Genomic DNA, 57,349 nt, shown 5'->3' on the forward strand with positions numbered 1-57,349 from the left:
ACACAAAACATCAGATGGCATAAATGCTGACGCAAGTAGAAAAGTGTTCCAAAACCTTGGTATAGAAATAGATGACGATTTGGAAAAGCTATTTAAATCCAAACGTAAGAATAATTTTTTTATTGTACTAGGTATGATAAGTAATTGGAGAACTACTAATTATTAAAACTTGTACAGGACCCGCTGAAATGTTGTTGATGGATTTAATCATCGTTGCGGCAGAACGCAATATGACCGTTCCGATAAATGTAATTTCATTCATCATTTTTTTTTCTTACTTTTTAAGTTCACCGATGTTATGCTTGTTCTACTATCTCCGTTACCAATTAACAATTATTGTACATTTTTGCATTAACAATTGTTTAGGAAAAAAGAGTATTAAGAGTAATCGACGTCATAGATGACACTCGAAATTTCAATTATATGGATAAGGACAAAGACGGTCTACTATCTTCGGATGAGTATTTAGATAATGTCCATTCAATAAGTGATTTGGCATCATTGGAAGGGCCATCAGAAGTTTTCGATAGAGCGCAACATTATACAAATAATATTTTCAATGGTAAAGTTAATTAAAACAATGTTTAATTGTCATTAAAGACGATTTTTGGTCATCGCCTAACAAACAATATGAATTTTTCCTTTTTAGATAATAAAGCCATAAACATCGCGGAGTATATGGAAGTTCGTTTGTTGGCGATTGATTTTGGTGACTACTTTGACGCCAACGATGATAAATGATAACTCACAATTGTGTATAATAATAATTAGACATAATTAATAGTCAGAATGTTAATAATACGAGTAAAATTTGACCCAGATTTATGTAATTATCAGTTGAAATATTATGCTTCTCGGTGTCTAATAATAAAAAAAACTATTATATTATTTCTATAATTAGTAATAATAAGAATAAGTTAATAATCGATGTTTTTAAGCGTAAATATATTAAATTTCACAATTAATTTTATTATTGTTTCTTCTATACATTTATTATCAAAATATATTGTTATTTATTTTCAGTTTATTAATAAAAAAAAACGTTGTCAAATTAATTATTCGTAATTCTGATGTTTCTTCAAGTTTCTTTATATTTTTGAAGAACAATGATTGTAACATATAAAACAATACGTATAAATATAAAATTCAATGGAAATCCCATATTGTATTATAATTTGAATAATGCTACCATAAAATATTGGTGATCACTGATCAGACGAAAATGTATGATACCACATATTCTACTTATCATAAGGAGATAATTTACATTTATTAGTTTACATCAGAACATATTTATTAAATATTTTTATAAATTGGCAAAAGCTAAAATATAAAATATGTTAAATAATTGAAGTAATTTTATATATTATTAGGATAATGTTATCATGATAAAAAGTTCCATTCAACCAAAAGAAAATATTAATGTATTATAATGCTATATTAAGTTACTCTGAGATTTCAGAATAAAAGCTACTTAAAAAAATAAAGTGGAAGGTAATTAGTAAAAAAAATTATAAAAATAAATAATAGAAAATACTGATTATGAAATAAAAATAAATGAATTCAGCTGTTCTTGTTTAAGTATAAAAAGCAATTATTAATATAAAAATGGTACCCATGTTACCATTTTTGCCACTAAATGAATTTCTTCGTATAACCACTCTATAAATAAAAAATCATAACTTAGTAAACGTAATAGTTTTTTTTAATATAGCTTCGTTTTGAGATGGTTACTCGTAATAGTCCCACAATTATAATTGTACATTCTTAGCCTACTTAGTGGGGGAAGGACTATGGGTTTTAAAGCTCCTCCCTTATGTGTTTAAATTTAATTTGCTATATTTTATCGAAAAACGGTCAGATCGAGTCATACATTTTATTGAATATTAATATAATAGACATTATCCGCAAATTGCTTCAAATCATAATTTCAATAACACTACAGCCCCCTCCCCTTCCCAAAGGCCTGACTATTTTTTTTATATTTTAGACACAATTTTAATTAAAATTTAATAAACAGTTTTATTATGAACTATTAAACTATAAATAATAAATATTTACAAACAGATATTTCACAAATATTACTAATTAGTAAAAACTATAATGTTCAATTAATTATTATTTTTAGACAGTAATTGTGATAAAATCTTAGATAAAAAATAGTTTAAAAATATTCAAATTTGTACACGTAGCCCACTTATTTAAGCTTTAGTCAAATTTAATTAATTTTAGTCCTGAAAATACGAATAAAATAATTAACAATTCCCCCCCCCCCTCAAAACTTGTTCATTATTGTCCTCAAAAAGCAACCAATGCGGTAAGATTTATAATCGGTAGTTCTATGACATGATGAATTTCTTCCGGTGATTAATTGATATCTTGTCAATTGATATTAATTGATATCTAGGTCTGTAGACCTAAATTATATCCTAAATACTACACCTAACATAATAGTTATAAAATAATAATACAAAATGTATCAATTTAAGATTATTCATGTTGAACTATTACTGTTTTAGTACATGGCTACCATTAGTACAAAATATAAATGTTTTAAAGGTTTTAAATCTGTACAACTAAAAAATATATTTCGTTATTTAAATAAAAAACAATTTAAAATTATTTTCAAAATAACTATGTATTATGTAAATTAAAAAATATAACTGTTACTTAACATTCTATTGACATTTATTAGGGATGGATGGTCATTAAGGCCACCGCTGGAACATAGCTGACAAAATAGATTTTCTAGATAATCCTGATTTATTTTGCTTTTAAGCAAATAATTCAGGCCATTTTTTTTTGTAATGTATAGAAGTTATTTTGTTCTATTAATATACTTGAAAATACCTTTTATATCTATATATGACCTATGATTAACCCTAGAAGATCCTGGACAGTCCACTGGGTCACCTAAAAATGAGTTTAAAATTATAAGATGGCTTAAAATTAAAAATTTGCTCAAAATTGGCATAACATACTATAGCATTCATAACCATATATAACTTTTTCAAAAAAAAAAAAAAATAAGTCATAGTAGTGGCAACAATATGCTAAGCAGTCGAGTAAATACTATAGATCGTATACATTACTAATTGAATTTTGATTATAAAATTATAATATTATCACTTATCAGTTATCACATGACAAAGAGAACGTAGCCAATGAGAACGCAGAGATGGGTAGCATTAATAATCCAGAATTACTGGATCATTCTTTAATTAATCCAAGTAATTCAGGATTACTTGAATTAAAAAAAATCCGTTATTTTAATACGTCGGAATAATGGATTATAAATAGTCTATCAATACAGAAAAACTTTTGTCTGTTGTCTCCCCTACCTATAGTTGCTTACTTACTAGTTAAGATAAAATGCTAATAATGTATTCAGGGTGATTTTTTTATCATGAGCCCGTCAATGTCTCACTGAGTTTACATAACTATTGAATTATTTGTTTTCATACTGTTGTTATATAATGTGATCTCAATTTTACCCAAATTATTATGTTCCTAACCCCCTCCGGAACTATTATTTTTTGATAGCCACTTTCAAAACTTAAAAGGTAACGTACATATTTTTTAAACTTTTTAAATTAAGGATGTTTCACTAAAAATGTTGACTGGTTGATAACCAGTTTTGGATAATTATTTTTAGAGTTATAAGAATTTAAAAGTTAGGACGGGAGGAGAAGTGCGGTTAGGAAATGCGCGCAGATAAAAATAATACTACACTGCACCTTTCAACCTGCCCTAAATTTGAAACTTCAATAACTTCAAAAATAATTATCCAAAACTGGTTATGGACCAGACAACATTTTTAGTAGAATATTCTTAATTTAAAAAGTTTAAAAAATATATACGTTACCATTTAAGTTTCAAAAGTTGCTATCAAAAAATCTAGTTTGGGAGGGAAGTAGAAACGAAATAATTTGTGGAAAATTGAGATCACACTATATGAAAACACTACGAAAATAAATAATTTTATAAACTCAGTGAAATATTGACTGGCTCATAATAAAAAAATCCCCCTGAATATGTTTAGCGGGATTCCCTATACCCGCTCAAGATATCTCTAAGGACAAAGTTGATGTTTGCCATAAGCTCGGCAGTATCGTCGAAATGGTAAATGATCTTAAAAAATCACAAAACAATATTGCCAGTTCTGTTAAATTGTGCTGTGATAAAATTAAAGTCCTGGATAAAAATTATGCTTCTATTGAATCTAAGCTTGATAATCTCATTAGTCAGTTAGCAGTAGTTATTGCAGATAATAAATCTTTAAGAACTAAATTAGAACAGCTTGAAGTGAATATTACACCTATTGAAAGTGCCTAATCTACTTCCCCTGATCTTAACTTAGAGTGGGTGTGTTCTGTAAATGTCGATCCATAACATTTACGTGCTCGTAATATTATTCTATTTAACGTTTTGGATCATTCGACGGAATTACCTGGCCAACCGAATGATACTTCCTGTGCGACTGATATATTTAATACAATTTGTATCCAGGCAAATCCAATATTGCCCAATACGTGTAATTTTACTCACTCCTGCAGATGATTTTGAGGTTTTGAAGGTAAAAAGGAGGTTACCTGAGACTGTTAAATACAAATCCGTCGGTATCACGTCGGATCAAACCGTTGAACAAAGGAGTCACTTCGCTAAGGTTATGTCGGATCTCAAAAGGAAGAAAGATGCTGGGGAAAATGATATATTTATTAAATTCGTCAACAATATTCCTACTATATCAAAAGTTTTCAAACGAGTGTGCGGTAATAAACATCTTGTCTGTTTATTACCAGAATGCCCGAGGTCTAAATACTAAATTAGACACTCTTATGAGCAACTTGGCTCTCTCAAATTATGATACAATAATGTTATCGGAAACCTGGCTATCTAATTCTATAATCGACTCTACACTTGATCTTTCAACATGATATGCCATTTCCCGATGCGATCGATGCGATGTACATGGCTCAGGTATTCGAGGCGGAGGTGTTCTCATTGCTGTCAAAGTCCAATTACCTTTTCATCGTATTATCATTCAACGGGATTCAACTGAACATTTGTTTATAAAAATATATTTAAAGTCTTAAATCGGTGATGTGGTCTATTTTCCACCGTGTTCTGATATTAATGAGTATAATGTACATGTAAATGTTATCGTTAATTTGATGTGTAATAACTTAAATGATATGTTTTTGATATTAGGCGATTATAGTTTCTAGAATGTTAAATGGAGTTGTATTAATGTTAAAATCGTTCCTAGATTAGTAAATAATAGTTATCGTGGCGCCAATATTTTAGCTTGTCTGGCTTATCATAATTTTATGCAGCAACATCTTATAGACAATCGCTCAGGTTCACTACTTGATCTTGTATTTTCTAACATATTGAATTTTAATGTTACTTCTGGAATTGATCCGCTTATTCCCTTAGATGTTATGTAATACCCAGCCTTAGAAATTATATGTCCTAATTTTACTTTAAATAGTTAAAATTATAAGGATGTGCTATATGACTTTTTCAACTGAAATTATAATAATATAAGATCTGGCTTAGCTATTGATGATGCGATTGTTATTTTTTATGCTTAGTTATTTAACATCATTAATCTACATTGTCGTAAAATATATGTAAAAACACCAAAATACCCTCCTTGGTTCAGTAGTTCACTGAAACAATTAATTTTCTCTAAGAACAGTTTTTCCAATCTACTAGCTCAATGTAGGTTCATAAAATCGCCTAATGACCTTATCATTCTTAGTAATTGGTGTAGTACAAATAACCTATTGTTAAATGTAGGAAAGTGTAAAATTATGGCTTTTTCTAAGTCACGTAAACCTATTATACTTAATTACTTTTAAATGATATAGAGTTGGAACGAGTATATTAATATAAGAATCTAGAGATTCATCTAGACTCCTCGCTTTCGTTTAATGATCATTACATATGGTTTTGTACGTAATCCTCATTCTTTTTACCAGCCGATCCTGTCATTCCTTAATCTTGAAACTTTAGCTAAGAGACGCGAAAGACTTGATCTGTGTTTTATTTTTTAATTAACAAATGGACACATTAACTGCCCCGTATTACTTCCTAGGTTAAATTTTCATGTTCCTTGTCGTATGGCTCGTCAGTTGGATACTTTTTATGTGCCGCTCCAGCGCTCAAACTATTAACGCGATGCCACTTTAAATCACATAATACGACTAGTAAATACAAATAAAGTTGATTTATTTCTTAAAAATTCGATAGTTGCTTTTGTTAATTATTTAAATAATCTAATTGTGTAAATGTTGCTCATCTTTATCTATTATTTTGTGTTAGTGAAATCCATTTTATTTGTCAGCTGTTATGTTAACTGTATACTTTTATTTTTGTGTAAATTCTATGTTAATGTACATTTTATCTATTCATCTCATATTTCTAATTGGATATTACCTGTTTAAAAATACAATAAATAAATAAATCTAGTGGTAATTCTTTCTTCGGCAAAGGGTCATTCTAAATTGGCTAATATGAGAATAAGTACCCAAAATTGTAATTATTAAATATAAGTACAATAATTTCGGGTAGGTATCGGTGTAAATAATTTTACATTCAAATCGTCTAATGTGGTTTGGCTTTTATAAAATGTGTACGACTAGTTTTGACTTTTTCTGCTCCTATCATTGTAACCCTTTGTTTTATTCAGTAGGTATTTTATATTATCACTTGCCAATTTGCCGGCCGTAAAAAAAAATTGTTTTTCCTATTTCCGTTGACTGTTGTCTACACGGGTAAAAAAGGAAAACATGTTATTGTAAAAAAAATAACGTACTCCCCCGCAGTGGAAAATAAGAACACACCTTTGCAAACAAAAGTGGTGAAAATATTGTGCAAAAACACGGCTTTATATTTATCTAGCGAATAACCGTAGACAACAACACCGACAAGACACCGAAAATACTTACCATGGGGATTATTCTTCGTTCGAATTCGGTGGCAATAGTCTTAGAGCTATATTACTACAAGTACTCGATTGAAATTTTATTGTCGTTTTACAAAACACTTATAATTATGCATTTTAAGTGTGCCCTTTTTGTCTGCGCGGTGTATTTTCTAACGTCAGCATGGGTAAGATTATAATATTATATTTATATTTTTTATTTATCACGGTTAATATGAACCCAAAAAAGTTACAGACTACTTAAAGCCTAACGGCTAAAATTATACAACATAAATATTTAATTGAGGTGCTGTACTTACAAATTGCCATCAAAGCGTTTTTTGAAAGTAATTTTATTCAATTTAATCACTTTTTTTTTTAATAATTCCTATAGACCTGTGACTTCTCTGTCCTCTCGGTTAAAATCAATTTCAAATAAACGCTTTGATGCTTATTTGTAAATCCAGAACCCCAATTAAATATTTTCTAACTTTGCTGGCTTACACTGTGCTTGGTTTGGACTGTACTGGCTTGAAAATATTAACTACTGATTTGCATCGATGCGTTTTTCGAAAGTGATTTTATCACTTTCAGATTTAAAAATTCCTGTATACCTCTCCGTCCCCACTATGCCCCGACTCCACTATTTTCCGTCCCCACTATGCCTTGACCTCATTGTACTGGTTTTTTTTTTGCAAAAACATAGTGGACCAAATAATGTAACGCTTAACCCTCTTTTGGGGTTTAAGAGTTTACCTTCCTTCGCTTTGAAGGGGAAAGGTTTATTATACTAATTTTAAATAAATGATAAATGCAAAGTTTGATAAGGTAATAATTGATTTTATTGAAGGGTAACGTAGATTTCTTCCTCAATAGAGAATAATAATAATATTGAAGTACGTAGGATTTATGTATGGATCGGGAATGAAATCACGACCGGACCGGCGATTAAATCGTGATTAAAAATACAGTATAGCTTAAGGCTAAGGGATTAGGATAATACTACCTATACTTTGATACGGCTGGGACGACACAGTGTGCGGTAGAGTGGCTGCGTACGATAGACGGTGCGGCTAGTGGGGAGATGGGCGGCAGGCGGTACAATTTCCAACGACGGTGACGGTGACTGCTACGACGGCGGTGAGTTCGACTGGTTTAGCAGCGGTGGGGTTTTGCAGCTTGGCTCAACTCCACCTCGTTCTCCTCCTCCTCCTGGTGGCGTATGGCTAGGAAGTCTGGGGGGACGTTATCAGCTAGCTATGACCACTAAATGGTTGGCTGAACCGATTGATGATTTGCACTGTGTCGTCCGCTTATATATATATTTTGTAATGCCCATAGCCCGCCCATATAGCTATTATTAGCCACTTTACATAAGATCTAATAATTCGGTAGTCGCGATATTGCGTGGCGTAAGTGTTACAATAACCCATAATCAATGTCTTGTTAAATTTAGTTGGAATAGTCGACGATTCATGTTTCAATCGTTTGTACTCCATAGTTTAAATATAATCGCTTATTCTCAATAAAATTAATATTTATGTATTATATACTTCCATTAGAGCAATCTCACACCAACTATTCATATTTCATAGATTATATTCTTTCAAAGCTCTATTATACTTCTATTTACTAGATTGACAATGTACTAAACTAAAAAAACTAGGTTTTATTGTTAAAATATACGAAATCTGCAAAAATCACAGTTTTCCGGCATTTAAAGAAAAACTGTGGTGGCGAATTTTTTCTTCGTTTTATATATTTTAGACACCTTAGACACATTATATGGTCAACCCCCCTCCCCCTAATTACCAACTAGATGAAACTTGTAATTCATAGAAATACTATATAGCTACTCGAAGGAATTGGTGCAGTATTAAAAAAGTTACAGTGTATACAGACACAAAAAACACACATCATAGTAAGACCAATACTTTCGCTGCTCTACATCAAAGCTAAAAGTTACAGTCTACTTAAAGCCTAACGACTACAATTCTAAAAAATGTAACATGCTTTAGCCGGCTGGCTTTTGAATAATGATTACTTCCTATCTATAATCCCCTTGTGATACATATTATAATGATAGTATAGTCTTAATTTCAAGTTGTCGCCAAATGTTTTTTAGTAGTTTTTAGCTTCGGTGCGGAGCTGAGAAGGTATTGTTTTTACAATGATGTAGTTTTTTTTTATATTTGTGTCTGGACCCACGGTATCTCGTAAACCGCTGAACCGATTTCTTCGTGAAGCATCTCTATAGATCAGAAATCATACCTGAAAGGTACTTTATAAGGCCAAAAATTTAAAAAAGTCACCCCTTCCCAATCAAAATCGAGAAAAACACCCAAAAATTTTACAACATTTTAAATTTAAAATTACGATGCTCTATAACTTTTTTAAAAAAAGTTTCAAATTTATATGAATTGTTTTTCAAACACAGTATTATTGATAAACATTAACAAAACAAAAAAAATTCATAAACCCTTTCCCCTAGAAGGGATAGAATTATTTTCATTATTTCCCTTTTTCAAGCAAAGTTTTAGAGATTTAGATCTAAAAATTAGACCGAAGGTAGATCTAAAATGGAACTATAACATATACAATTTTCTCAAAAATCTGTGTTCAATTTTTTTTTATTAAGGAAAAACCCCAAAAATAGGGTAAATTTACACTTTGGCTGTGTCAGTTTCTAGGTTGCTATGTATGTGTGAATCAACAGTCAACAGGTAATAAAAATACTTTCATTATATTGTTAAGTACGATATATGGGTAACTATGACAGTACATTTTTATAGACAGTCGATCAACTCTTATCGTATCCACCCTGCACAAGACTAAATATTAAATTTTCAGTACATTATTGCTGGTTCCATGATATCTTCTAAACCACTGGTTTGAGCATACTATCCACAGATTCGCATCAAAGCGTTTATTTAAACGTGATTTTATCACTTTCAGTTATAATAAAATCTGTAGACCTGTGACCTCTCCATCCCCACTACGCCCCAACCCCACTGTACTGGCTATTTTTTTATATTTAATCGGTTTATTGGCAACATTCAACTGGGTAGTTATTTTGGATAAATTTAATCTATTATTTATTTGTGAAATTAAGGTCATTTATAAGGATGAATATCTGGTCTTACATTTTAAAAAAATATCAATTTATTATGAATTTGTACCTTTCATAGTTAACTTAAAATAATTTGAATTTATATGAGTTTATTTATTTCAGAGCTTAGGACTGGACAGGAAACAATTAGAAACGTTGCAAAAACTGTATAAACCTTACAAACTAACTACTAATAGTAATGTTAGTGAGCAGACAATCAGAAAAGTTGTGGAAAATACTTTTGGAATGGAATGGGACGATCCTAGAAATACTTTTAAATTCCTTCCAGGTAACATATTGATAATCAATCATATTACCAATTTTGCGGACATTTTAGGTCGACCGTTATGACCATTATGGTCTTAACACCCGATCAATTAATATTTGTTTAACGTAATAGCTAATACCAGATAACTCTTTTAATGCTCTACACTAGGTTACTCTTAAAACAATATCATTTTTATAGTGTTACTTTTAAGGACATTTTTATTTATGTTTTAGCACAATGTTAGAAAACATTCAAATTTTTACCTTTTATAGTTATAAGTTTAAAATGATTGAAGGGTGACATTTCGAAAGATACTATTCCACTTTATCTTCTTTGAGAAACTTATTAGAAAGTTATAGCAAAAATCTGAAATATTCCAAAAAAATTAAAATATTCACATTACAAGCCGATACATAACATCATGAATATGTGTTTTCTACACATTGTCTTGTCAATATACTACATTAAAAATACACGTAAATGAATAATTTTACAACAGAGTACCTTATTTGGAGTATTCTATGAACAAAATTAGATTGTGAACAGAAACAGTATAATATTATTTTATAATTTTGATATGAAGTAATTAAACTAATAGTAACTAATGTTTGTGTAAACAATAATTTTGCATTTTTGGTGCAACTTAAGTTATGCATGGTGTAGGTTGGACCCTTTTTGGTAACGGTAATATCATAATTGAAAAAGAATAATAGATAAACAATTATCTTTTATTTTTTTAACTTACAGGTGCAATTCTTTTAAATTTGGTATTGTATGGTTTTTACACTTTATTAAAGATAGTTTTTCTAATAGAATATTTATTTTTAAAAACTATAAAATAGAGTATGTATTTTCACATATAATTCATTTTAAATTATAACATTTTTGTTAATGTTTTAGCACAATGTTAGAAATCATTCAATTTTTTAACTTTTATAGTATTTGCTGTGGTCTATCAGATTTTGAAACTTAAATAGTAACATATATAATAAAATACTTTTTTGAGTTAAAAAATATTTATGGATAATTTTGACTGGTTCATAACCACTTTTGAATAATTATTTTTATAGTTATTTAAGTTTAAATTAGTGAAGGGTGACATTTCGAAAGGTACTATTCCAGTTTATCATCTTTGCGAAACTTATTAGAAAGTTATAGCAAAAATCTGAAGTATTCCAAAAAAAACTTGATGTTTTAATATACCAGCCAACTCTGATAATAGCTTGTTACTGCTCCTTCATATACTATATCATTATCTATAATTCCACCACTACTCCAAATTTATTCGTTACTTCAACAAGACATGAAAATACTCTTTCGTGGTTGCAGACTCGGATGAAAAACTTTTTTTAAACTAATTTCTAAATGATAATTTAAGCCTCTAAAATTTGACCGTTTACGAACTTTTTGAACAGTGCATAGGGAGGTAATTGAAAAAAAAAGTAGTGTATGGTTATCGTATATTGGAAACTATGTCTTTAACTTCTGTTATCACAAGACCGTCGAGTTTTGAAATAGCGTGATAATATTTGCTGAAGTCTTGAGTAATGTTAGCTAAATCGAATTGAGCTTATAATTATTGAAATTGTGATTTAATTTGCGTTGGTTCCCTGTGACTTTTTTTAATAATTCTTTTTCGCACTATTTTTATACTTATGAAATAACTAAATTTTGATATAATTTTCAACCATACAACCCCAATCATATGAATTCAAAATTTGTATACGGTTTTACTATACAGGATGATTTTTTAAGGACGAGATATTTTTTTTCTCTTAAAATAATTGCTATTTTATAGTGAAAATTAACGCCTCATCTTTAATGAAACACTTTGTGAACTAAAGGTAACTGAAGTATAAAATTGAGGTCATGAGATGGAGTGTGGTTAAGTGATATTAAACTTTAATATTTTTAAAAGTAATTATTGCTCAAACCTGGTTTGATATGCTGTTAAATTCATTAATTACGTATATACTTTACAGTTTTAACCTTAAGTTCATATGACTTGCACGTAAACGATGTTTTTTTTTATGAAAAATGTAATAAAAATATGGTGAATTAAAGTTAGTTTAAAAAAGTCCAAATTAATTTTTCAATATAATGGTTTAGTCATTGCTGTTATAAGCAATCACTCTATATAATTAAATTGTTTTCAGGTTAAAAAACTCACGTTTGCGGAAGTATGTCGTTACCTAGAGGAGTTTGAAAGATGCTTCAAATTACATGGTCAAAAAGGATATCTTTATTTTCAACAGCTATCAGAACATTTCAATTATTGGCCAACTGTAAATGATGCATTAAAGAAAAAATTAAAATCCTTGAAACCGAAAACGATGGTAATACAGACAAGCCAAGGTGGTTCACATGATGTATAATATTTTTAATTTTTAATTCAATTTTAGATGCTAATGTAATGAACGCGGTGGATTTTTTGTTGACTATGATGGAAATCAAACCAAAAGTAAGCGCAATATGCCAAATAAATCTATAAATCGTTAAAAAAAAAAAAATTATTAAATTTTTTCAAATTGTATTGTCGTTCTGACTGTATATTTTTCTTTTACAATGTTCTTTTTTTCCATGTTTTTAACTCATATCTCTTCTGTTATTTTGATTTTTCGTGAAGAGGACATCATATCCTTTAAAATATTCGTATTAACGTGTTTATGAAAAAGTGCGTAGGCCAGAGCGAAATGTTTATAAAAACAAATTTTTTGACCGATTAATAAAAAAGAAGCTCAGTTTTAGCGTAGGTTTTATTAAAAACCTAAATTTTACTATGAATACAAACATTTATAAAAAAGGAAGAAATTTCTAAATATTAGCTTTGAAAGTTGGGTTGATAATATATAAACAAAACGAAGAGAGAAATAAGATGAAGTTCTCATTCTTTTATGTTGACAATTGATATGTTGATTATTCTTAGTTGAATTTGACATTTTTTTTTAAATCACTGTCAAAGATGCTGTAGTAGAAAAATAAATTAACTACCAAAAAAATACCATAATTCTTGCCTATACTTTACTCCTTAAAAATGGGCGTCAAACCACCAACTTATTAAGGAGTAATGTATAGGCTTTTTTCCGAAATATCTTTTTTACAATACTATAGTATATAATACTTTTTTTTATATGGATAATACAAATTTTTCCATAAAAATATTTATTACGTTTAACCATTGATGTTTTAAGTGATCAAAAGGCCAAAATTATTTCATAATTTATAAGATGAATAGTTCATAATGTTTTGTGGGAATCTAATTTTAAAAGTAGGACCAAAAACCGAGCTAGTACAAAATTCCCCTTCATAAAAGTATATAAACTACTCATATGTAACGATTTCTATCATCAAATTCATGGTAGACATTTTAAATTTTCCATATTTTATATTTAATTCAGTTTTTTTTAAATTTAATTATAAAAAATGTGAATAGACTATTATAGATTTTTTGGGATAATGCTTAAACTATAACTTTTTTCATACATTGTAGGGCCTTGGTCTGACCCTAGCACAATTACAAATGTTTATTGCTTTGTACGATGCACACAAAACATCAGATGGCATAAATGCTGACGCAAGTAGAAAAGTGTTCCAAAACCTTGGTATAGAAATAGATGACGATTTGGAAAAGCTATTTAAATCCAAAAGTAAGAATTTTTTTTATATTGTATTTGGTATGATAAGTAATTGAAAAACAACTAATTATTAAAACTCGTACAGGACCCGCTGAAACAATGTTGATGGATTTAATCATCGTTGCAACAGAACGCAATATGACCGTTCCGATAAATGTAATTTCATTCATAATTTTTTTTTCTTACTTTTTAAGTTCAACGCTTTTATTTTTGTTATACTATCTCCGTTACCAATTATCAATAATTGTGCATTTTTACACTAACAATTGTTTAGGAAAGAAGAGTATTAAGAGTAATCGACGTCATATATGAAACTGGACATTTCACTTTTTTGGATAAGAATAAAGACGGTCTACTATCTTCGGATGAGTATTTATATAGGGGCGTTTCAATACGTAATTTGAAATCATTGGAAGGGCCATCAGAAGTTGTCGATAGAGCGCAACATTATATAAATAATATATTCAAAGGTAAAGTTAATTTAAACAATGTTTAAATGTTCTTAAAGACGATTGTCGGTCATCGCCTATTAAAAAAAAAGAATTTTACTTTTTTTTTAGGTAATAAAGCCATAAACGTCGCGGAGTATGTTGAACTTCGTTTGTTATTACTTGATTTTGAAGAGCGCATTGAGTCCGACGATGCAAACTGATATCTCACAATAGTATATAATATTAATTGAACATGTTTAATAATCATAATAATTATACGAGTAATATTTGATCCAGTTTTATGTAATTATCAATTGAAGTATTATGCTCCTCGGTGTCTAATAATAAAAAATGTACTATATTATTTCCATTAATTAGTAATAGTAGGAATTAGTTTTTCCACAATTCATTTTATAATTGTTTCTTCTATACATTTATTACCAAAATAAATTGTTATTTTTTTTCAGTTTATCAATAAAAAAACTCTGTCAAATTAGTTATGTTTATTCCTGGTGTTTCCAAGTTTCTTAATAATGTTGTAAACCTTAACTCTGCCTTTATACACAATGTAGAAAGAAACTGATTAAAGGTGATTTTTGAATAAAATATCAGAAACGATAATAAAACCTTAAGATTATTTTTATTATAGAGTTTATCTGAAAACGATTATAGGGACAAAAATATGCAGAGTTCGCGGAGAAGTTGTTAATCGAACAACAAGCCAATTGCATCTGCCTAATAGGTAGTCGTTGATGACCTTATTTAATGAACAACGCTGATATGGTAGTTGTTGCACTTGGCATGTACTTGTAATGGCTGATTGCTATTGTGCCTTTGTTGTAAATACTTCGATGATCTTTCTCAAGGTGGTCACCCACAACATTCGGCGAACATGTTGCAAATCTTAACATTTTATGTAATTACATTCATGTATAATTTATAGACATGTTTACCATCACACGAGTATTTTTCATAAACCAGGGTACGCTTTACAAATGAATAAATTTAAAATTATTAGTGCAAACAATTATTGCGATATACTCAAAGTAAAGGTTGTCTAGGTCACATACAAGTTAGTACATGAGCTTAGCTTTCACATTGTTTCGGTGCAGTGTGGTTAGTGGACCACACTCACGCCTTCTAGGGCTCAATTATGGGACCCCAGCCGAGACAGAAAACTACCTTGTATCTACCCTAAAATATCCCTAGACTCTTTATTAATTTATTTAACCACCCGAATAGCAAAAGGGCCGGTCGTATCTTTAAGTTAACTAACTAAACTCTCAAATTGCAACGTACAATATTATTTATTAAAAAGGCTTTTAACACCGAGTAAAAATTAAGTTATTGATTAAAATTTAAAAAAATGACTCAAAACACTATGTATAAATACAACCTTGAATGGACATACCTTTTAAATAGGACCAACTCATGTTTGCAAGCTTGGTCCACCCTGTCGTGGCTCTTTTGATAAGATCAAGACCAATTTGAAATACCACCGATCTTCTCAAAGTCCTCCAAAAGATAGCAGTGTTGTATAGTATATATCTGTGGCTTGAAGCAAAAATGGCCAATGTCAACTTTCGGAAAATGAGCTTTGAAGTTTTTATTTTCCATTAGGCTCTATGTTAATTTTTTTATCAAACTCTTCATAAGTTATAATATACATTTGATTTCATTTTCAAAACGCAACTCGAGGCAGTTTCTCCTATTATTGAAAGATTATTATTAAGATTGAAGAAATTTATTTAACCCACTTAATCAATCTTCAGTCCAATTTCAAATGTTTAAGTCCTAAAAATACTAATAAAACTAAGAACAATTCCCCCCACCCACAAAACTTTTTTATTATTGTCCTCAAAAATCAACCAATGCGGTAAGATTTATAATCGGCAGAATTGTGATATGATGAAAGTCGTCCGGCGATTAATTGATGTCTTGTCGTAATTAAACTAGGACTAAAGAACTAAATTATACCCTAAATGCTATACCTATATAACGGTTACAAAACAATTTTACTAAAAATACCAAATTAAGATAATTCATGCTCAAATATTTCTATTCTAGTACACAATACGATTGATAAAAAGTATAATTTTTTTAATAGTTTTCAATTTGTTTAAATAAAAAATGATATTTAAAATAATTATTTATTATGTCGACTAAAAAATATTACTACTAAACAATATTATTAATTAACATTCTATAGATGTGAAAACACACCAATATCATCGAATAGCACCATTTGCCATCTTATTACCTTTAATTTTTTTTTTCAAAGTTTAAAAACATTTGGCGCTGATACTTCCAAAGACACAGTAATGCGGTTAAAGCTATCCCATGGAGACACCTGTCAGCCTGACGTTAACGGTACTCTATGGATTTTAATATTTCAATGACAATTTTTTCGACAACGACTAAATTGTAAATTAAGTGAAACAAAACAGTTAAAAAAATCGACAAGAATATATTGAACAGGAAACCAAGTGCAAAATCATTAAAAAATATGAAACCAAATTACTTTAAAAAAACACAGGGCAGTAGTTCTACTGCTCATAACGAAAACACAATCGATGGAAACATGTACAAGTAATATGATTTTTTTAAGCTAAATGATTTTTACGGCACTATATATCAGCTGTATTTGTTGTTGTTGAATTAGATAAATGTCCAAAAAACTTATTATAAAAGTCAAAGTGGATATTTTGAATGGTTTATTTTTTGACATGTAATTAAAATTGAATATATTAACGATCAACTTTTGATAAAAATTATGTTTTGCTTTATACTAAATTAGAAATTTACTTCATAAGTCGTATTTGACATTTAACAGCTTGTTTAAATATAAATCATTATTAGCCTAAGATGGTATGGTTTCACCCTATTATGACTTTTTTTTTGTCGTGTAAATATTTATAATTATTTAAAAATTTATAAAAATTGGATCATTTTTAAAAAAAAATTTAAGAAATATAATATATTCTGTATAAATTGTAATAAATCCAATAAGTTGCTTTAAATGAAGAATATAATGATTGTGTGAATATCGGAATCCTATGATGATTGCAATATAGAAAAAAATAAAAAGTTGGTTCAACTAAAACTATGGTTAATATAGGGACACAATACATTTCTAGTCGGAATAACTAAATAAATAGTTGATCCAAATTATTGTATAGAGTCGTTAACTAAAAATTTAGTTTGGGTAAATATTTAGTTATTCAAACTAGATATTGATTGTGTTCCTATAATAACCATTTTTTTAGTTGGGACAACTATGTATTTTTATCTTTGTAGTTATCAGTTATTTAAGTTACTTAAATTTATTAATATTAAACTATATTGTTTTTAAAAGTTATGCTGTTTAAGAAATATATAAATACACAGGTGCAGTTGTGTGACCTCAATTTTTCTTTTTTTTTAACCCCTCACAACTTAGTTTTTTTGATAGCAACTTTTGAAACGTAAGCGGTAACGCATATCTTTCATAGATTTTTTAAATAGAGAAAGATGTAATATAAATTTTGACTGATTGAAAACCATGATGGACAACTAATTTTTAAGTTATAAGAGTTTAAAAGCTAAGATGAGAGGAGAAGTGTGGTTGAAAAATTGGGATCACATTACATAATAACAGTATGGAACAACAACACTTTTAATTTCTTATTAAACCCTATGATATATTAAGTAACCAATGATAAAATAATCATCCTGTATAACTCATTGGAAATTAGTATATATAATTAAAATTAAAACAAATAAATGAATATTATTTTTTTAGAATTTATTTTGAATTACCTGTTTTAACATTCTAGTTACACTTTTTTCTAATCCATGTAATCCTTCTATATAATTAGGACTATAGTATTGAAATATCTTAAATTTTTTAATTACTACAGTCCGGATGATTACAATATGTTTCATATTTTAATTATTACACTCAACATATACCAGACGTAATTATAAATAAGGATATTTATGTATTAAACTTTTTCCAAAAACTATGTATATAACTTATTAAAAAATAATTTTTAATTAATAAACATTGTAGACGTGCATTAAATATGTCTCTAATTAATGTAATAATTAGTTTTGATTGGCATATTTTATGATTTCTAACAAGACTACCTATCGTTATGGAAATGAAATTATCCATTGAGGCCATAATAATTACCACATTATGATTATTTTTGGTTTTTCATATATAAGTTCGTTATAACTTGTTTAACAAATAAAGTTGTATAATAAAACAATGTACACAATAGTATCACACAGTTAAATAAATTATCGTCTCTTATATTTTATTCAAAAATCACCTTCAATCAGTTTCATTCTACATTATGTAGTAAGGCAGAGTGAGGGTCTAAAACAATATTTAAAAACTTGATAAAAAAAACAGGAATACACATAACTAATTTGACAGAGTTTTTTTTATTAATAAACTGAAAAAAAATAACAATGTATTTTGGTTATAAATGTATAAAAGAAACAATTATAAAATTGATGTATTTACGGTTAAATATATCGATTATTATCTAATTCATACTATTAATAATTAATAAATATAATATAATATTTTTTTTATTATTAGACACCGAGAAGCATAATATTTCAATTGATAATTACATAAAACTGGATCAAATATTACTCGTATTATTATCATTATGATTATTAAACATGTCTAATTAATATTATTTACTATTGTGAGATATCAGTTTGCATCGTCGGATTCAATGCGCTCTTCAAAATCAATTAATATCAAAAGAATTTCAGTATACTCCGCGACATTTATGGCTTTATTATCTAAAAAAAGAAAATTATTTTTTTTATTAGACGATGACCGACAATCGTCTTTAATAACATTAAAACACTGCATAAATTAACTTCACTTTTGAATGTATTTATATAATGTTGCGCTCTTTCGAAAACTTCTGGTGGCCCTTTCAATGATGCCAAATCACGTATTGACTCGTCCTTTAGGGCTTCGGTATGCTCATCCAAAGATAGTAGACCGTCTTTGTTTTTGTCCATCTTAATAAATTTCTTAATGCCAGATATGACCTCGGTTACTTTGAATACTCTTCTTTCCTAAATAATTGTTAATGTAAAAATGTACAAAAATTGTTAATTGGTAATGGAGATAGTATAACAAACATAACAGCGTTCAACTTTGAAAGTTATATAAAACAAAATTATTAACGAAATTACATTTTTCGGAACGGTCATATTGCGTTCTGCCGCAACGATGATCAAATCCATAAACAATACTCCAGGGGGTCCTATACGAGTTTTAATAATTAGTAGTTCTCCAATTATTTATCATACCTAGTACAATATGAAAATAGTTCTTACTTTTGGATTGAAATAGCTTTTCCAAATCGTCATCTATTTCTATACTAAGGTTTTGGAACACTTCTTTACTTGCGTCAGCATTTATACCATCTGATGTTTTGTGTGCATCGTATATATCAATAAACATTTTTATTTGTGCTAGGGTCAGTCCAAGGCCCTACAATGTATGAAAAAATATTAATTTAAGCACTGTCTAGCATGAATTTGATGATAGAAATGGTTACGTATCAGTAGTTTATATACATTTATGGAGGGTATTTAGTACTAGCTCGGTTTTTAGTTCTATTTTTAAAATTAGATTCCCACCAAACATAAAGAACTATTTATCTTAAAAATGATGAAATAATTTTGGCCTTTTGATTACTTTAAACATCACAGTATTTATATTGCAATAAGTAGTTTGATGGAAAATTTGTACAGTCCATATAAAAAAAAAGTTTATACAATAAGTATTATAAATTAGATATAGCAACAAAAGCCTATACTTAACTCCTTAATAAGTATGTAGTTTGATTCCACTACGCCTATTTTTAAGGAGTAAAGTAAATGCAATGTTCTGCAAATTCTTAATTTAAATGCCAGTCTGTGATGTGCAATTATTAGTTTGGTAATTATGGTTTTTTTAATAGTGAATTTATTTTTCTACCACAGCATCTTTGACAGCGATTTAAAAAAAATGTCATCTTACCAGAACCACGCATATTCAATATTATCTAATAATCGTAGACAATTATTTTCTATATATTTAAAAAAATGAAAACTTTTTCTAACTTCTCTTGTCATTTTTTTAATATTATCAACCAAACATTCAAAGCCAATATTTATATTCAGACAGTTCTTTATTTTTTTTAATGCTTGTATACATGTTAAAATTTAGGTTTTTAATAAAACCGATACGAAAACTTAGTTCTTCTCTTTTAAACGATATAACAAAATGTACTATGAACATTTCGCTCTGACCTACACACTTTTTCAGAAACCCTTTCAAACGATTATTTTTTAACGATATAACATCCTCTTGACCAAAAATTAAAATAACTGAAGAGATATGTGTTAGAATCATAGAAAAAAAGAACTTTGGTATATAGTGGTATTAATAGTCAAAAGTCAAAACTGATAAATTCTAAAAAATACAATTTTAAAAAAAATTTTTTCATTTTTCTTAACTTTATAATTTTATAGTTTTGAACAGTAAATAATTTGGTTTTGCATTTGTTATTTTCGCTTAGACCAGGTTTTTTTAATACATAACAATTTTTCGAAAGAAATAAAAATATTAGGAACTGTTTGTTTGTATTTTTTAAATCCTTATTTATTTTAAGTTGGTCTTTATAGAACATTTCTATTTAATGTATTTAAGAATTTAATTTCCTTCTTATTAAAATTTTGTTGGCGTATTGCGCCTACTTTTGGTTTGATTTCTGTCATAGTCAACAAGAAATCCACAGCGTTCATTACATAGTCATCTAAAATTAAATTGAAAATTAAAAACATTGTACATCATGTGAACCACCTCGTCTGCATTACCATCGTTTTCGGTTTGAATGTTTTTTATTATTTTGTTTAATGCAAGATTTACAGTTTGCCAATAATCAAAAACTGCTGATAGCTGGTCAAGATAAAGATATCCCATTTGCTCATGAGATTTGAAGCGTTCCTCAAACTCCTCTAGGTAAAAACATACTTCCAAAATCGTGAGTTTTTTAACCTGAAAAAAATGTATTAATACAGAGTGATTATAACAGCAATGATCTGACCATAACTTTATCTTGAAAAAATATCTTAGTTTATAGAGTGTTTCGTTAAAGATGTTAATTTTCTCTAAAAAAAAACACACACAAAGTCGGAATTATTTTAAAAGTAAATAAGTATCTCATCCTTAAAAAGTCATCCTGTATAGTAAAACCGTTTAAAAATTTTAAATTCATAGGAATGGGGTTATATTTTTGAAAAATATATCAAATTTTAGCTATTTCACAAGTTTAATAAAAGTATGAAAAAGAATTATTTAAAAAAAGTCACATAGAACCGACGCATATAAAACCACAGTTTTGATATTTTCCTTTAGTTGGTATATATATATATAATTTAGAAATTATACTACTTTAATACCTCGGTTTTGTCATTACGTTTGATTTCATTATAGACCACCGTCCACAATAAATGAAATAAATTTATAGCATCGGGCTGATCTGTATACAAATAGTTTAGTTGTTAATTAAGTCATTAATTGTATAATTAAATTAATTGTAACGATAGATTTTGCCTGACACACTATACGCTTCTAAACCTAACCTACCAAATCTTATATGTCGGATAGCACCATAGGCTGGTCATGTATTACAAATTTAATATACCTAATGATACAATATATTAAATACAAGCTGTCCGGACCCGGCGTTGCCCGAGATTTAGTCTTCCAGGGCTGGGTAAAATAATTCCCATTCCCCCATTTTCATCCCCATCCCTCATCTATAATCTCTTATCTCCTATCTCTTATCAGATAACAGCGTGACAGCATTTTTTGTAATACTTTTTCTGGTTATTATGTCGTTCTCTTACTCAGGGGTCCAAGTCCCGGTCCCAGATCCCGTTCCAACAGTTAAAAGCTTGCCCAGAATCGTTGTACATAGAATCGGCCTGTTCCTTTAATCAACACCTACTATTTGCTTGAGTACCGTGGTTACCATGGTTACAAACGTTTAATTTATATACATTTCGTGTTTAAAATACAAAGTTCGTGTTTGATGCCACTCTTAGGGGTGGAATATTCAAAAAGTACTATGCCAGTTAGGTTTGCGGAAATGTACTTAACAACTTCCCAAAGTCTTATGGCGATCAGATAAATGGTTTACTAATGCATAAAGGACAAGCAAAGAAACAGACAGACATACATTTTTATATATATAGATATATACTAGCTGCCGTGTACCCGGTTAATTTTAACGAAAAAAAACAGCTGATTTATCTGACAAGATATGAGAGATTGGAGATATGTTTTTACTTTGGAATACAATCGGAAAATCGACACCGAAAATTTATCCTTATATATATATCCTTCTATATCCTTATATGTCCTTCTTATGAGGGTGGAAATGGGAATGAAAATGAGGATGGGAATGTTATCTCTATGTGATAGGATATAGGAGATAGGGGCTAAGAGATAGAGGGTAAGAGATAGGAGATTAGAGATGAGGGATGGGGTTGGGGTTGGGACTGGGATCGGCATGACGCAGAACGTTACCGAGAGAAATTTGTGCATGTGGTGTGATCTAGCGGTTGTAAGTGATTATATATCAGAGATAAGAGATTAGGTACTCCTAATTAGGTACACCGAATTAGGTACTCCAAATTAATTACTCCTAATTAGGTACTCTTATGTAAAGAGCGTATATCCCTTAACGGCCATAATGGTAGACCTAAATTGCCCAACAAATAGGTAATATAATTGTTTAGCAGCATGTTACCTAAATGGTATCCAAACTCAATGGTAGGATCCTTCCATTCCATTTTAAAAGTATTTTCCACAACTTGTCTGATTTCGTCCTCCCCGACTCCATTGGTAGTCATTTTGTAAGGTTTATACAGGACTTGCAACCGTTCTAATTGATCACTGTTTAGTCCGGAGCTCTGAAATAAAGTAAGACGGCTACCAATTTTATTGTTAAACGTACAGAATGAACCTATTGCAAAGACGTGGCAAATTTACACTCATTTGTATCACACATAATCGGTATTATTTAGCCTTGGCCCCCCAGCTCGAAAACGACAGAAAATAGCATCACGAAAGTAACACAATAGTAGGGCGATCTAGCGGTTGTTTTTTATATATAATATGTATACATATATGTGTAAAACATGTCTTCAGGCAAGTATTTTTTAACTAGACAATTATTATATAATAATAATTATATTCAGTGCATCAAATACCTAAATTATTTTAATGTTTTCTAAACTTATTACTTACTTATTCACATCCATATTTTATATAATAAATAAACTGATATACATTCATATTGTTTTAAGTTAACTATGAAAAGTACAAATCCATAATATATTGAAATGTTTTTTAAATGTGTAACAAAATATTCATCCTAATAAATGAATGATTAAATTTATCCAAAATAGCTAACCAGGTGAATGTTGCCAATAAACCGATTAAGCAAATATTAAAAAACTCCAAAAAAACATTTGGCGACAACATAAAATTAAGACTATACTGTCATCATAATATATATCGCAAGGAGATTATAGATAGGAAATAGGTAATCATTATTCAAGAGCCAGCAGACTAAAGCATGTTTTTATAGTTTAAGCATTTAGGCTTTTAGTATACTGTAACTTTTTTGAGGTCATACTATCCGGGATAAATAAAAAATATAAATACAATATCATAATCTTACCCATGCTGACGTTAGAAAATACACCGCGCAGACAACAAGGGCGCACGTGAAATGCATAATTATGGGTGTATTTTTAAGACGGTAATAAAAATTCAATCTAGTACTGGTAACAATACAGCTCTAAGACTATTGGCACCGAACTCGAACGAAGAATAATCCCTATAGTAAGTATTTTCTATGTGTCTTGTGGGTGTTATCGTCTTCGGTTTTTTGCTAGGTAAAGACAAAACCGTGTTTTGCAAAATTTTTTTAGCACTTATGTTTACAAAGATGTGTTCTTTTTTTTTTCACCGCGAGCAAGTACATTTTTATTTTACAATAACATATTTTTTTTTTTTACCAGTGTGGACAACAGTCAACAAAAATCACAAAATTTAGTAAAGGTCATATTTATGAACACTAGAGCCGATTTAGTGGGTGCCGTAAAAAAAAAATTGAAAATTTAGTTTTGGTAGATGAAGACGTAGATCTTCTTGTACTATTAGTGCCATTAACGACTGCATGAAATATTGATTAGTTGCTATAGCCTAAAATATTAATACCAAAGAATGAAACTAAACACTAGTGTCTTATTTTTTGAAAAATTTGAAAATTGATTCTTAAGGCGACCCTAGCGAAGACAACTCATTAACCAGAGGTCCAAATTTAGGTTACTAATTGATATTTTGTTAGGTTTTATTTTATACTCAGAATTTTCGTTGTATATATTGCACTAGTAAATTATAATAAACGACAAAGTGTGTAAGCAACATACAGTGAGTAGTACTTTGTTTGCGTCTTATTTACCTTAAATTCGTATCAGTATGAAATAACATATGAGTAATAAAAATACATAAAAAATAATAAATCAGGGTCCAAGTACCCAGAATTGTTGTACTATTAAACGAGTTTAAATATTGGAAATATTAAAACGGTAGTTGTAGTGGATGAAGATGTAAATCTTCTTGTATTAATAGTGGCATTAACAACTGAAAGAAACAGTGATAAGTTTCTAAGGCCTAAAATATTAGGCCAAAAGGCAAGAGAAAGAAACTAAAAACTAGTGTCATATTTTTTTAGAAATTTAAATTTTAGCAAATTTTGTGTTGAAAAATAATAATTTAAAATCAACATGTTTTTCAATTTTCCAATATTTAGGGTTAATTTTTGTAACCGGGATTGTTCTTATGCAAATCGTATTCAAGTCAATCAAATACCAATGTTGGCTAGTCAGGATATTTTTTCCACAACTTTGCTATATACATACAGGGTGATCATTTTATCGTGAGCCACTCAATATCTCACAGGGTTTAATAAGAAATTTAATTTTTTCTTTTCATGGTGTTTTTATACAATGTGTTCTCAAGTTTTTGTTATTTATTTTTACTTCCCCCCAAATTTTCTTGATAGCAACTTTTGATTCAATGTAACACCTTTTTTTTGTTAAAATAATGAAAAGCTATAGTTTTAATCACGCCGTTTCCATGTAAGAGAGTAAATCTAAAACTTTTTAGCAAAATAATAACAATGATAAAACCATAAAATGTTTTTTTTAAGTTTGGAGACTTCCGATAGTATAACTAGGTCGATGTCAATTTGTTGTTTTTTATTTCTTATTTAGAGCAATGATGACTGACAGGTATCTGTTCGAACAAGCATACAAAACATCACATCACAATATTATGTTTTCTTCTTATTTCGATAAACAACACAATTTTGAATGTGTTTTAAATAAGTTTCCGTGTATAAAAGTAAAAGTATATTATTATACAGAAGAGTGGTTACAATAATAAAAAAAATGCAATTGGTTGTTACTTACTACTTATGGCTACAAATGGAACTAAATTATTATAGAAACCCTAATCTACTGGCGTGACAAAGACCTTGACAACTCGAATACCAGAAAAGGTATAGCGATAAACAATCATAGCACTTCGTTATAAAACCTATAGCGTCTTGCATTCGAATCGAAGCTAAAATAAAATAGTTTTATCAATCAATCATTTTAGGGGAAGGATTAATAGTTATATATTTTGTTTTGACAATGCTAATCGATAGTATTATATTATCTAAAAATTGTCCTTACAAATGGGAAATAATTGGACTATTTTTAAAAATTGTATAAATCTATAGGGTCTATTTTTTCAAAAAGTATTAGTACGCCTTAATTTATAGTTAATTAAGTATATATATTTTGTTTTTTTTTTTTGGGGGGGGGGGGGGTTTCCACTACAAGAGATTATATAGAAATAATTTATTAATCGTTTGAATTTTTACAAAATATTTTTTTTTTTTTTTTTTTTCTTTTTTTTTTTTTTTTTTTTATTTTACAAAAGAAATATACAATCTGTACAATAGGCACAATAAGTATATATGATAAGAGTAGATATAAATTGAATACTTTTTGATTGAAGAAACCACTCATTAGTGACACTTCCAATGATTTTTTTTATTTTTTTATTTTAAACTTATATTTACATTGATTAATTATGTATTAATATTAATTGATATTATTAGATAGAAGATCACGGCACCACTTACGTTTTAAACGTCTGGGTGGGTCTCCAGGTATGGACAAGGTTGAGAGGTTTTTTATAAGGGGATTAGAGTGGGAGAGTAGTTTAATGTGGAATCTTTTATAGTAGGAGATAGCTTCTTCATGGACTGTTTTTAAGTTAAGGTCGTTATGGAGTGTGTAATTAGAGATATAAGGAGGTGCATTTATTAATTTTCTTAAGGCAATATTTTGAAAGCATTGAATTTTATTGGTATTGGATTTTTTAGCATTGCCCCATAGCTGAAGGCCGTAAGTCCATATGGGTTTTAAAAGAGTTTTATAAATAAGAAGTTTTGTATTAATATCTGTAAATTTATTGTTTACGATTAATGATTTGAGTAACCGCAGACGGCTATTTAGAGACAAACGTTTAATTTTAATGTGCTGAGCCCATGTGAGTCGTTTATCTAGTGTGAGACCGAGATACTTGACAGAGGAAGAGGAGGGGATTTGTACTCCGTATAGGGAGACACCAGGACAAGGGAGAAGTCTTAGAGTAAAGGTAGTGTGAACTGATTTTGATTGATTAATTTTAAAACGCCATTTTGTATACCAGTCTTCCATTAAATGAAGATGATTTTGCAAATTGACGGATGCAATCTGTGGGTCCGAGTTACAGGACAAAATGGCTTTGTCATCAGCATAATCTGCAACAATTGTGTTAGGAGTTGTGGGTTGGTCTGAGGTATAGATATTGAATAGGACTGGAGATAGAATACCTCCTTGTGGAACTCCCGCTTTTATAGAGGCTATATCAGATACTGAAGAACCATGACGGATTTGGAAAAAACGATCTGTTAAGTAAGATTTGAAAAACAAGTAATAAGTGGGATGCAAAATTTTTTTTAATTTATAAAGGAGGCCGTCATACCATACCCTATCAAAGGCCTGCGAAATATCAAGAAACACACTTGTGCAGTATAATTTTTTTTCGAGCGAGTACGATATTGCGTCTACTACTCTATGGACTTGATGTATAGTGGAGTGAGAAGCTCTAAAACCGAATTGGGAATTAGGCAGTATTTCATTGACAGAGAGACAGGGAAGTATTCTTTTAGTTAATAATTTTTCAAAAATTTTTGCAAAGAACGGTAAAAGACTGATTGGTCTGAAGGATGTTGGCAGATCAGGGGGTTTGTTGGGCTTAGGAACTAATATAATAGTCGAGAATTTCCATAATAGAGGGAAATACGAAAGTCTAATGACTGCATTAAATATATGGGTTAAGTGGATAATAGCTTTTTTTGGAAGGCATTTTGCAACCTCAGCCGTTATTAGGTCAAAACCAGGGGATTTGTTGGAAGGATATCTAGCAATTGTGAATTTTACATCATTTGGTGTGAAGCATTTGACTGGAAGATATAGTGGTAATGGTGCGTCTAGGTATGCCATTACAGAACTAGTCGTTTCAGGTGAGTGTATATTCGGATGAGGTTTAAAAGTATCAGCTAGATGTTCTTTGAATAACTCTGCTTTTTCCAAGTCAGTGATAGCTAGACTGCCGTCAGTTTTTTTAATTGGGAGATTAGCTGTTTTATATCTAAGAGCTTGTTTGGTAGCTCTCCATAGGCTACCATCCTTAGCCGTTAAGTTAGATAAGTAATTTTTATAGGAATTGGTTTTGTGTTGAGCAAGCATTTTTTTAAGTTTATTTGCTAACTTATTATATAAATGTTTATGTGACGGAAGTCTAGTGCGTTGGAATAAAGATCTAGCTCTACGTTTGTCAGATATTAATATTCTTATTTGCTCTGGTAAAACAATTGTTTTGTTTTGGGATAGTGTTATATCATCAGTAGCCGTCCAGGCAGCTATTTGAATGATATTAGTGAGATTATTTACAGCCTTATCTATGTCCTCAGTAGTTTTAAGTTTTGTGCTTAGTTTAATTTTCTGATTAACTAGATTATGAAACATATATCGATCTGTGTTTACTTGAAATAACTTGGGATGACTTTGATGAGTTTGAGGAGTTGAATTAATGGTAAGTAAGACTGATGAATGATCAGAGTTGAGCTCGAGGATATTGTCTATAGTGTAATTTAACTTGTTCGGTAGTTTTGCTACAAAAATGTCAAGTATGTCTGGATTTTTACGAAGGGACGAAGGCCAATATGTTGGACCAGGAGGAGCAAGAATATTTAATTTTTTTAATGATACAAAATCATGTAGAACAAGACCACGGGGGTTATTTGAGCGACAGCCCCAAATTTGGTGTTTGGCATTGAAGTCGCCACCGACAATAAAATTATCTTTGAAAGTGTTAAAATAGTCGTTGAATAACATGTTCGTGACCTTATGTTTGGGAGGAGAGTATAATGCAGCAATAGTATATGATGTATTTTTAAGTTTTAAGGATATGGAACAGGATTGTATATAGTCTTGGGAGTAATTAGGAAGAGGTAGGAATGGAATAGAAGATTTAATAAAAATAGCTACTCCTCCATGAGCAGTATTGTCTGGATGGTTGCATTTTAATAATGTATAACCAGGGATGAAAAAATTTGAGTGTTCCGTAAAATGAGTTTCTGTTATAAGTGCAATGTCTATGCGTTTAGTATGAAGGACAGTTTGTAGTTCATTAATGTGGTTTTTTAAGCCATTAGCATTAAACTGGAGGATTAGTAATGAATTGTTTGTAAAAGAATGACTAGTCATTTTTCTTATCGAGCAAACTGGAGATAACTTTTGTTAGGAGAGTTATAAGGGGATTAATTAGAGACTTAAGGTCTTCAAGGAAAGATGACATGACTTTATTTATATCTAAAGAAGGTGAAGGAATTTGATTATTAGTATTATTGGAAGTCGTTTGAGCATATGTCTGTTTTGGAGATGTGTGGTTAATATTAGGGAAATCCTTTAATGAGTGGTTGTCTTGTTGTACATTAAAATTCTTAATATTAAGATTGTCATATAAAAAGTTACTTTTATGTGTAGATTTTTTCCGTTGTTGAATTTCTCTGTATACTGAGCAACCTTTGTAATTGGCTGGGTGGCTACTTGAGCATAGTGCGCATTTTGGAGGTTGATCACGAGGCTTTGAGCAGTTAGACGACATATGGTTGGCTCCACAGCGTACGCATCTCGGCGGGTAACCACAGTAGGCTTTTGTATGCCCATACTCTTGACAATTTATACATTGGCTTATCGTTTTGGGTTTGTACGGTTCTTCAACTTTAATTTTTGTGTGTAATAAAGAGGATAAGTCATAGATTTCTTTCGATTTATCAGTTGGCTCTAAGTCAACAAAAAAGAGTGGTAATGGATTTTTACCAATTTTATGAAGAACGTTGGTTACTTGCCTAACCTCAAAAAGTCGAATTTCGAGCTCATTTTTTATTGTTTCCGCCGAAGTAGTAGGATGTAAATTACGGATCACAACGCGTAAAGGCTTGTCTTCTTTTAACTGGAAGGTGTGAAATTCCGCTTTTTGTTCTTTTAAAAACCGGACTAGTGTTCTATACGACTCTGGATTTTTTGTTTGAATTTTAAGGCGATCTACTGATGATTTACATATGAAATTGTCCACTCCTATCAATTCAATAAGAACCGTACATAGATCAGTGAAGTTTTCCACACCTTTTATGAACACAGGGGGAGGGATTTTGATTGGTTGTTCCGAATTATTCTCAGGGGGGTCCTCATTTTGTGTGATTTCAACATCATTTTCATCATTAAGTATTTCATAGCGGTTTGTAGAGTGAAATAGTTTAATACTTTTTTTACTAGAAGTGGTTGGGCGAGGCGAACCAGGATTTGAATTTGAAGAAGTAGAATGATGTCTTTTATTGGCAATCTTTTGCCAACCATCGACAGTATTATTCAACACAATCGGTGAGAGCTGATTATTAGTGTTATTATTACGGTTAACTTGATTATCGACTTTGTTAGCAGTTTTAGACATGACGGCGACGGTAATTTAGATAAGTGGCCGTCGTGCGACGGCCCAACGAGATAAGCACCGCAGACAATGACGTGTGGAAAACCGACACGGCACTGCTTTACTTTTATAAACTGTTTGAATAATATTTATATTTATTTTTATTTTTTTAACTTACGTTTTTGTTTTTGTACAATTTTACACAATGTGAATAAACAATCTGCGGGACATAACTGTTACATTTTCACAATTAAACATAATATGATTAGTATAACCACTATAGCGTAAGAAAGAGACGGAGCGTAAATACACGTGTGTATTCAGCGAATGCTACCGCGCGAGTGACAAAATATTTCAATTTAAAAATTCCGGCGCTCTACGATTTTAAAATTAGTCAAATTAATTGTAAACAGTGGAAATAGTCGAATTAATTCCTAAGGAGTTTAAACCTTTAGAAAAAGTACTACTAAATGGCGTTTATTCTAGAATTTTTTTTTTTTATATATACAACGCGTACGTGTTCATTTATTTGCTGTAGGGACGGCAGTTTTTTTTTCCTAAAAATTTTTACTCAAGTCTTAAATTTTACAACGTTTTTGAGTGTGGGATACTTGTACACACAAAAAACTATCCTTGACTTTTGAAATCGAGAAAAACACGCGATAAATTTACATATTTTTCATCTTCTAACAATTCTTATAAACCTGTGTTTCCCCACCCTTCCGCTCCACTTTATCCGTTACTCTTATGCCCCCCTCACCACTGTACTGGCTTTTCTAGCTGTATTTCTTTTGTTCTAAAATTTTACAGCACGCATTTTTTTGACAAGAGAGTACAAAGTATAGCCATAAAACAAATATCAAACCAAAAGACAAAGTGTACAATTTGCATATATTATTATGGGACACATAATCGCTCTTTGTGTTTTATAGGCCATTATATTCAAAAGAAAATATATTTTTTTTGGATGAATATTCAAGCAACTCCTATAGCAGTTTTGATAGAATCTACCGAAACATCTGTATGAAAAAAATATCAAATAGGTTGACTGATTCGAAAATATTGTCAACTTATGACTTTGTTTAAACCGTTGTTTTTTGTAACAATACGCGGAGCAATGTTAATAGGTGCACACACTATAGCATAAAACTAAATTTGTTGGCCCTGATTTGCGGATCAATATAACCATTTTTAAAAAAAAAACACATATCAATTGTTTAAATTAAAAAAAACTGCCAAGTAAAGTAGAGGCTTTTGGCGTCATAGCTTATTAAAGACGACAAGGTTAAAGATGTTCAGAAATACGTTTTCTTATTTTAAAAATGCTCCAGCCCTACTTTGCCTCAACCCTACTCTACTGGCTAGTTTAGTACACTGTTTAAATAATATAAAAATATTTACAATTTACAGTTTAATTACAAAATAATTACTAATTATATTTTCACAAGTTATTTTACATTTAATGCTAATAAATATATACAAAACAAATATTAAAGACGTTCAACATATAATTAGTATTAGAAAATACATAATTATGCAATGATACTATTGCAAAGAAAACAGTTTTTAGCTCGATGCATAGCAGCGAAGGTATTGGTGTTACCCTGATGTGGGCTTTTTTTTTATCTGTATACACTGTAACTTTTTTAATGCTGGACCAATTTCTTCCAGTAGCAACTCTATAAATCACAAATTTTATCTAGTTGGTACTTTGGGGAAGGGGGGTGTTGTAAAAGTTGAAAAAGTTTACTTCTTCACATTTTAAAATTTGAAAAAAAAACCATATGACTTTTTAAGTTAAAACTTTAACTGGCTATAATTTCGAGAAAAAGAGTCGGGTCGAGTTAAAATCTTTTTAAGGAATAGTTTTTTGGTATGGTCACCTCATACAATTGGTGCAATAAAATCTATTGAAGCTGGTCAAAGTTGCATCCTGCGTTTAGTTCAATTTAAATATGGTTTTGGGAGTGATCCTCATTCTTCCTATCATCCGATCCTGTCGTTCCTTAATCTTGGAACTTTAGCTATGAGACGTGAAAGGCATGATCTGTGTTTTATTTTTAAATTAACAATTGGATACATTAACTGCCACGTATTACTTTCTAGGTTAAATTTGCATGTTCCTTGTGGTATGAATCGTCAGTTGGATACTATTTATGTCCCGTTCCAGCGCTCTAACTATTATCGTAATGCCCCTTTAAATCGCATAATGCGACTAGTAAATAAAAGTAATATAGATTTATTTCTTATAAATTTGATAGTTGCTTTTGTTATTTATTTAAATAAACTAATTGTGTAAATATTGTTCATCTTTATCTATTATTTGGTGTTGTTGAAATCCATTTTATTTGTCAGCTGTTATGTTAACTGTATACTTTAACTTTTGTATAAATTCTATGTTTATGTACATTTTATCTATCCTTCTCATACTTCTAAAGGGGTATTAAAGTAATTAGACCATAAAAAAAAATCCACTCCATAGTTTATTCCAGCATAGTCCTAACACCAAGCAAAGCTCAAACTAAATACAGCCCAAACTAGAACAGTGTAAGCCAGCACAAAACGTGTTAGTACAAAGAAACTGGACTTGACATTATCTGCTCCCATCATGTAACCCTCTGTTTTATTCATTTCTCATGGACATTCTTTTATTATCGTTTTCCAAATAACTAACATGAAATTCAGTATAGTCACGATTTCTCGTAAAAAATGTTGTAAAGAAATATAATAAAACCATAGGTAGGTATTTTATATAATCACTTGCCAATTTGCCGGCCGTAAAAAAAAATTGTTTTTCCTATTTTCGTTGACTGTTGTCTACACGGGTAAAAAAGAAAAATATGTTATTGTAAAAAAATAACGTATTCCCCCGTAGTGGAAAATAAGAACACACCTTTGCAAACAAAAGTGGTGAAAATATTGTGCAAAAACACGGCTTAGTATTTATCTAGCGAATAACCGTAGACAACAACACCGACAAAACACATAGAAAATACTTACTGTAGGGATTATTCTTCGTTCGAATTCGGTGCCAATAGTCTTAGTTCTACATTATTACAAGTACTCGATTGAATTTGTATCATCGTTTTAAATATAACTCAAAATTATGCATTTCAAGTGCGCCCTTTTTGTCTGCGCGGTGTATTTTCTAACGTCAGCATGGGTAAGATTATGATATTATATTTTTTTATTTATCTCGAGTAGTATAAAACCAAAAATGTTACAGACTACTTAAAGCCTAACGGCTAAAATTATACAACATAAATATTTAATTGAGGTGCTGTACTTACAAATAGACATCAAAGCGTTTTTTGAAAGTTATTTTATTCAATGTTATCACTTTTTTTTAAAATAATTCCTGAAGGCCGTGACTTCTCCGTCCTCTCGGATAAAATCAATTTCAAATAAACGCTTTGATGCTTATTTGTAAATACAGCACCCCAATTAAATATTTTCTAACTTTGCTGGCTTACACTGTGATTGGTTTGGACTGTACTGGCTTGAAAATACTAACTACTGATTTGCATCGATGCGTTTTTTCAAAAGTGATTTTATCACTTTCAGATTTAAAAATTCCTGTAAGCCTGTGACCTCCCCACCCCCTTTATGCCCTCACCTCACTGTACTGGTTTTTTTTTGCAAAAACATAGTGGACCAAATAATGTAACGCTTAACCCTCTTTTGGGGTTTAAGAGTTTACCTTCCTTCGCTTTGAAGGGGAAAGGTTTATTATACTAATTTTAAATAAATGATAAATGCAAAGTTTGATATGGTAATAATTTATTTTTTTATGAAGGGTAACGTAGATTTCTTCCTTAATAGAGAATAATAATAATATTGAAGTACGTAAAATGTATGTATGGTTCGGGAATGAGATCACGATCGGGCCGGCGATTAAATCGTGATTAAAAATACAGTATAGCTTAAGGCTAAGGGATTAGGATAATACTACCTATACTTTGATACGGCTGGGACGACACAGTGTGCGGTAGAGTGGCTGCGTACGATAGACGGTGCGGCTAGTGGGGAGATGGGCGGCAGGCGGAACAATTTTCAACGACGGTGACGGTGACTGCGACGACGGCGGCGAGTTCGACTGGTGTAGCAGCGGTAGGGTTTGGCAGCTTGGCTCAACTCCACCTCGTTCTCCTCCTCCTCCTGGTGGCGTATGGTTAGGAAGTATGGGGGGACGTTATCGGCTAGCTATGACCACTAAATGGTTGGCTGAACCGACTGATGATTTGCACCGACTAATAATTCGGTAGCCGCGATATTGCGTGGCGTAAGTGTGACAATAACCCATAATCAATGTCTTGTTAAATTTAGTTGGAATAGTCGACGATTCATGTTTCAATCTTTTGTACTCCATAGTTTAAATTTAATGGCTTATTCTTAATGAAATTAATATTTTTGTATTATATAGTTCCATTAGAGCAATCTCACACTTACTATTTATACTTTATAGATTATATTCTTTCAAAGCTCAATTATACTTCTGTTTTACTAGATTGACATTGTACAAAACAAAATGCAACTAAAAAAACTAGGTGTTTAAAAAACTGTAGTGGCGAATTTTTTCTTCGTTTTATATATTATAGACACATACAAGTTCTAATTACTGTCAAATTTTTAACTTTAAGGTCTTAAAATTACTGCTGAAAACCCCAAAAAACAAAATAAAAAAATAACCCCCCTGATGGGGGGAAGGAATGGGTATAACTTAAATATGACACAACTGACGTGTGATAGCAAATGAAATAAATATTCCTAATAAAGTTTAATTCGATCTGACTCTTTTTCTCGAAATTATAGCCACCAAAATTCTAACTTGAGAGGGCGTCGCACCGAAGATTTTCAGTGGTAAAAACATGTTTAACGCGTTACACTTGGAATAATGAAAAAAACACGCACCGTCTTGCCCTCTGGAATAATGTTTTCTTATACTTTTATAATGGGTGCTTTTAATGGAGTTATTTTCAGTATGCTTAAACATGTAGAGATGAAAAATCATTTTTAAATCGTTTTTTAGGATGCTGTGATAGTTTAAATAATAAATTAACCATTGAAATAGAGTCCTAGTTATTGAACTAATAATTACACATCACAGTTTAACCTTTACATTAAGATTATGTAAACAATTGCCTATACTTTACTACTTAAAAATGGGCGCTGCGACGCCCTCTTCAAAAATGAGTATGTTTTTTTTTGTTTTTTCAAATTTTGAATGTGAAGAAGAAATTTTTTTCAACTTTTACTTCGAGCTTGCTACTTAGAGTTGCTACTCTAAGAAATTGGTGCAGTATTAAAAAAGTTCAGTGTCGGTTGATCGGTTTATTGGCAACATTCACCTGTTTAGTTATTTTGGATAAATTTAATCATTCGTTTAATTGTGCTCCTTGTGAAATTATATTCGTTTATTAGGATGAATATTTTGTTAAATAATTAAAAAAATATCAATATATTATGGATTTGTACCTTTCATAGTTAACATAAATATTATAAATGTATATCAATTTATCAATTTCAGAGCCTCGGACTGGACATTCATCAATTAGAACTGTTGCAAACCATATATAAACCTTACAAAATGACTATCAATGGAGTCAAGCAGGAGGAAATCAGACGAGTTGTGGAAAATACTTTTGGAATGGAATGGGACGTTCCTGGAAATACTTTTAAATTTTTTTCTGGTAACATATGGATAATCAATTAAATTACCTATTTTTCGGACAATTTAGGTCGACCGTTATGACCGTTAAGGTCTTAACACCCGATCAATTAATATTTGTTGAACCTAATGGCTAATACCAGATGACTCTTTTAATGCCTTACACTAGGTTACTCTTAAAACAATAGCAATTTTGTAGTGTTAAATTTTAAGATTATTTTTATCTATGTTTCAGTACAATGTTAGAAAACATTCAAATTTTTACCTTTTATAGTATTTGCTGTGGTTTATCAGCTTTTGAAACTTAAATATTAACATATATACTTAAATCAATTTTTGAGTTAAAAATATTTACTGATAATTTTGACTAGTTCATAACCACTTTTGAATAACTATTTTTATAGTTATTTAGGTTTAAAATGATTGAAGGGTGACACTTCGAAAGATACTATTCCACTTTATCTTCTTTGCGAAACTTATTAGAAAGTTATAGCGAAAATCTGAAGTTTTCCAAAAAAAATTATATTATCCACTTTACAAGCCGATACGTAGCATCATGGATATGTCTTTTTCTACACATTGTCTTGTCAATATACTACATTAAAAAAAAAAAGTAAATGAATAATTTTACATCAGAGTACCTTATTAGAAGTACCTAATTTGGAGTACTTTATGAGCAAAATTAAATTATGAATACAAACAGTATATAACAGTATATTATTATTTTAAAATTTTGATCTTTTGTAAACAATAATTTTGCATTTTTGGTGCAACTTAAGTTTTGCATGGTTTAGGTTGGACCATTTCTGTTAATGGTAATATCAAAATTGAAAAAGAATAATACATAAACAATATCTTTTATTTTTTTAACTTACAGGTGCAATTCTTTTAAATTTGTTATTGTATGGTTTTTACACTTAATTAAAGATAGTTTTTCTAATAGAATATTTATTTTTAAGAACTATAAAATAGAACATGTTTCTTCACATATAAATCATTTTAAATTATAACTGACCTAACTGCAAATATTGTTGTACAAATTAGCTCTACTTTGAGTTTTGACGTATACTGATAATTGATTCTAATAACCTAAAATTCGTTTTTATGTAATTGATAACACAATCATAGATTAGACTTGCTTATGCGGAATCGTCGTGCACACGTCAGCTGTTACTAAACTTGTTAATTATCATTTACATGACATACATTAAAACGCGCAATTAGCGTCTCCAAAAAATGGTGTTTTTGAAAATTTCATGTCTTAGCTGTAGCACATAGCCGAAAAAATTGTTAGTTACAAAAGCGTTCTTTACAACAGCGTTACAAAAGCGTATCTGATACGAGATATGAGACAAGAGATAAGGGGTAGGGGAAAGGAGTAAAATATAGGAGATAAAATATAAGAGATTTGGGGTAATTAGTAAGAGATGATAAGTGGGGTTGAGAATGGGTTAAATACATATTATAATGGTTTTATACCTATTTCATAGGTCCATGGTAATTCGAAGGTAGGCAGGTGGAGTAGTAAGCTTATAGTGTGTCCGGCAATATCATACATTACAACTGGTTTAATTTTAAAATGAATGACTTAATTAACAATTAAACAATTTTTATACAGATCAGTCCGACTCTATGAATTTATTTAATTTTTTGAGGAAATTGAACTATAGAAATATCAAACGTTCTGACAAAATCAAGGTATTCAAGTTCTCAAATTAACTAGTATAAAATCTAAATTAAACATATACCAACTATTGACAATTATTGAAATTGTGATTTAATATGCGTTGGTTCCCTGTGACTTTTTTAAATTATTCTTTTTCGCACTATTTTTATACTTATGAAATAACTAAATTTTGATATAATTTTCAACCATACAACTCTAATCATATGAATTCAAAATATGTATACGGTTTTACTATCCAGGATGATTTTTTAAGAATAAGATACTCTCTTAAAATAATTGCTATTTTATGGTGAAAACTAACGCCTCATCTTTAATGAAACACTCTGTGAACTAAAGGTAACTGAAGTTTAAAATTGAGGTCAGGAGATGGAGTGCGGTTAAGTGATATATTTTTTTTTTTTTCTCTTGGCTTTACGGGCCATATAGGTCCATTGCCGCAACAACCACTTGCCTCCAGCCATCTCTATCTTGAGCTAGTTCTTTTGTGTCGTTTACTCCCAAACTCGATGCATCTTTTGTAATCCTGTCTTTCCACCGCTGTCTGGGCCGTCCTCTCGGCCTTCTTGTGTCTGGCATCCAACTCGTTGCCAATCCTATAGGGCCTTCGGACCTCCACACATGTCCAGTCCATCCCAGTCTACTATTCTTAAGCACTCCAATTATACTTGTTTCGCCGTACAGTTCTTCTACTTCTCGGTTTGTTCTTAATTCAAAGTCCCCTAGGGCGTTTCTTTTTGGCCCAAATATCCTTCTAAGGACTTTTCGTTCAAACGTAGCTAGTCTATTCTCATCCGTCTTTGTTGTTGCCCATGCGCCACAGGCGTATAGTGCTACCGGTCTTATCAGAACTTTGTACAGCGTTATTTTCGTTTTCCATGATAACATCTTTGACTTGAGTAGGGGTACTAGTCTAAAGTAGCATTTATTTGCGGCTACCAGTCTTAGTCTTATTTCTTCGTGGCTGTCAGCGTTCTCATTGACGTTTACCCCTAAGTATTTGAAGTTTGCCACCCTTTCAAAGTTATAATTATTCACTTCCAAGTGTCTTATTTCATGATTGTGTCTCGTGACTATCATGTACTTTGTTTTTCCCTCATTCACCATTAATCCCATTTTTCCACTCTCTTCTAACAGTTTACTAGTAGTTCTCTTAAGGTCTTCCTCACTCTCCGCCATTATTATAACATCATCTACGTACCCTGCTACTACCAGTTGTTAGCCATTTCACATTTTGATTCCTGTTGCTCCAGTTAAGGTTTCTCTCATAGCTGATTCCAGCGCTATATTAAAAAAGGCTGGTGACAAGGCATCTCCCTGTCTTAAGCCTGTCCTTACCTCAAATTCTTCTGATTCCTCCCCTCCGTACTTTACTTTGCATTTCGACCCATGCACACATGCTCTAATCATTCTTATGATCTTTCTTGGTATCCCCAATTGGTCCATTATTTTCCATAGTCTTTCTCTATTCACTGAGTCGTATGCAGCCTTGAAGTCCACAAACAGTAAATGCACATCTTTGTCAAACTCATGACTTTTTTCTACTATCTGTTTGTTTACTATCTTTGTCTACTATCTGGTTAAGTGATATTAAACTTTAATATATTTAAAAGTAATTGCTCAAAACCTGGTTTGATATGCTGTTAAATTAATTAATTACGTATATAATTTATAGTTTTATAACCTTAAGTTCATATGACTTGCACGTAAACGATGTTGTTTTTTATGAAAAATGTAATAAAAATATGGTGAATTAAGGATAGTTTAAAATAGTCCAAGTTAATTTTTTAAGATACTGGTTTGGTCATTGCTGTTATAAACAATCACTCTGTATTAATAAATTGTTTTCAGGTTAAAAAACTCTCGTTTGTGGAAGTAAATAAATACCTAATGGAGTTTGAGAGATGCTTCAAATTAAATGGTCAAAAAGGATATCTTAATTTTCAACAGCTTTCAGAAGTTTTCGATTATTGGCCAACTGTAAATGGTGCATTGAACAACCAATTTAAAAACATTGTCCCCGAAAAAGACGGTAATATAGATAAACTGAGGAGCTGATTTCACATGATGTAGAATAATTTTAATTTTTAATTCAATTTTAGATGCAAATGTAATGAACGCGGTGGATTTCTTGTTGACTATGATGGAAATCAAACCAAATGTAAGCGCAATACGTCATCAAAATAATAATAAAGAAGATAAATAAATTCTCTAGATATATTTAATAAAACATTTCTAGATGAGGAATAAAAAAAAACAAAAACAAATAAACAGTTCCTATGATTTTTATTTCTGTTGAAATTATTTTTAATATATTAAAAGAACTCGGTCTAAACGTAAATAACAAATTAAAATCAAAATAAGGTATTATTTAAAACAAAAAAAAACTATAAATCGTTAAAAAAAAAAGAAATAATTCAATTTTTTTTAAATTGTATTGTCGCTCTGACTATATATTTTTCTTTTACAATGTTCTTTTTTCCATATTTTTAACTCATATCTCTTCTGTTATTTTGATTTTTTGTGAAGAGGACATAATATCCTTTAAAATAATCGTATAAACGTGTTTATGAAAAAGTGCGTAGGCCAGAGCGAAATGTTTATAAAAACAAATTGTTTTACCGATTAAAAAAGAGGAGCTAAGTTTTAGCGTAGGTTTTATTAAAAACCTAAATTTTACTATGAATACAAACATTTAAAAAAATAAAGAAATGTCTAAATACAAATATTAGCTTTGAAATTTGGGTTAATAATATATTAACAAAACGAAGAGAGAAATAAGATGAAGTTCTCATTATTTTATGTTGATAATTGATATGTTGATTATTCTTAGTTGAATATGACATTTTTTTTATTATTACATAATTCTTAAATAATGAGAACTTCATCTTATTTCTAAGATGAAATTCTCATTATTTTATGTTGATTATTGATATGTTGATGATTCTTAGTTAAATATGCGAAGCTCTGTTAAGATCACATTTTTTTTTAAATCACTGTCAAAGATGCTGTGGTAGAAAAATAAATTAACTATCTAAAAAAAAACCATAATTCCTACTAACTGAACTAATAACTGCACATTACAACTTAACATTTCAATTAAAGAATTGCCTATACTTTACTTTTTTTTTATATGGACATAACAATTTTTTCCATCAAACTTTTTATTGCGTTTAACCATTGATGTTTTATGTGATAAAAAGGCCAAAATTGTTTCATAATTTATAAGATGAATAGTTCTTGATGTTTTGTGGGAATCTAATTTTAAAAGTAGGACTAAAAACCGAGCTAGTACAAAAATCCCCTTCATAAAAGTACATAAACTATTCATACGTAATGATTTCTATCATCAAATTCATGCTAGACAGTTTGAATTTTCCATATTTTATATTCAATTCAGTTTTTTTAAATTTAATTATAAAAAATGTGAATAGACTATTATAGATTTTTTGGGACAATGCTTAAATTAATATTTTTTTATACATTGTAGGGCCTTGGTCTGACCCTAGCACAATTACAAATGTTTATTGCTTTGTACGATGCACACAAAATATCAGATGGCATAAATGCTGACGCAAGTAGAAAAGTGTTCCAAACGCTTGGTATACAAATAGATGACGATTTGGAAAAGCTATTTAAATCCAAAAGTAAGAATTATTTTTATATTGTACTTGGTATGATAAGTAATTGAAGAACTACTAATTATTAAAACTCACACAGGACGCGCTGAAATATTGTTGATGGATTTAATCAGCGTCGCGGCAGAACGCAATATGACCGTTCCGATAAATGTAATTTCATTCATAATTTTTTTTCTTACTTTTTAAGATCAACGCTGTTATTTTTGTTATATTATCTCCGTAACCAATTAACAATTATTGTACATTTTTACATTAACAATTGTTTAGGAAAAAAGAGTATTAAGAGTAATCGACTTCATATATAACATTCGATTATTCAATTTTTTGGATAATGACAAAGACGGTCTACTATCTTCGGATGAGTGTTTAGATAATGTCGTTTCAATAAGTGATTTGGCATCATTGGAAGGGCCATCAGAAGTTTTCGATAGAGCGCAACATTATATAAATAATATATTCAAAGGTAATGTTAATTTAAACAATGTTTAATTGTTATTAAAGACGACTTTTGGTCATTGCCTAACAAACAAAATTAATTTTTCATTTTTAGGGAAAAAAGCCATAAACATCGCGGAGTATATGGAAGTTCGTTTAATGACGATTGATTTTGATGGCCGCTTTGACCCTAACGATGATAACTGATAACTCACAATAGTTCATAATATTAATTAGACATGTTTAATAGTCAGAATGTTAATAATACGATTAATATTTGACCCAGTTTTATGTAATTATCAGTGGAAATATTATGCTCCTCGGTGTCTAATAATAAAAAAACTATTATATTATTTCTATAATTAGTAATAGTAAGAAAAAGTTAATAATCGATGTTTTTAACCGTAAATATATTAATTTTTCACAATTCATTTTGTTATTGTTTCTTCTATACATTTATTATCAAAATATACTGTTATTTATTTTCAGTTTATTAATAAAAAAAACTTTGTCAAATTAGTTATGTGTAATCCTGATGTTTCTTCAAGTTTCTTAATATTGTTGAAGAACAATGATTGTAATATATAAAACAATACGTATAAATATAAAATTCAATGGAAATCCCATTTTGTGTTATAATTTAAATAATGCTACTATAAAATATTGGTGATCAGTCGAAAATGTATGATACCAAATTTTACTTATCATACGGAGATAATTTACATTCAATTGTTTACATCAGAATATATTTACTAAATATTTTAATAAATTGGCAAAAGCTAAAATAAAAAATTTGTTAAATAATTGAAGTAATTTTATATATTATTATGATAATGTTATCATGATAAAAAGTCCCATGCAACCAATAGAAAATATTTTGTTTTTTAATGCTATATTAAGTTACTCTGAGATTTCAGAATAAAAGCTACTTAAAATTATAAAGTCGAAGGTAAAATCCGGACACGTCACAAAAATTAACTAAAAAAAAGTCAACGATATAATTCCGGACAGAGCCACAAAAATAGAAATGTCAACGGAATAGTTGTCCGGACAGAGCCACACAAATAATAGGTCAACGGAATAGTTGTCCGGACAGAGAAACAAAAATAAAAAGTCAATCTTGCATCCTAGAGACAAAAGTGGCATAGCATAAAAAAATAAAAACTTATCAACTAATTCTACTCATAAGCCTAAAAGTGGCAGTGTACTACCTTATCTCAAAATCGATTTGGTATGGATTAGAAAAGGGGGAGCGACCGACTTCATTCTCTAAATTGACAAAAACTCCGATTTGTAGTCTTAAGACCCCTGGATACCGACCGTTTTTTTCAGCCAAAACACATATTTTTTTGTCCATCACACAGGTCTAACCAGTGATCCAATTAGCAATCTAAAAACAGATATGAATTTTTCTTGAGATCGTTCAGAGCGTTTTTTCAATTTTTAATTTTAACCCTTTCCAAATTTCAATTTGAATTTTGAAATTTTATAAAATGTTCAAACGTGTTTTATACATAGTAGGAATAAGATATCAAAAAAGTACGCTGACCGATCTCAAGTAAACTTCATGACAAATTCAAATCTGTTTTTAGATTACTTATCGAATCACTGGTTCAGCCTGTGCGATGGACAAAAAATGTACTATTTTATTAACTAAAATGGCTTTTACTCATAGATAAAATGATTTAAATTAAAAATAACACCATGATGCTTTTAAAAAATAACCGGTAAATTAATTGGCACGGTCAAAGTGTATTAAAACCAATTTTTTCTTAAATATTGCCTCTACAAAACTCCTTAAAAATGGTCGGTATCCTGGGGCCTTAACTTTCAAAACTAAGAGATAGTATAAGAAATAATATATTTAAATAATTAGAAATACTACCTAAGTTTTTCTTCTAAAAGATTAGTCTTATTATTTTAGAATCTATAACGCTATTGATTTTTCCAGATATTACATATAAGATAATTAGTAAAAAAAAATTATAAAAATAAATAATAGAAAATACTGATTATGAAATAAAAATAAATGGATTCAGCTGTTCTTATTTAAGTATGAAAAGCTAGTACAGTGGGGTCGGGGCATAGTGGGAACGGAGAGGTCACAAGTCAACAGATTTTATTATAACTGAAAGTGATAAAATCACTTTTAAATAAACGCTTCGATGCGAATCTTTGGATAGTATGTTCAAACTAGTTATAGTTATGTGATATTTCAATCCACAAAAGTTTCAACACATTCATAGTTATAGTGGTGGCCCTTATCCGCAAATTGCCTCAAATCCTAATTTCAATAACACTACAGCCCCCTCCCCTTCCCAAAGGCCTGACATTTTTTTATTTTTTAGACGAAATTTTAATTAAAATTTCATAAACAGTTTCATTATAAACTATGAAAGTACAAATATTAAATATCTACAAACAGATGTTTCACAAATATTATTAATTAGTAAAAACTATAATGTTCAATTAATTATTATTTTAGACAGGAGTTGTGATAAAATCTTAGATAAAAAATAGTTTAAAAATACTCAAATTTGTACACGTAGCCCACTTATTTAACCTTTAGTCCAATTTAATTATATTTAGTCCTGAATATACTAATAAAATAATGAACAATTCCCCCCCCCCCCTCAAAACATTTTCATTATTGCCCTAAAATGCAATTTTTTGACATGATGAATTTCTTGCGGTGATTCATTGATGTCTTGTCGTAGTTATACTAGGTCTAAATTATATCCTAAATACTACACCTAACATAATGGTTATAAAAAAATAATACAAAATGTACCAATAAAAGATTATTCATGCTGAATTATTACAATTTTAGTACATAACTACCATTAGTACAAAATATAATTGTTTGAAAGGTTTTAAATCTGAACAACTAAAAATTATGTTTCGTTATATAAATAAAAAACAATTTTAAATTATTTTCAAAATAACTATTTATTATGTCAACTAAAAAATATAACTGTCACTTAACATTCTATTGACATTTAATGGGGATGGGTGGTCATTAAGGCCACCGCTGGAACAAAGCTGACAAAATAGATTTTCAAGAGAATCCTGATTTATTTTGCTTTTTAGCAAATAATTCACGCCATTTTCTTTTAAAATGTGTAGAAGTTGTTTTGTTCTATTAATATACTTGAAAATACCTTTTATATCTATATCTATCTTTATATTTATATCTATCTTTTATATATGACCTATGATTAACCCTAGAAGATCCTGGACAGTACACTGGGTCACCTAAAAATGAGTTTAAAATTATAAGATGGCTTAAAATTAAAAATTTGCTCAAAATTGGCATAACATACTATAGCATTCATAACCATATATAACTTTATCAAAAAAAAAAAATAAGTCATAGTAGTGGCAATAATATGCTAAGCAGTCGAGTAAATACTATAGATCGTTTACATTACTAATTGAATTTTGATTATAAAATTATAATATTATCAGTTATCACATGACAAAGAGAACGTAGCCAAAGAGAACGTTGGAATCAAGGTAACCCAAGTAAAATGTTGTTAACTTAACAAATAGAATTTAATAACAATAATGTTATGTTAAAACTTACCTAATTTAACCAGATGTTAAATTTAAATGAATTGTTAACTAATATTAATATTAATATTAATATTATAGTGTCTTGAATAGTAGTTGGTGAACGGAAATGTTAGGTTATGAAAAAGTTTACGGGACGTAGGGTTAACGTTGTTTACTTTGACCTACTTCGAGCTACGTACGTGGTTAACTTTATCTTGTCACCGATGACAATGTCATATCACTGACAAGTGTGATAAGAATGGAGATAACAGACGGTACTATTATAATAATAGGCGGTGCTTTGGCCAAAAAACAATACTACTTGGTGGTGTTTTTAAAAAAAAATCAATATTACAATATTTTTTTTTGTCAAAACATATCATTTTCCTCATTAAGAGCATCAAAACTTATGATTTCCACTTTTGCTGCAGAACGTATGAAACGGCCTTCCATAAAAATTGTATAATATTGTATTACTTTATACTTTTCTAGGGAAATATGGTACTTATATTTGTATTTTTATTTTTAAAGTTTATTTTAAATTTACTTCGAGTTCTTAAGCTATCAAAATTAATACATAGACAATGTTTGAGGTAATCTAACAAAATCCACCTTGACATCTTTGTGCGGCTTCTACATCTGTGTATTTTCTGTCGACAAAAATTCTTTATACATTTAACCGTATGCTGAAACAAAACAACAATAATTTTGGTATACATTTTCAATGCTTATTTTAAAACTTATTATAAAGATTATTACAATTTTTTAAAAATAGGAAGACAGGAGTATTTAAAATATTCCATAATTGCATACGGTTAGTTACTATGCAACGGACATCTTGAACTAGCTTCCAACACATGTTATTTCTAAGCCGATGTATTTATGTATGATTAATATGATTTAAAATATATTTTGTGTTATCCCTCTTCGATCAATTCAGCAACATCGTTTCGCGGCGCAGAAACCGCACGCAGTAAAACAAGCATCTCAAGACCTCAAAAATGTTGTACTATTTTGTTTGTAACTAAGAAACAAAAATATCATCTTGTTGTAAAAACGTACTCGTCCGCGGTGAAAAAATAAGAACACACCATTGTCAACATGTGCCAATAAAATTGTACAATAATACAAAAAAAATGAAACATTTTTTGTATTTGTGCAGGAAATAGTCTATACATTTTATAATATTGAATAGGTATCACAGTGCAATACTATATATTTTTATAATACCCAAGAATATTATGTACGGTTAGGTTAATATTATTGTTTATTTGCATTTGTGAATTGTGTTAAATCAACACGGAAGACACTTGGAAAATACTTATTTTATGGTTTATTCGTCATCTGTCTTTGATGCCATAGGTCGTATAGCTAAATTATTACAAGTATTCGATTGAAATTTGATTATTGTTTTGAAAATCAATTAAAATTATGCATTTCAAAAGTGCCCATACTGTCTGTGTGGTGTATTTCCAAACGTCGGCACAGGTAAGAGTAATATATTATATATTTTTTATCTATTTTGGACGAAATCGCACACGCCGTGTAAAAACCTTTGGAATGGAATGGAAAAATCTTCAAACTAGTTTTGAATACCATTCAAGTAACATATTGATAAAGAATTATATATTTCTTCTCTCTCGGACAATTTAAGTTGACCGTTATGGCCGTTAAGTGCGGTTGAGTTTTGCGCGCAGATGAAAATAATTTCACAAATACACACCTTCCTCATATCCTTTGTTTTATACATTAGTATCATTAAACCTATTTATTTAACACTGGTTATCTTACAGTCTGTTGTTAGCGCTGAGGATGACAACATCGTTGTCGTAACACGTGTACGCAAGAAGTGTATAATTTTTATGATTTAAGGTTCAAGTAGATTTTATATCTTTACTATATATTTAACCATAAGTTTGCTTAACAGTTTTGCCTAGATTCGTCAACAATATTCCTACTATATCAAAAAACTTTCAAACGAGTGTGCGGTTATAAACAGCTTGTCTATTTATTACCAGAATGTCCGCGGTCTAAATACTAAATTAGACAATCTTATAAGCAATTTGGCTCTCTCAAATTATGATACAATAGTGTTATCGGAAACCTGGCTATCTAATTCTATAAACGACTCTGCACTTGATCTTTCAACATGATATGCCGTTTTCCGATGCATAAGATGCAATGTACATGGCTCAGGTATTCGAGGCGGAGAGGTTCTTATTGATATCAAAGTCCAATTACGTTGTCATCGTATTATCACTCAACGGGATTCAATTGAACATTTGTTTATGAAAATTTATTTAAAATCTATAATTGGTAGTGTGGTCTATTTTCCACCGCGTTCTGATATTAATGAGTATAATGTGCATGTAAAAGTTTTTGATAATTTGATGTGTAATAACTTAAATGACATGTTTTTGATATTGGGCGATTATAATCTCTCTAATGTTAAATGGAGTTGTAATAATGATAAAATCGTTCCTATATTCGTAAATAATAGTTTTCGTGGCGCCAATATTTTAGCCTGTCTGGCTTATCTTAATTTAATGCAGCAAAATCGTATATACAACCGCTCAGGTTCACTACTTGATCTTGTATTTTATAACATTCTTAATGTTAATATTACTTCTGGAATTGATCCGCTTATTACCATAGATGTTATGTATCCCCCAGCCTTAGAAATTATGTGTCCTAGTTTTACTTTAAATATTTAAAACTATAAGGAATAGCTATATGACTTTTTCAACTGTAATTATAATAATAGAAGATATGCCTTAGCTATGATTGACTGGAATGGCACATTTAAAGGCTTAAATATTAATGATCCGATTGATAATTTGTATGCTAAGTTATTTGACATCAATAATATAAATTGTCGTAAAAGATATGTATACACACTAAATTATCCTCCTTGGTTTAGTAGTACACTGAAACAATTAATTTTCTCTTAGAAAATTGCCCAAAAGATATATAAACGTCCCCTACTGACCTGAATTATTACAGTTTTTCCAATCTACGTGCTCAATGTAAAGTCCCGAATAAACTCGACTAAGCTAAATATATGCATAAATTACAAACTTCGATTAATTCCAATCCTAAGATGTTTTGGAAATACATTTATGACAAACGTTCGATTGCTCTTATCCCTGAGTTCATTTCTTATAATAATCAAAATTCTAGTGGTGGAGATAAAGTTGTGGATTGCTTTGCTAAATATTATTAAAGCGTATATCAAAATTCGATCGGGGGACATACTGTTGTCAGTAGTGAGGATGCACAATGTGTTGATCTAAGTACCTGTAATATTTCTAATGTATTCTTTACTAAATGTAAATTTGTTTCGGCTTTTCCTTTACTACAATTGTTCAATATGTCACTTAGAGTGGGTGTATTTCCAAATAGATGGAAAGTTTCTTACGTTTTACCTGTGTTTAAAAGTGGCAATATAAATTTATTAACTAACTATCGTCCTAATATCTATAACTTCTATTATTCCTATACTACTTGAATAAATTGTAAATAATACAATTCATACTCTATTCAAAAATATAATTGGTGAGGAACAGCATGGTTTTATGTTGAATAAATCGACCACTACTAATTTACTTGTTCTCCAAAATTATTTTTTAGATACTTTTAGCTCAGGTTATCAGGAAGACGTCATTTTTACAGATTTTTTTAAGTCGTTTGATAGAATTGATCACAATATTCTCTACTCTAAGCTATCATTTTTAGGTTTAAGTGACCCCTTTTATTCCTGGCTAGTTTTTTTCTTATTTGGAGTACCCCAAGGTTCCTATTTTGGTCCATTATTATTTAATTTGGTAATTAATGATATAACATTTGTTAACTCTAATATGTTACTCTTTGCGGATGAAATGAAAATATTTCGGTTCATAAAATCGCCTGCTGATAGTGTCCTACTTCAGAATGACCTTATCATTCTTAGTAATTGGTGTAGTACTAATAACCTATTTTTAAATGTAGGAAAGTGTAAAATTATGACTTTTTCTAATTGTAAGTCACGTAACCCTATTATACTTAATTACTTTTTAAATGATATAAAGTTGGAACGGGTATACCAATATAAGGATCTAGGGATTCGTCTCGATTCCTCTCTTTCATTTAACGATCATTATGTTTACATCCAAAACAAAGCGTCATCTTTGCTAGGCTTAATCAATCGTAGCTGTAAGGGTTTTAATAATCCATATACATTAAAAGTTCTTTACTGTTCACTTGATAGATCGCTATTCGATTATTGCTCTATTGTGTGGTCACATCATGCAATTGGTGCAATAAAATCTATTGAAGCTGTTCAAAGTCGCCTCCTGCGTTTAGTTCAATTTAAATATGGTTTTGGGCGTGATCCTCGTTCTTCCTATCAGCCGATCCGGTCGTTCCTTAATCTTGAAACTTTAGCTATGAGACGTGTAAGACATGATCTGAGTTTTATTTTTAAATTAACAATTGGACACATTAACTGCCACGTATTACTTTCTAGGTTAAATTTTCATGTTCCTTGTCGTATGAATCGTCAGTTGGACACTTTTTATGTCCCGTTCCAGCGCTCTAACTATTATCGTAATGCCCCTTTAAATCGCATAATACGACTAGTAAATAAAAATAATATTGATTTATTTCTTAAAAATTTGATAGTTGCTTTTGTTATTTATTTAAATAATCTAATTGTGTAAATATTGTTCATCTTTATCTATTATTTTGTGTTGTTGAAATTAATTTTATTTGTCAGCTGTTATGTTAACTGTATACTTTTATTTTTGTGTAAATTCTATGTTTATGTACATTTTATCTATCCTTCTCATATTTCTAATTGGGTATTACCTATTTAAAAATATAATAAATAAATATATCTAGTGGTAATTCTTTCTTCGGTAAAGAGGTCATTGCTAAATTGGCTAATATAAGAATAAGTACCCAAAATTTTAATTATTAAATATAAGTATAATAATTTCGGGTAGGTATCGGTGTATATTAGTTTTTATTTTACATAATAAATCTCTATATGTTATACCGTGACAATGTAAAATTACAAAAAAACCATTACACAACGCATGTAGCTAAAATTACCATTAAAAGAAATTTTATAATTTGGTATACTACAGATTACAAAAACATGCTATGATACTTAGAAATTAGCTTAATAAATCATAAAAAAATAAACTTAAAAATCATTTTAACGATAAGAGCTGCAATGATAATTTTGTATTTTGTCTTTTGTATGTTATGCATTTTTTAAATAAATTTACATATTTATATTTTTTTATTTATCACGGATAGTATGAACCCAAAAAAGTTACAGACTACTTAAAGCCTAACGGCTAAAATTATAAAACATAAATATTTAATTAAGGTGCTGTACTTACAAATAGACATCAAAGAATAGACATCTTTTGGGGTTTAAGAGTTTACCTTCCTTCGCTTTGAAGGGGAAAGGTTTATTATACTAATTTTAAATAAATGATAAATGCAAAGTTTGATAAGGTAATAATTGATTTTATTGAAGGGTAACGTAGATTTCTTCCTCAATAGAGAATAATAATAATATTGAAGTACGTAGGATTTATGTATGGATCGGGAATGAAATCACGACCGGACCGGCGATTAAATCGTGATTAAAAATACAGTATAGCTTAAGGCTAAGGGATTAGGATAATACTACCTATACTTTGATACGGCTGGGACGACACAGTGTGCGGTAGAGTGGCTGCGTACGATAGACGGTGCGGCTAGTGGGGAGATGGGCGGCAGGCGGTACAATTTCCAACGACGGTGACGGTGACTGCTACGACGGCGGTGAGTTCGACTGGTTTAGCAGCGGTGGGGTTTTGCAGCTTGGCTCAACTCCACCTCGTTCTCCTCCTCCTCCTGGTGGCACTGGTTTGAGGCACCAGTCTCCTCGGAGGCGTGGGTTCGAATCCCACCGCTGCCACCAAAATGTAACGTGAGCCACGGGGTAGGACGATTATTAGGGTAAAAGAGTAGAGTATAATGGTTCGTTGAAAATACATTAAAGTCCTCACTTTCACTTCCCCTCTACCTCTCCCGGTCTATATCTAGTCCTCCGTAGTCCTCACTATCACTCGTCTCCTCCCCCCGGTCCTATAGCTAGTCCTCAGTGGTTCCCCCAGCCGCTATTGGTCTCGTGAAAAAGTAAAAGTAATCGAAACTCTATGTCGAGTGAAAGTTTTACCGGTCTCACATAATAGTTTTATTTTTTAAAAATATGTGATCTATATAATGCATCCCCGTCAACTTGCTGTAATTGACGGCGATGGTGATGGTGAAATAGTAATGCAAATTGTCATATCGTTTGATGGAAAGTCGAGCTCCGATAAAGATCATCCACATACGAAAAAAAGTTAAGAATAATATAATATAATAACGTTAATATTATAATATAATATAACGTTACCTGGCGACCGACAGAGCATCTACACCAAACATATAGGAAAAAAAACAAATCCCCGTTCTACTCCGATTGTCAGGTAAAGTAATATAATACAGTTATTACCCATAGGGGTAATAGGTACATAGGTATTATATAGATACCCTACACCCGTCGTGTAAACGACTGTATAATAATGAATGATCCTGAATGTTGTTGTAATCTTGTGGAAAGTGGTCCTGTTTACCTATATATACAATTGTAAATTATTCTATAATATCTTGTGGAAAAGATCATATATATATATATATATTTTTTTTTTTTTTTTTTTAGTGTATAGTATTTAAATTAACATCTATAACCCTATCACATACGTGTTAGGTTAACGAACCCTCTTACCGTGTTTACTGTATTATTCTTGTATATGGCTATAAGTGTATATAAAACAAGTATTATTAACCAGTTCTTAAAACTACCCACACCCTAGAACATATTATGGTTTTTATGGATTTTCAAACGAACGATCAATGCACGTATAACGCGACAGTACCCCTCAAGACCTCTTTAACTGACGTACCCCGGCAAGTCAACGACAATAATACTTTTAAAAAAGTAAGTGTTTAACACCTTCTATTCTTTCACCCCCACAAGTTTATTTATATCAAGTTTATTGAATTCTGTTAGCAGTTCAAATCTACAAATTCAAAGATGCAGCCAAATTATTTTATTAACAAAACTACTGCAGGCGAGTACGAGTTATTGGACATCGAAGTCGAACAAACTGATCGGGAGACATTTATTGAACAATTTGGCGAGCCGGAAGGAGTCATGGATAATGAGGGGTATATGCGTGATATATTTGACGATAGTGAAGATGAAGAAGAAGAAGAAGAAGCACAAGAACAAGAATCTACTGATAGTTCGTCTTCAGCGTTAGATTCTCAAGATGAAAGCGAATCAGAACGTACGTAATTTTATTTTTTTCAATGAAACTTATAAAACTTTATCGCTATTTTCTGATTAATATTAGTTATTTAATTATATCTGTTTTTAAATATAGTGGAAACCCGCGTATTTGGTGAATACACCGCTGATTATACACCGATCCACCCGTCCAACATACTTCCATGTTCGAGAGAAGAGGAAACTTACTTGGACGAATGGTCTTTAGAGGATAGTAGTGCAATGGGCGATCTACGTTGGCGAATGTCATTCCCAGGTTTGGCTAACAGCTACAGAAATATGGAGAGAATTTATGCCGGGGCGTACAACGTTGATAACTTCAGGGAAATCGCTTGTGAGCACCCAAAATTATACTATAGATACTTCCAATATAAATCGGTAGAATCCCTATTAAATCTTCCGAGAACACCAATATCTTTTGGGGGAATGGTTCGGGCAAATTTTTGGTGTTTCTCAATTCGGGAAATATTATTATGTTTGGAGATGTGGGGCACCAATTTTATCTTAAGTAATTACAAATGTGGGACTGTTCGCAGTATAAATTTAGAAGGGAGGACCACGAGAAGAAAGTACTATGTTTGCGACATAAACGCTTCTATTTGCAGTTATGGAGCTATCACTTCGGAGGGGGATCTTGAAAGGGTTGTCACATGGAAACAAACTTTCCAACCAGGACACTTAATATTGGACTTAACAAACTTTAAAAAATGTGAAGTTTGCGGAGCCAGACTGGAGGTCTGGGTAAACTTAACAGATATTAATTTGATACGTGCCGCAAACCCTGACTTGATCCTAAAATCGGAAATAGTCAGGGCTTATTTTAATTATTTTATTCCAATTTCTGAATCATATCCAATATTAGGTGTCTAGATTTCAATGTCATGCACCCCCGGTGTAGATTTTCTTTATATATACAAATGTAAATATACCATATTATTGTTAACAGCATTATTATTATTGTTATTGTTTATTATATTATTATTATTATAATTGATAGTATTTCTGTTTATGTATTATATTTTTCTTAAATATATTCTGTACAAAGAAAAAATACTGTAACATTTTGTTTTTACTCATAGCCTAATATTAATTACCATATATGTGTTTAAACCATACGTAACTTGAAAACACAGCATGTATGCATTCATGCGTGTCTGTGTATATGTGTATGTGTGTGTGTGTGTGTGTGATAAAAATCACACCACTTAACGGTCGTAAAAACTCAGAGACTAAATAACAACTTGGATAATATAATGTTATTGATACGCTGTGAGGTAAACCAGTTTTCTTTTAAATTATTACAAACAAAACATAATCACTCATTTAGAAAAAGAAAATAATATATTATTGTCAAAAACTCGTAAACTATTACAAATAAATGAATATGAGAAAGAAACATACATTTGTTTTACAGGTTTAAAAATATTTCAATACACTTATTTTATATTATGGTTCAACATTATAATATTATTATTATTGTATTAACAGTAATAAGTTATCAACATAAAAAACATAAGATTCCAAGAATCATATTAATTTATAGTTTTTATAAGTATTTATTTTCAAATATTAGCACAAAAAATAAGATAGTATAAACGTTTTATTATTTTTTTAGATATTTTGTTTTCACACTGTTAAAAAAAAAATTATGTCTCAAAGTCTATAATGAATGACTTATTCTGTCTACGACCTCTAAAAATTAAAAACACCGGACCTGTTTTGTTTTCAAACTCGGCGCATTCCTGTTCCGTGAGTTTGAACGATTGTGGTAGAAAAACTCCATATGTTAGACCATCTTTTTTTATCGTCATGCGTACTACCGTGAAGTTAGGTCCGAATTTACTGGCGATTAATTTGACATTTTCTATCTGATATTTGGCGTTCACTTCCAGCTCGCCTATACTGATTGATTTGGCATATGTTTTTTCGGACTCTTCAACTTTTGACTTGAGTAAATTGGCGAAACTAGCCATGCTAAAAACAAATATATATGTATATATATATATATATATGTAATATAAATATTTTTATATTTTATAAGAAGATATATTATTACCTTATTTTTTGTTATGTACGGAGTAAATAAATAAAGTCGTCTGTTCTTGTAGAACTTGAAAAACGTATTAAACCGTTTCAACTAACTGTAGTATGATGTTCTAAAAGAAAAGTTATATATCCCCCACTCTTTTACTAAAATCTTTAGGTACAGGAGAGGTCAAGGCTAAATCTTGTGTTATTATAAAAAATAAAAATACATATGCATCGGTTAAACAAACTTTCTCGACAAGAATGTTTTTTATTTTCTAATAATTTACATATGGTGGGGTACTAAAAAACTTGTTCGATACGGTTAAGTGGAAATTCCGTAGCTCATGATATTTAGTGTCTAATAGAGTGCTGTGCTGTTCGTTGTGTGTTATTTCGGTTCAACATTTCAGTATTTTAAAATGACCGGTTTAATAAAAAAAAATGAATTAACTTACAAAAAAAGAAAATATAGTACGTTACGTCCGCCACATGAGTTAATAGACTGTACGGTGTTTACAATTGACTATAATAGTAGAAAATATATTCAAATCGGCTTAGACCCGAAGGAGACATTTAATGTTAAAATACATATTTTGACTTCTACAAGTTATGTGACAGTCGGTATAATCTTATTTAGCAGATTAATATCTGCTATGAGTACAATATTGACCAATTTGTCGATTGAGCAAACCGCTTTAGAAAACTACGAAAAAAAGTTTCAAAAAAATGTTATGAAAAAACTGTTAACAGATGAATCCTTCATAATTTCAAAATTAGTTTCACGTGGGCAGCATTTATTAGTTGTACAGGCTAGAAGTGATACATACTCCAAAATTTTACTTTGTCGTGAGGAATTATTGAAAATTCAAGAACTTCAACACGTTGTTAATGCAGTATATTACCACAAATCGTATGTAACCCGTCTTATCGTGTTAGAACAACTCGAAATATTTGTAAAATATTTAGACTCTCAGTGGAAAGAAAAAAACAGTTTCCACAGCGATGAAATGGTATGCTACATACAAAAAATGAGTCAAGAAACGATTTCTAGCTTAATCTCAAACGATAAACCTGACTATATCAACCAACTTATATCAATCGCAGCGAAATCTGTTGCTGACGCTTGGGTTGAACTTAAACATTCTGAAATAGAGGTTATTATAGATTTTACATTATTATATAATACTTTAACTAAACAATCATTATAAGTGTTATTATTATTATTATTAACAGGCTCCTAAGCGTGAAGATGAAAACGTGATTGAACAACTTGCAGATTTTGAAATTAAAACTAATTCATCACCTAAAACCATGCAAGATGTAGATGACTGTTGCAAGTGTGATTTATGTATTTTCACAAACATAAATAATGTATGTGATAACATTACAGACAATGGGAAATATTATGTATTTAAATAAGTAAATAGCTATTTATTGTATAGAAATTATTGTATGAAAAAAAATAAAACATTTATTTTTATTACATTGAGAGATAACCCCATTTATTTATTAAGAAATTATTCTAACAACTATCCTTCTATATTCTCTCCTCCTACTTTTAAAAAAATATGTAAAAGAAACAACTTTCTAAAATAAAGAAAAGAAAACTAGTGCCCCGCACTAATGTTTTATTCAAGAATATGGTTTAGTCGTGTGTCAGTCGATGTTACGCTTTTACGTTCATAGCTGTTTTTAATATTTTTAAAAAAACTTTTATTATTTTTGTACAACCGTGTTATTTTAATTTATATTAATTGTACTATCTAAAAGTCATCATGTTTACATGTATACAATGTGGTAAATCGTTTGCAAACAAATCTAATTTAAACAGACATGGCATAAAACACACTGACGTTCAATTTCCTTGTCACGCTTGCAATAGAGTTTTTAGTCAAAAATCAAATTTGTTGCGTCATGTGAGAACCGTACATCGTAAGTAAAGCATTAAATATATTACATTTATTTAAACAGTAGTTATTAAAAATAAGCATTAAAATCGATGGACATAAAAACAATTTATACTATTATAGATCTTGCTAAAAATGGGGTTGATTTTAATGACGCTATTGACGGTATAGGACAAGTGTTTAACAGTGAGTAGAAATAAAAAAAAAAAATAAAAAACATAATATTCTATTCGTAATTTCGTATTTTTATCGTAGATTTTAATCAGCGACAGCAACAACAAGAACAATCGAATTTAATAACATATATTCCGTCAAACGCGCAGGCTAATGACACCCTTTTTACGACACCAAGTGAAACTGTTGACCCTCGTAACGGTAAGACTTGTTTTTAACAATATATATATATATATAAATATATATAAATAAGTAAATATTTAACAGGTGTAGATTGTACGTCTGACCCACTACCAACAACACAGTCGGTTAAAAAAATAAAAACGGCTGATGGGGAATT

At 30.0% G+C, this 57,349-nt stretch overlaps 1 protein-coding gene across 1 annotated transcript; it reads right to left on the bottom strand.

Annotated features, from left to right (window-relative positions):
- Nucleotides 1-19,664: 19,664 nt before the first annotated feature.
- LOC126842485 (uncharacterized) lies at nt 19,665-46,161 on the bottom strand. Its single transcript, XM_050579497.1, has 4 exons — nt 46,141-46,161; nt 21,254-21,434; nt 21,134-21,192; nt 19,665-19,883 (listed from the first exon to the last, which is right to left on the bottom strand). Exons 2-4 carry the CDS (start codon nt 21,357-21,359, stop codon nt 19,665-19,667), a joined length of 384 nt encoding a protein of 127 aa, XP_050435454.1. The 5' UTR covers nt 21,360-21,434; nt 46,141-46,161.
- Between the last annotated feature and the right edge of the window lie 11,188 nt (nt 46,162-57,349).

This window comes from Adelges cooleyi, unplaced genomic scaffold, assembly GCF_023614345.1.
Source record: "Adelges cooleyi isolate 19-005CV unplaced genomic scaffold, UGA_ACOO_1.1 ACOO_flye_CR_arks_rails_tigmint_CR_PRNA_524, whole genome shotgun sequence".
Taxonomy (NCBI): domain Eukaryota; kingdom Metazoa; phylum Arthropoda; class Insecta; order Hemiptera; family Adelgidae; genus Adelges; species Adelges cooleyi.

Bases quoted from the DNA above. Each gene is read 5' to 3' on its own strand.
- LOC126842485 (XM_050579497.1), bottom strand. From the start codon at position 21,359: ATGGGATATCTTTATCTTGACCAGCTATCAGCAGTTTTTGATTATTGG. The intron at 21,193-21,253 runs GTAATGCAGACG...ATTTAATTTTAG, and splicing joins CATTCAAACCGAAAACGATG to ATGACTATGTAATGAACGCT. The intron at 19,884-21,133 runs GTAGGCGCAATA...CATACATTGTAG, and splicing joins TGACAGAAATCAAACCAAAA to GGCCTTGGACTGACCCTAGC.